Source organism: Lactuca virosa, chromosome 8, assembly GCF_052849685.1.
Source record: "Lactuca virosa cultivar CGN04683 chromosome 8, Lactuca_virosa_CGN04683_v6, whole genome shotgun sequence".
NCBI lineage: Eukaryota > Viridiplantae > Streptophyta > Magnoliopsida > Asterales > Asteraceae > Lactuca > Lactuca virosa.
In genome coordinates this window covers 268,090,287-268,162,375 of record NC_136433.1, presented here as the reverse complement: position 1 = coordinate 268,162,375, position 72,089 = coordinate 268,090,287, and the positions used below count along the sequence as shown (strand labels likewise).

At 41.0% G+C, this 72,089-nt stretch overlaps 3 protein-coding genes across 3 annotated transcripts; 2 read left to right on the top strand and 1 right to left on the bottom strand.

Moving 5' to 3' along the window:
* The first annotated feature begins 42,278 nt into the window (after nt 1–42,278).
* LOC145131504 (uncharacterized) lies at nt 42,279–43,151 on the top strand. Its single transcript, XM_079066180.1, has one exon. The coding sequence runs from the start codon at nt 42,279–42,281 to the stop codon at nt 43,149–43,151; it is 873 nt and encodes a 290-aa protein (XP_078922306.1).
* Nucleotides 43,152–51,868: 8,717 nt separating this feature from the next.
* On the top strand, nt 51,869–53,602 carry LOC145129300 (transcription factor MYB41-like). The gene is made up of 3 exons (XM_079064004.1): nt 51,869–52,162; nt 52,276–52,405; nt 52,684–53,602. The coding sequence occupies exons 1-3, from the start codon at nt 52,030–52,032 to the stop codon at nt 53,435–53,437; spliced, it is 1,017 nt and encodes a 338-aa protein (XP_078920130.1). The 5' UTR covers nt 51,869–52,029; the 3' UTR covers nt 53,438–53,602.
* A 5,152-nt stretch (nt 53,603–58,754) lies between these two features.
* On the bottom strand, nt 58,755–60,983 carry LOC145131503 (uncharacterized). Its single transcript, XM_079066179.1, has 2 exons — nt 60,051–60,983; nt 58,755–59,393 (listed from the first exon to the last, which is right to left on the bottom strand). Exons 1-2 carry the CDS (start codon nt 60,981–60,983, stop codon nt 58,755–58,757), a joined length of 1,572 nt encoding a protein of 523 aa, XP_078922305.1.
* Between the last annotated feature and the right edge of the window lie 11,106 nt (nt 60,984–72,089).

Below are 72,089 nucleotides of genomic sequence, written 5' to 3'. Positions count from 1 at the left end.
ACAATTCCGACCACTTGACCGGTCAACTTGGTTTCTGCAGATGTGACATGATGGCATGCCATTTTTTGATGATGTGGCATGCCGACGTGTCAAATTATACAAAAGACACTAAGTTTTCAGTTATTTTCAATTTTGGTATTAAGTGTTTTTTTTTTTTTTTCAGTTTTTACTGTCTATTTTTTTGTTCAAAATTTAACATCATTTTTTTCAATTTTGTTCACTGTTGACCGATTTTCATTTGAAACCGTATAAGTTTTTTTTTGTACAACCCATATTTTTTTGTATAAATACAAAGTTTTTTACATTCATACTATAAATTTATATATAAATATGCATTAGTTATATTATAACCGTATTTTTCATTAAATACATAACTTTAAAATGAGTTTGGATGCCTGAAATGTATAGTCAGATAAGCTAATATGATATTGGGAACACAGAATCCGAGGGTCTCTTTTATCACCAAGGGACCGTTCGTTCTATATATTTCTTGTAGATATACTTGTTGATTTGTTAGAAAAAATTATAGCATATTAATAATGCATGAAAAGTATGGTTATAATATAATAAATACATATTTAGTTTGTTATCTATAAAACTGATGTATATAATTGGAATTCTTCCATTCATTAGAGATAATCCAAATAAGATACACCAGCTTTATAGATAACGAAATAAATATGTATTAATTATATTATAACCGTATTTTTCATGGATTATTACTTTATTATAATTTTTTCCAATAAATCAAGAATTATATCTACAAGAACAAAAAATCATAAATATATACAACGAACAGTACATTTCTAATTAAAGTAACCCTCGTATCTTTGTGTTCCCGATATCACATTAGTTTATCTAATTATGCATTCCACACATCTAAACTCATTTTAGGGTTATAATATAACTAATACATATTTATACATAACATTATGGTTTGAATGTAAAAAATCTTGTATTTATACAAAATAAAAAATTGGTTTTAAATAAAAAAAATGTATTTAGACGGTTTCAAATGTAATTTTTTTTTATGTATATAGCTTCAAATGAATAATGATCAACACTGAATAAAATTGGAAAAAATGATATTCGATTTGGAAACAAAAAAATAAAGTGTCAAAATTAAAAAATAAAAATAAAACTTAGTGTCAAAATTGAAAAATAAAAACTTAGTGTCTTTTGTGTAATTTCTTTTTATCAATTTTGACACGTCAGAATTTCATTCTAAAATGTCACGTTATCAAAACTGACACATTATTATTCCACGTCAGCAGACAATCGGATAGACCGGTCAGTTAGACAGAATTTTAACAAATTGAAAACACAATGTATAATTTCAGACAAAAAATAATGCAGTGTCAAAATCGAATTTTTATATAAACTTAGGAACTTTTATGGTATTTACTTTATTTTAAAATACTCAATTAGATTTTTTTTAAAATATAAAATGTATAAAAGTATATTTGATTTGATTGTTCTTGTAATTTTATTTAATAATTGAAAAAAATGTAATTAGAATTGATAAATTTTAAAAGGTAACAAAAAGTTCAAACACATTAGAATAAAATAATATTTGACCACAGAACTTCGAATCTATAATTAGATGGATTGTTGCTGAAATGAACACTTGACTTTACCGACTTTGAATTCTGCATCTTTATTTCCAGTTTTCCACACACATTTGAAAAAAAAAATAGAAGAAAATTTGTTTTAACCAAGCTTAGGAATAGTAAAGAGGATGAGTACTTTTTATTTTAAGGGATAAACACAAAATAACTTTACGTGTCTAACAACAATTTGATAATATTTTTGGGAAATCCATTAATTGATTAAACATTGCAATCGGTGAAATTATAACCTGTAAGATACTAAATATGGTCCCTGGTGTATATACAAGCATATTCATAATAATAATAATAAAATAATAATAATAATAATAATAATATTGGTGCACGTAGGGATGTCAAAAAGTCCTATAGGACTCCGTTTCCGCGGGGGGCCCGTCCCGTTTGGGGGAATATTTAAAAAAAACCGGAGGCGGGGACGGGGGCGGGGGCAAGGTTAACCCCTTTTTTAATTTCGGGGGCGGGGACGGGGATAGGCAATCCCGTCCCGAAACCCCATGGGGACCCCGTTAATAAATTACACATATATTAAGTATACAAATATAAAAAAGAATAACATGATTTTGAGCTTCCAAAATTCATAAAAAAAAACATGTTTTTAAGTTGTTAGTATAATGTTTTTAAGATGTCATAACTTTTATATTTTTAACATGTAAAATTCTGCTATAAATAGTTATTTGTTACCTAAAAAATAGTTTCTTTTAGCCTAAATAACAACTTCTTTTAGCCTAAAAAAAGGCAGCCCAAAATTAATCGGGGGCGGGGGCAGGGGTAATAAAGGGGATTCGGGGGCGGGGGCGGGGGTAGGAAGGCTGAACATTTCGGGGGCGGGGGCGGGGACGGGGGAACGGGGAAATTTCGAGGGCGGGGGCGGGGGATGCACTCTCAGTCCCGTTTGCACTCGTTGACATCCCTAGGTGCACGTTATTGGTTTCGAACTTTTCCATGTCCGAATATATTGCAACTCGTCACCAAATTACAAGATATATAAATTTTCTGTTTAATTGTTTTATATTAGAGTTTTTTTTTTTTTTTTGAACCGGCAATATATAAATATATATATAATCTACTTCTAAATTACACCTAATTTCACCTATTATCCATAACGGGACATGAACCCTCAACTTGAAAGATGGATGACACCACGTGATACCACTGGGCTAGAAACTCTTTGGTTTATATCAGAGTTAATATCACCTACTTATACATGGAGAAAAATAAAAATCTACATATATTGTGTGATAGTGTTAGCACATATTTCTCATTTATTATTGTTTATTATTGTATTTATCCAATTTGTATTATCGTGTGGTTAGTTTTGGGGCAGTCAGCCTCTTAGCTTTCTTAGGATTTATCTTGTATCAACTCATATATGTATTTATACGTATTATGTTATTGAGAAGTATGAACCGAAACTATTGTGAACTATTTCACAATTAGATCGTATCAAAGCCTAACTAATTAACCCTAAATCTCCAACGTATCCTTCTCGTTCTTCTCTTTCCACTGCCTTCTCCTGTTGTCGTCCGTCTCTTCTCCTTTCATCTCTTGCCCTAATCAATGGCAGCCGAAAAACCTTATGGGATTACGAACATCAAAGTGTACATTTCGTAGCTTCTTGATCTAGATCGTATGCATTATGATGCATAACAAAAGCTCTTTGAGACCCATTCTCTAGGGATCACCTTAAGCCACCAAACGAGAAAGCTCCAGAAGCCTACGAAAAAAACAAATGGAATTGGCTCGATAACATTGTCAAAATGTGGATTTAAGCAATGATCTTGAAAAGGAACTTAACCTCTTATCAAGTGTGGACGATTTTGGAGACGTTACACGGCAATAAAGATGCCAAGGTAATCTATTTGGACAACGAGTTGCAGAACATTACCATTGGTGACCTGTCAGTGACAAATTACTATGCTTGTATCAGGATTTTTGCCGATATTTTGGACAACATTGATGTCACTACATGCCATGAACGACTTGTATTCAAAGTTTGATTACAATACTAGCTTGATTCGCAATCGTTCTCATCTTCCTACATTCTTGGAAACATGTTCAATGCTTCTCATCAAGGAACAACGGACACATCACGTTCAAAACCACCAAATTCTATCAATGCATTCAGAGCACGCTTCATCATAGAACACTCTCGTTACCTAGAATTCATACTCACAAAAATGTTGGAAATATGTTGATGGTTATCACAATTCGGTGAATTTTAGTAATTAGCAGGGTCCTTTTGGGTTACACACAATATACGATTTAAGCTAATTTGACAAAATAGAAAAGATATAGAAATTAGATTCACCAAAGTTCTGGTGAATTAATTAGAAACTAATTAATCTTAATTGGTTAAAGGTGAATATCCATTATTTATGGATAATGATAAATCATCCATCAAGCATTGGAATTACCAACTATAAAAGGGTAAACCCTAGAGGAGACTAACCCAGATAAAGTCGGCCTCCCTAAGGATTCGATTGTCACTCCCTCACAATCTCTCTCTCTCTCACTCACTCACACACTCTCTCTCTCTCTCTCTCTCTCTCTAGGCATCTATCGATCACCCTTGTTGGGTTATTAATGTATTGTGTCAAAGTGTTTTGTACTAGAATAGTCTCATTTATAACGGGTTTGGCCTGTCTATCCGTCTTTATGGTTTTCTAGGGTTAGACTATCTAATATGCATGCATGTATCGTTTTAGAGTTATCGATTGTATTGCCCTACTTAGCTTTTACAGAAAAGTTCACGTTGAACTCTTTTAAAGCTTTGATAATATTAAGCATTAGGCACATCTTTGATCATTTTCTTGTTATTTGATTCACTCTACTGTTTAGAATCTATCGATCTTAAGTTCATTATTTCTACATTTGGTATCAGACAGGAGATTGTGTAACTCATACGCTAATCTTCTGTCGAGTTCTGTTATGGTTTGTGCTTTTATTGGATATGTTTTATCGTCTTCATCGTTTCCATCGATTGTAGACGTCTGATCTAAATCCTAGTTTTACTCTAAACTCGTTTATTGTTTTACACATCTGATTTTATACAAGTTTCTGTGAATCTCTAAATCATTCAGCACAAAGATCCTCATACTATTTCCTTCAATTTTTCCAGTAGCATCAGATCTACTACCAGAATCCCAATCTTTTTTCCGCGGGATTATGAAGTCTGGGCACTGCACTTCGAAGACTACGTTCTCGACCTTGAAGAACATGGCACCCTAATATGGGAAGCCATGACGCAGTAGACATTCGCTCACACTACTACAAGGAGGATCATCAAGACTCAAACCGAATACAATACTCTTCTTGTTGACGTTAAATATGTTCCTCAAAATGAAAGAGACAAGCTGTTAAGCAACATCAAGGCAATGAGAATAATCAGGTTCGCTCTTCCTCCAGACACTTTTTGTCTGGTGAGTGCTTGTGAGACTGAAAAGGAGATATGGGACAGGTTGAAAGAGCTATATTCAGGCAATACAGATTTGGAACACTCAGTTCAAACATTGCTTCTATCGGAATTTGGTGCTTTGGTTCAAAATCCAGAAGAATAACTTGATCAAACATTCAATCGTTTTAATTATCTTTTAAGTAGGATGCTTAAACACAATCTCAAGCGTGAAAGGATAGAGCAAAAAGTCACGTTCATGAATGGGTTAAGGTCTGAATGGAAAGTGGTTGTGTCTACAGTGAAAGCTCATGAATAGTTCAAGAGCTACTCTCTGGAAAAGCTTGTGGGTATCCTAAGATCCCACGAAGATGGAGTGATGAAGGATCTAAAGCTTGTCTCTAGCATTGGTTCGTTGGCCATAGTTGCGAAAGGCAAACAGGTTGTTGAAGAAGATTCTGAATCTGACTTTTCAGATAGTGAACTTACCAAAGAGGAACATGTTCTTATGGTATCTAATACCAAAACGTTCATCAAAAAGAACTTTGGTCGGATTAAGAACAGGAACAGGCAGGGAAACTTCAGCTCAGAAAGGTCAAGAGAAGAAAGATTCAAGAATTCTGAAAAGGAAGAGGATAAGCAGGAAAAGAAGTTGTTAGGAGATTCTGGCTATGATTGCAATTACTTCCATGGAAAAAATCATTTTGCTAAGGAGTGTATGTTAAGAAGGTTGAATGAGAAGAAGGAGGATGTGAAAGACGAAGCCTACTATCTTTAGAAGATAGAGAATTTGAGGATAAAGAGTGTTGCAAATGAAAAGCCTGCTTTGATTGTGTAGGAAGGTGATGACGAATTTGGACGTGTTGAAGTATGGTCCATATATTCGGAAGATGAGGAGGTTTGGAAGCCAACAGATGGTGGATGTTTTGTGGCAAAGACTAAAGCACAAGAGTACGAAGGAAAATGCTTGATGGTTCAGAGCGGGATCTCGGAATAGAGGGGTTATGCAACTCATAGCGGCAAAGCCGCTGAAAACTATTTCGCTGCGAAGCCTGTTTCTCAACAGGTGAAAGAATGTGAGCAGGTCATCAGTAAGGTACACTCAATACTCTAATCTCTTAATATTCCAGTTTCTCGTTACGAATCTGAATTAGATGATTTAAATTACACTGTTTCTAATTTAAGTGATAGTTTAAAGAAAACACGTCTAAGTAATTCTAACCTAAGTGATCAAATCAGCAGGGTAAAAACTGAATTGAATATGTTCGTGTTGAATATGTTCGTGTTGTTAAAGAAAACACGTCTAAGTAATTCTAACAAGTGGCACGAAGGATATTCCGAGTGAGATCTCTTCAGAACAAAGTGACACTCCAGTCAGAAAAGAGAAACCTAGAACTAACATTCATAAATCACTGAGGATCTCATTGCTAAGAAACGACAACTTAATGCTAGATATAGGAAGAACTTTCAAGAAAGAAACTGTTTCTGGAAAAACAAGAATTCTAATCAACATTTTGTTAATTCAGAAAGATCTTCAGTTCAAAATACGAACTCTTCTCCTATTCAGAAACCGAAAGCTAAACCTTTTTCAAAACCACAAGCTTTAAAAACTCAAGTTTCAAAATTTGTTGAAAAATCAAAATTCAGTTGTCCTCCCAAAACACATTTTTCAAAATCTGTTAACATCGAATCAAAAGATGTTAAGGGCAAAGGTAAAACCATTTCAGAACCTGAAATAAGTCTCGAGGAATACGTAGCGAATTTAAAAGGAAAGGAAAAAGAGTTTGCGAAAAAGGTGGCTAAGCAACACAAAGAATCTAAACAAAGAAAGGTTCCTTTTTTTGAAGTTAATCTTGGTAAAAATAAGATGAAGGTTTTTAAAATATTCAAAGGAGAGAATAGTGTTTTGCTAAAAAGAACCTTCTCGGTTTATACGAATGTAACAATTCCTGTTCTTATGAAATCCTCACAAGGACCCAAGATGGTTTGGGTTCCTAAATCTCTCTGAATTTTGTAGGTAATGCGTGACGAACAATACGACTCTGAATGGTACATCGAGAGTGTTTGTTCGTGTCACATGACAGGAAGGAGAGAAGAACTGAGGGAATTCCGAACTTTGGAGGATGGCGGCAGAGTAAAGTATGGAAACAATGCCACATGAGAAATCAAAGGCTACGACATGATTACGAATGGCGAATTCTCCATTCGGAAGGTAGCTTATGTGGAAGGCATGCAACATAATCTAATAAGCATTTCTCAAATGGTTGTAGGTACAAGGCTGAAGGTGTCATTCGATGATGAGGGATCAGAATTTATAGAGAAGAAAACAAAAGCAGTGCTTCTGAAATCCAAAAGAAAAGGAGAAATGTATCCTTTGAATTTGAATCCGATCAAAGTGAAGTCATCCATCTGCCTTCTTACGAAAGCATCTTCGGATATTAGTTGGCTGTGGAACCGAAGGCTCTCGCATCTAAATTTCAAGGATATAAACAAACTTGTACTTGGCGATCGTGTGCGAGGCTTGCCTTTTCCGAAGTTTGAGAATGAACATCTGTGTGCTGCTTGCGAGCTAGGAAATCAAAGTCGTAAAAGTCGTTCAACTATTATCAATACCAAAGTAATCGAACTACTAGAGGTGTTACACATTGATCTTTGTGGCCCATCTACTATAGAGAGCATTGGTGGTAATAAGTATATTCTAGTCATAGTTGACAATGTTTCAAGATTTACTTGGGTTTACTTTCTTAGATAGAAATCGATTGCGACTTCAAAGCTAAAGGATTTTATCAAGCAGATCGAGCTTCAATTGCGAAAGCCCATTCGGAAAGTTGTAGTGATAAGGATTCTGAATTCATAAACCAACTTTTTGAAGAATTCCTAACTGACAAGGGAGTTTCTCATAACTTCTCTGCTCCTTACACTCCTCAGCAGAACGGTGTCGTTGTAAGACGAAACCGATATCTTTGCTAAGCTGCAAGGACCATGCTATCTTTTGCGAACCTTCCACTTTATTTTTGGGTTGATGCTATAGGAACTACTTGTTTCACTCATAATCGCTCTCTAATCAATAAGATATTCCTAATCACACCTTATTAGATTCTGAGTAAACGAAAACCTAACGTTAAGTTCTTTCATGTCTTTGGTTCCAGGTGCTTCATATTAAATTCCAAAGAGCAACATAGCAAATTTGATGTAAAAGCAGACGAAGGAATCTTCCTGGGGTACTCTCTTACTTCTAAGGCATATAGGGTTCTGAACAAAAAGTCGAAAAAGATAGAAGAAACCTATTATGTCACCATTGACGATAATTATCTAAAGAAGTATCATAAGACTGATTGTTAAGCTGTGGAAATTTTTCCTTCAACAAATCTGATGACGATTCCTATTCCAAATCTTTACGAGGAATTCATGAATTTGTTTATTGAGTCCGAAAAGGCCATTTCTTTAGAATCAAGTGATCTAGATAATAAGGAAGATGAATTGAAGAAAATCCTTGATGATGCTGCCAAAGATCATTGAAATGAACCACCTATTCCGAAGGGTTTTGCATTTCCACCTCAACCACAAGCTTCTAATGCTCCAGTTCAGGGGGAGGGTTTCACTTCAACCTCCACAACTGAGCCTAAAACTGTGAAGATTGCTCTAGATCATTCAGATTGGGTGCAAGCTATGAAAGAAGAGCTTAATGAGTTCGAACGTAACAAAGTATGGAGATTAATTCCAACTCCGAAGGATGCATCTGTGGTCGGATTAAAATGGGTATTTCGGAATAAGCTTGACAAAGAAGGCAATGTGATTCGGAAAAAAACACAGTTGGTTGTAAAAGGGTATTGCCAAGAGGAAGGTATAGACTATGAAGAAACATTCACAACGGTTGCAAGGCTAGAATCTATTCGGATTTTTCTTTCCTATGCAGCACACAAGAATTTTGAAGCCTATCAAATGGACGTAAAATGTGCATTTCTGAATGGTGAATTAGAGGAAATAATCTATGTGGAACAGCCACCAAGTTTCGTAAATGAGAAGTATCCAAATCACTGCTACATCTTGGATAAGGCTGTGTATGGTTTAAAACAAGCACCACATGCATGCTATGAAACCCTTACTCGTTTCTTAAAGCAATATAAGTTTAAACAAGGTTTTGTCGAACCAACCTTCTTTCGCAAGAAAGATGGTGACCATCTAATGATTGTCCAAATTTGTGTTTATGATATCATTTTTGGATCCACTAATCCTAGATTAATAAATGAATTCCGAAAACTGATGGAAACTAAATTTCAGATGAGTTCCATAGGTCCTATTATCTTTTTCCTAGGTTTAAACATTAGACAGAGTTCTGAAGGTATTTTCATCAACCAAGAAGCCTATACGAAGACTTTGCTTGCGAAATTTAGCATGTTGGGTGATTCGAAGGTGAAGGTTCCAATGGTGTTTGGAAACAAGCTCACTCCATCCTTGGACAAGCCTACAACTAATATAACTCTTTAGCGACAAATGATTGGTTCTTTAATGTACTTAGCAACTAGTCGTCCAGATATTATGTTTTATATTTGCTATTGTGCCAAGTTTCAGGCAAATCCTTGTGAACCCCATATGACTATTATGAAGAACATCTTCTGATACCTAAAAAGAATGACCTCTCTCAGAATCTGGTACGCTTCCAACTCAGGGTTCTTTGTACAAGCATTCTCCAATGCGGATCTTGGTGGATGTGGTCTCGATCGTAAAAGCACTTCTGGGGGATGTCAGTTTCTAGATGGAAAACTTGTAAGTTGGCAATCAAAGAAGCAGACGTGTGTATCCCTATCTACTGTAGAAGTTGAATACATCGCAGCTGCATCGTGCACTTCTCAAATCATTTGGATTCAAAATCCGCTAAGGGACTATGGGATAAGCATGAAGAGGATCCCTCTTTACTGCAATTCAGAACGCGCAATTTGGATATGCCATAATCCAGTGCAACATTCTAAGACAAAAAACAGTGCACTAAGATATCACTTCATCAAGGATCACGTTCATAATGGAAACGTTGAAGTGCATTTTGTTTGATCCTCTGATCAATTGGATGATATCTTCATGAAGGCCTTACCTGAAGCAACATTCAATCATATTTTGCAAGGTCTCGGAATGATAGAAGCTGAATCAGTTCCGAAATCCCATTCGTAATCAGAAGTTACTGTTCACTTATGAGCGTTCGCAATCATTTGGATTTTACTTTTCACAATCTGAGCTTCGGAACGGTTCGGAGCACACTGTTCATCTAGGTTTCGGAACGCATGTGTATATTTTGTATACTATGTGTTTTCCGATTGATTCTGAGCTTCGGAAGCCACTGTTCATTTATGCTTCTAAACCTATTTTACTTAATATTTTTATTTTATTTCTGTTTTATCTTTTTCAGAAATATTAGAAATCACAAAAATATTTTCTTTATTTCTGTTTTATCTTTTTCAGAAAACCCAAAATTACAAAAATATTTTTCTTTCTTTGTGTGTTATTTTCAAAATACATTTTTGCTTTAGGTACAAATTCTTGTTACCTCAATTCAAAACAATGGGGTAGGTATATAACTCCGAATCTTTATACTAGCTAAGTGTCCCTAGAAGCATGCTGCTACATGTTGACCCAAGCCTCTGAGACTCTATGTTTGAAGCTTTAATGAAACTTTTACTCCGATTGTTTCTTCCCAATCAGGTTGATATTCACATAAGTCATTGAGATGCTTTACTCTTCTTACAATGAGTTAAGAGTTGACTGCTTCGTCACTATTTTATAGCAGATGTACACTTTTCTCTTAAGAACCATCTCTAACATTTCTCCATCAACCTCACTTTCATACAATGTAACCCTTGAGACTCTCAGAAATTACCACTGAGGTTTATGGTTGCACAACTTCTGTGTTCATGTCTTTATATCGTTATCACCACGATTTAAGTGAAACCCAAATTACGAAACCTGTTTCTGAATTGACGGTGAACAATTAATATATTCTATATTTTTCACCAAGGAATTGATGCAAATAACCTTTTGGTTCGTACCTACAAAAGCATTAAATCTCATTTTTTTTTTCTGAGTGATCTTTATGAAAAGCTCTCGACCCAATACTTTTCTTCCCAAAAGATCTACTTTTAACTTTTTCTAATTTTCAAAATTTATCTTGTTACTCAAAATATATCCAAAGCTAACTTGTTTTTATGGCTACACGGGTCAAACAAGTACTTCATTCGGATTTTCGAACTTATGTTGAGTTTCGGAATTCGATTGGAGCTTTAGCCACCCAAATCAGCCTATGAAAAGAAGCCTTTCACTATTTCTTCACAATAGATGATCGTAATTCAACGGGAAACCACACAAGCACTTCCGAGTCTCTCTTGACTCTAGCGGAAGAGATAGTTGCCCGGGATACAACTGCTTATGTGTTGATTTCTAATTTACATCACATAATCCCATAGATATGAAATTGCTTTATTTCTTTTTCTTTGGCACACTCTTGCACAAAAATATTTATGATTTTTCTAAGTCTTATTATGATTCCAATTGGTTACTGATTATTCCGAGATAGGTTATGGTGATTGGTGATTAATTCCGAAGGAGCAGAATTGAAACGGCGATTTGTTAGGGATTAGATTTCAATAAGGCGCATCAATTTTTCAAATCCCTGACATCATGCGTGTCAGTTCCAACGTCGCTTGACACACAACAGCTGTCACGCTATCCCAGACTACTTTTACAGCATTTGGGAACGTCAAACGTCAGGATTTTCTCCCTCCACTTATCACAGACGTATAAAAGGGGTTTTTGACGATTTATTTCTCTCACTGCTCACAAAATACTCTCAAAGAAAAACCCCTTTCTCTCTCTACTTACTGTTCAGCATGTTCTTCGCTGATTCCATGGCTGGTTCATCTGAGACTGCATCATTTGCTGACCAAACGACCTTTGTGGTCATGCTAAATGTGAAACCTGGTCAGAAATTGATCCTCAATCTTACTGCCTCACGCTACAATGATGTCTTACGGCCGATGATTGAGTGTTTGCGTTTCTCGATATTGGCTCAAGCCTTGACCATGGCAGAATTCATTCCTCTTATCCATCTTTCAAAGGCATTCTCCACTGCATCTTATGTTCTTGCTGATGACACGATTAATTTTGAGGTTGATTCTCGAAAAACCTCCATTACCATGGCTCGCTTATGCAGAATGCTAGGGTTTTGTATGACTGAAGGTCTGGTTAATCTTGATTTGATTTCTTTGGGTGATATCATTCACATGTTTTATCAAATGGGCTATAATGGTGAGCTTAATCTCCTATCCAAGTTCAAGAAGTCTAACCTTCCTCCTGTATGGAATGGTCGCTTCACCTTGTTGTTCAAGAGCTTCTTTGAACACGTTGCCGGCTTCGACAGTGCAAGTAAGCTTTTTACTACCATCATTTACGGTTTTTATCACGACATCAACTTGGATTATGACTCTATTCTATGGGCACAACTTATTCAAATCACATCTTCTACCACTCGGAATTCTGAAATTTCTTGTGCATGGTTCTGGTCCATTATCGTCAAAAGAGCTCTGGTTCACTTTAACGTGTCTTTTGCTGATGATGTTGTTGTATATGCGATTCCGATCCTACAGACGTCAACATTTATATTGACAGATCCAACTAAGTTCAGTTTCATTAGATCGATTCCGGAGGTCATGCTCGCAAAGGTGCCTCGGGACAATGCTATAGTCAATACCTATCGAAGGTTGCCTTCATCAGGTCCTCGTTCAATGACTGATGAGATGCGAACAAGAATTGAAGAGGCCAATAAACTGGAGAGGGGAACAAAGCGAAAGGGCAAAGGTGGTCCTTTATAAGTGGTTACGACTCTGAAGAAGAAAGTCAAAAAGAAATCTCGCAAACCAAAGTCTCCTTCTCCAGTCGCCGATGAGGATTCGGAATCCCAGACTATTTCGGATTTCCGAAGGGATAATACCGTCTAGCATGAAACTGATGACACTGCTGCGACCTCGGCTCCTCAAACCTCCACTCCAATTCCGAAGGTATCTTCTCCACCCACTTCAACTATGTCATTTTCTGATTTTTTTCAGATGCACACTCCGCCACCATGTCCGACCACTACTTCATCTCCTATCACCACAACTGTTCCCAAAACCATTACACCATTACCCAACATATATGTGGTTATTTCTCAACCTCCAATTTCGGTTCCACTATCCACTCCATTATATTCCGACTCTACAGACACAACCTCCACCTTTCTTAGTACTTCGATGTCTACTGCCAACGTATCTGATGCGGGGGCATATTATTTCGGTGTTACTATCGGCCCAAACACTTCAACAACTTCTCCTATACGTGAAGATGATTCTAATATCATGTATGGGGATGATCAGGAATATATACATGATTTTGTCTTTAGCCCCTTTACAGTTTATCAAACCAGTGATGACGATGAAGCCCCTATGACGAAAGGGCAGTTCAAAGCACTCAATGAAAAATTGGATTCTCTACTAGAGTCTTCAAAATCCTCGTCAAATTATGAGTATTTGCTTCAGTCTCATAAAGCATTAATCGAAACGTTAACCAAGGATCATGCCAAAAGCATGGCTGAATCTAAAAAAGTAGTTGAGAATTATGAGAAAAATGTTAAGGAAACAACTACAAGAGTTGAAAAACTACATGCTGACGTCCAACTGTTTATGGCTGATTTCCGCAGCTTATCTGATAAGAACACTGCAGCGGCTAATAAAGTTATTACGAGTCTCGGAACTACTTTACAAACTGAAAGAGAAGCCTTTTATCGTGTTCGGGGTGAACTACAAACTGACTCCTATGAGATGATTGCTTCTATTGTTTTGAAGATTGCACAGCTTCAGAAAGATCTTGTTGAAAATACGATCAAGGAAAACTGACTCAGAAGACTGAAAAGGCCACAGCTCAATCTGTCAAGCTAAATTACACAACCACACGTCTGGATCACCTTGAATCTAAGAAGGCTGTATACCGATGCTGTATTTCTGAGATTAATCAGTTCTTGCAAATCCTTATTGAGTCACGCGATTCAATGCTCACTATCTCAGTCACACAGTACCTCTCTGACAAAATCAAGCCTGTATTCGCACTGCTCAATCAGTTACAGGGTGTTTCGGGAAGCAACGCTATTCCGAAACATAAGGGAGATAAGGTTACCATAGCAACTCGCAAATAAGAACCCAAACCCCAACCTAAGCCGAAATCTGATGAGCATCATGAAGAGAAACCGAAAGTTGACCAGAAGGGTAATGAAGCTTCTGGTTCAAAAGGAAAAGAAAAGATTGATAATGATGACGATGAAGAAGAGGTGTTATCTAAAGGAGAAAGGCTTGTTAGGAAAGATAGGAATAAAGAGCTTGATGAAATTTTGCGTGTTCGTAAAGAATTAGAAGCTCAAGAAAGGGAAGCTATGGTGGCGAAAGTTACTCTGAAAACACAAGAATCCCTTTTTCCTCCTTAGACCATGGAAAGGATTCTGAATGAGGCTGTCGACAATCCAAGATTGCTTTGCTTGGAGCCTATGGTATCCTTTGAACTGGTGAATTCGGTTGATGGATATAGAAATTGTTGCTGAATTTGAATGACTGGATTTCATTATTTATGATCTTCCTTGAAGAAGATTTCACTCTTACAGAGGAGCTAGTCGCATTGAAGAAGATTTCACTCTTACTGATCTTCCTTGTATGAATTTGAATGACTGGATTTCATTATTTATGATTTTTTCCAAGGATGAAGTGAAGAATGAGCCGATTGTTTCTCATTTGAAACGAATGCTGATTTGCTATATTCATGAAGTAGCAAAGATGGATATAGAAATTGCTGCTGTTTTAAAGAAAAAACTAGTTGTGAAACTTGAACCAGAACCGAAGGACTTCTGAAAGTTGAAGCTGGGTAAAATCAATAAGGAAAACTGGAGTGTTGTGTACCAGTGAAGGGATAACGAAAAGGTCGTAAAAAGCATGTTCTACCTTCTTGACAAACATGTATACTCCACGTCTGCTCTGAACCATATTTTAGGTCTGGATGAAGCTACAAAGTCGAACAACGCTGATGATTTGAAGTGCTTTACCGAAATGATCAGTTGGTATCTCACGATCCGACATACCCTTCTGAGTATGATGACTCGGCTGTTCAAGGTTGAAAAAAGACAAACATGAAGATTATCCTTTCCTTATTTGACATAAAAGGGGAGATTGTTCGGTAATTAATGTATTGTGTCAAAGTGTTTTGTACTAGAATAGTCTCATTTATAACGGGTTGGGCTTGTCCATCCGTCTTTATGGTTTGCTAGGGTTAAACTATTTAATGTGCATGCATGTATCGTTTTAGGGTTATCGATTGTATTGCCCTACTTAGCTTTTACAGAAAAGTTCATGTTGAACTCTTCTAAAGCTTTGATAATATTAAGCATGCGGCACATCTTTAATCATTGTTCTTGTTGTTGGATTATTTGAGTTGTTGATCGATAGATTCCAAACAGAAAAACAATATTCAATCAAGTAAAGAACACAAGAATGGATCAATGGTGTCGAATGATTAATAACTCACACCTCAGAAGAGCTCGATGAAGAACTTCGACTATGGAGGTGTGTTAGGGTTACAATGCAAGTAATTAATGAGAACGATAAATGTAAAAGCAATACATGCATGCAATATTTATATGCTAACCCTAATGTTTATCCACGGTTGGACAGGCCCAAACCGGGTTAACTAAATGGACTTATAACCGAGCCCAAAGACGCAAAACCAGACCCAACAATCTCCCCCTTTTTGTCAATTGAGGTGAGAGACTACTTCGGTTGAGGGACCTTGATCTTCTTTACAACCTTGAACAGCCGAGGAATGATCAGAAGAAGCATTTGTCGAAACTGAATATACCACCGAAGCATATCAGTGAACAACTTCTTATCAGCTTCACTGTTCTGATTACACCTATGTATGATCTCCAAAATGTGCTCCAAGAAAGCGGTGGAAAATAGGTGTTTGTCAATCAGAGCGAACAGGCATTTTTGACCTTCGCCCCTTGTGAACATAACAGTGTGAAATTTTGGATCGATCTTCCCCTTAACCATCGCATTTACATCGCCTGCTCTTCAAATCGCCTTCACAGAGGTTCGCTTATGAATAGCAGCAGCGATCTCCTGATCCATCTTCGCGACTTCATGAATATAACATACAAGCATTCGCTTGATGTGATCATTAATAGGTTGATACTCCTATGGATTAGTCAGCAAAATAATATTAAGGAGTATCCAGTCGTGAGGGTTCAAGTTCAGTAGGTCAGCCAGGGAAATCATATGGACCGAGCTATCAGAGCCTCGGGTCACTTTAAATTTAATGTTGATGAATTTCCCTACCGAAGTGGGCTTCAACACCTTGACCGTTGTGATTTTCTGAGTGCTCTAGGTCAGGTATTGTGGCTGAGCAAACTCGAGATAATACTCGAGCAAATCCCGATCTACCTTCGGGTCTGGAGAAGCAATGCCCGCCGTCGACTCAAAACAATGGAAGATGAACGCCTTTCGGGTGATTGGCATGTCAAACTGTAAGTCCTTCGAGTTCTCAAGGCCGAACGAAAAAACGGGTTCAAGCCAATGAGTGCTCAGTGCATCAATGACTTCCCTGACAAGCGATTCCATAGTCCATTCAGGAAACATGGACTTCTTCTCCTCTAGCAGCTCGTTCGCTTTTAACTCCTTCTCAAGAAGTTCCTTCTCTTTTTGAAGTCTATCCCAGATTTCTTGTTCAGTAGGCTTGACTTTCAAACTTTCCTTTTTCGAAGCATTCCCTCCTGTATCATCATCATCATCATTTTCATCCACATCATCATCTCCAATCTTCTTCTTTTTCTTGTCCTTCATACTGCCCGAAGCTTCATTAACCTTCGGCTCAGTAGTGACGTTCGGTTTTGGAGGGGGTTGAGATTGGCCTTTGCCCTGAGTTGCCTTATCTCCCCCTTGTTTCGGATAGACACGAGTCGCCGGAACACCTTCAATGCGACTCAACACATCCAATGCAGGTCTTAGCTTTTCAGCCAAGTAACGTCGGATGGAGATGGTCAGAATGGAGTCGTGAGCTTCCAGTAGATGAAAGAGAACGGAATGCACATCTCTAACTGAGCTTTTAATCACTTCCCGCTCAGATTTTAAATCGTCGACCTCTTTGATGGCATTCTTAAGCTTGAGATTCTGAATCTTAAGCTGTGAGGTTCGCTTGTCTAGTTCATCCATAATTTTATTCTTAACTGCAAGCTCGGCTTCAAGTTGAGTCAACCGATCACCAATCGAAGTATGAAGCTCTTGGTTAGCAGCCTTAATAGCTTTGCGAGCTTCCTCGAGATGTGTCTTTTCGGCTGCCAGTGAACGCGTAAGATGATCAACCGAAGCGTTCACTATTTCAACATTCTTCTGTGCAGCGGCTTAGAGGGAATCAAGAAAACTTTGTGCCTCTGAAACTAGTTTTTCGACTTTTGCAGTCGCTTCCTTGCAATCTTTTGTAGAAGCTTCAACAACAAGAGAAGCTTTCTGGCATGTGGAGGTGGAGGCTTCAATGGCTTTCGCAGCATTGGAGATGGAGGCCTAATGATCTTTGACAACAGAGGAGAACAGAGCTTGGAGAGCAACCTCTGAATATGCACCAGTAAAAGACGACGAAATTAATTGATCAAGCTTTTCTGTGACAGCCTTGAGATGCTTCTTGGTAATCGGGGCGTCATCATCTTCATCACTTTGTACGTGATAAGGACTGAAATAATTTGAATCAAATTCCATGTCTTAACCGCCAAGAACAGGTTCAGGTGATGTAGGTGGCGTTAAAGGAGTTGAGGTAACAGGTGGAGTAACAGGTGGAGTAGAACCGACAGTGGATATCCCCATATCAGATACATTGACATGAACTGTAGGTTCGGGTGTAGTAGTGGTTGTGGTAGTAGTAGTTGTAGAGAACAGAGGGGTTGGAATGGGGATGGATGAAGCGGTTGTAGATGTGATAGGTGGAGGACAAGGAGCAATTGTAATATGAACCGAAACTCGAACAAAACGTGGAGGCAAGGTTCGGTTGCTATCGTTAGTGGGTGAGTGAGGAGGCGAATTACCTCTAGATAGACTATCGGTTTCAGTAGCTTCGTCATCAGTAGTTTGAGGATCTGGCTGTCCATCAGAAGGAACATACTCAGGATCACTTGTAGAGGGGGAAGGAGACTTCGGTCGTCGAGCTTGCTTTTTGATCTTTCGTTTCTTTGAATCAGCAGGCACAACTTGCTCTGCCTTACGTTTCTTAGGAGTTGAAACCTTGGAGGATTGACCCTCTTTGTCGCCTTTGGGATTAGCCTTCTTCCCTCGTTTTGTTGGCTTGTCCGCAACATCCAATGAACCCTGCATCTCGGGAGTGAGTTGGCGTGGACCTGAAGGGGTCAACTTCCTGTAATCAGCCATTATTTTACTTTCATTGGAGACACATCGGTACATCGATTCTGGAATTGAACCGATAAATATGAACTTCGTTGGATCAGTCACAATAAATTTGATTGTGTGAAAGGTCGCAATTGAAGACCGCAGAGCACCTTCTATTACAGGAATCTGAAAAGACTGAATAGCTCTGTTAGTGATCAAAGTCCAGAAATGGCCACAAGAGATCTCTGAATGTTTCGTTGAGGAGTTGAGACTCTGCACCAGTTGGGCCCAAAGAAGTGTTCCATAATCTAGATTGATACCGTTATAGAGACCATAGAGAATGGTCAGGAACCCTTTGCTCGCCTCATCCGACCCTGCCACACCTTCTGCTAAACCCTTGTAGAGAAGGGTAAGCAGATCATTCCACTGTGGTGCAAACAAGACTTCTTGAACTTCGTTACCGTCGTTAGAATGTCTGCGTAACCCATATCGTAGAGCATTTGAAATAACTGGGTCGTAGTGATAAAGTCCAGTGAGATGACAGAGGCATCAGCTGCAAGCCCTAGCAGCGAACAAAATCTTGCCTTCGAAACGGATGTCTTTTGATTGAAGATATCGAAGAAGATCCGTTCCTTGCGCTTGTCATATGCAGCAGTAAAATACACCTGGGATAGAAGAGACATCGGAACGGATTCGACCTGTGTGAGTGCAATCACCAATGGAGAATACTTTAGGCACTCGACAACATGGAGCATGTAGGAATCGTAGAGAAAAGGATCCAGTTGAATGATGAGGTTTTGATTGGGTTTGATCGTGAGAAACGATGATGACACAGTTTGATCTTGGACTGAGGATGATTCCGCCATTGTTACAGTGAGGAAGAAGAAGATGAACAGTGTATAATCGCCGATGAGTTTGTGAGAGAGGGAATAGTTGGTAAAGGAGTCCAAGAGGTTCGAGAAAATCTTTTATACCATCTCTAGGAGAGAGAAAAATCCGGTTGTGATGATGACTGAATCTCTGAAACGTCGCCTGAAAAAGCGCGATATGACAGCTTGGTATCCCTAGAAATGCGTCAGCAAGCGTGGGTATAGAAACCGTTTCAAATTCACGCGCCTTCTCGACCTTATCTACTATTCGAATTTCGAACCGTTTCAACTTCATGCTGACTCACCCTCATTTGATTTTTATTATTAAAATAAATCAGCGTCACATCCTTTCACGTTGTGGAAATCAACTGTCGCTTCTCCATAATTAAGGAGATCACCATATCTGGTAGAACCGAAAGCTCAAATCTGAAAATTGCTATTAGAACCACGAACAAGAATTTGGAAAATCATAAAGACTTTCGTGCAAGAGTGTGCCAATGATTAAGAAATAAAGCAAAATATTTGTGGGATTTAGTGATGTCTATTGAGACATGAAACTGATGATGCCGGGCACGAATCTCTTCCTTCAAAGTCTAGAGAGATTGAGAAGTGTCTGTGTGGTTTCCCGTGAAATACGATCAAATGTTTGTAAAGAAACATTGAAAGGCCTCTTTTCAATTATAGGCTTTATAAGGTGGCTTACCTTCAACCCAACCTTGATACTTGAAATAAGACCGAAAGTCGGGTGAAGTACTTGTGAAACCGATGTGGTTTGTTGAACAAGTAGGTTTGAAAATATAATAAGTAACTGGAAAATAGTAAGAAATCTCAAAAAAATAAACTGCATCTTATAGGAAGAAACGTCTTGGTGTTAGATAGTCTCATAAAGATCACGCAAAAAGAAAAAGAGATTTCGTGTGGTAACAAGTAATAGCTTGAATATTAGAGCGTCCACCGTCAATGCATTCAAGGTGTTGTATTTTGGGTTTCACTTAGCCCGTGGTAAACGAAACTAAGATCATTAACACAGAGATTGTGTAACCATAAACCTCAGTGGTAATTGCTGAGAGTCTCAAGGGTTACTTTTATGAAGCGAAACTGAAATGGAGAAATGTGAGGTGGTTAAGGAACCGAAAGTACCTCTGCTATATTAGAAGGACAAAGCAGAAAACTCTTAACTCACTATGAGAAGAGTTAGGTAGCTCGTGACTTGAGTGATTTAAGCAGCCTGATTTGGAAGAAACGATTGGTGTTTATTGAATCATTAAGGCTTCACTCAAGGTCATGGAGGTTTCGGTCTACATACAACATCATGCTTCTAGGGACACTAAACTAGTACAAAGAGAAGAAGATTATACCTGCCCCATCATCATCGTGTTTCGCATCTGTGAACTTGATATTAGACAATTGATGTGTAGAATAGAAACATTAGATAAAAACAAAAGAAAACATAGAAATAATTTTTAATTTATGATTTTTCTGAAAAAGAATAAAAATAGAAAAGAAAATATTTTTTGATTTTTGGATTTTCTGAAAAAGAATAAAAACAGAAAAGAAAATATTTTTCGATTTTTGGATTTTCTGAAAAAGAATAAAAACAGAAAAGAAAATATTTTTGGATTTTTGGATTTTCTGAAAAAGAATAAAAACAGAAAAGAAACCGAATGTCAACACACGAAAAGATGAAGCGAAATACACCGAGCGATCGTTTCATTTCGGTTCCAAAAAATTTAAGAGCCGAAATAGACCGAGCGTTCGGTTCATTTCGGTTCCCGAAAATATAAGAGCCGAAATAGACCGAGCGTTCGGTTCATTTCGGTTCCCGAAAATTCAGGAGCCGAAATAGACCAATCATGCGCTCTATTTCGCTTATTCATTTATAGTGATTAGAAGGAGGTTTCGGTGCTGACTCAGCTTCCATCATTCCTAAGCCTTGGAGTATTTTGTTAAAGCTTGCTTCTGGTAAGGCCTTAGTGAAGATGTCAGCCAATTGATCTGAGGACCGAACGAAGTGAATTTCAACATTTCCATCTTCAACGTGGTCCTTGATGAAGTGATATCTCAGTACGATATGCTTTGTCTTGGTGTGTTGCACTGGATTGTGACATATTCCTATTGCACTTTCAGAGTCACAGTATAGAGGGATTTTCTTCATGCTCAAGCCATAATCTCTAAGTTGGCTTTGTATCCATATGATCTGTGATGTGCAGGATGCCGCAACGATGTACTCAGCTTCGGCTGTGGAGATAGATACGCACGTCTGTTTCTTTGACTGCCAGCTGACAAGTTTGCATACACCTGTTGTGCTCTTTCGGTCCAATCCACATCCACCAAGATCAGCGTCTGAGAAAGCTGGAATAAAGAATCCAGATTTTGGAGGATACCAAAGACCGAGAGACGAGGTTCGCTTTAAATGCCGGAAGATATTTTTCACTGCAATCATGTGAGGTTCTCTTCGATTAGCTTGAAACCTTGCACAATAACAGACAGAAAACATTATGTCTGGCCTACTAGCCGTTAGCTACATTAGAGACCCTATCATTTGACGATAAAGAGTCATATCAACAACTGGTTTCTCTAAAGATGGAGTCAGCTTCGTGCTAAATGCCATTGGAACCTTTACTTTGGAATCACCCATCATGCCGAACTTCGTTAATAGAGTCTTCGTGTATGCTTCCTGATTAATGAAGATGCCCTCTGGACCCTGTCTTTTATTCAATCCAAGGAAAAAGTTAATCAGACCCATTGCGCTCATTTCAAATTTAGTCTCCATCAACTTCCTAAATTCAGCTGTTAAGCTAGGATTCGTGGAGTCGAAGATGATGTCATCGACATAAATCCGAACTATCATTAAGTGTTCGCCTTCTTTCTTGCGAAAGAAGGTTGGGTCAACCGAACCTTGCTTGAATTTTGACATTTTGAGAAAACGAGTAAGAGTTTCATACCAGGCTCTCGGGGCTTGCTTCAATCCATAGACTGCTTTATCCAGAATGTAGCAGTGATCAGGATACTTCTCGTTCACAAATCCGGGTGGTTGCTCAACATATACTGTTTCTTCTAGTTCTCCATTTAAGAAAGCGCACTTAACTTCCATTTGGAAAACTTCGAAGTTTTTGTGTGCAGCATATGCCAAAAAGATTCTTACAGATTTCAACCTTGCTACCGGAGGGAAGGTCTTTTCATAGTCTATCCCTTCTTCTTGGCAATATCCTTTCACCACCAGTCTCGTTTTGTTGCGAATAACATTTCCCTCTTTATCCAATTTATTTCTAAATACCCATTTTAAGCCGACTACAGATGCATCCTTTGGTGTGGGAATCAGTCTCCAAACACGATTACGTTCAAACTCATGGAGTTCGTCTTGCATAGCTTGCACCCAATCAGAGTGATCAAGAGCAGCATTTACCGTCTTCGGTTCTACTTTAGAGATAAACGAATTAAACATGTAGAATTCTACTTGAGAGAATAAAGCAGTTTGCTTCGCTTTCATTTGTGAGCGTGTGAGAACACCCTCAGATGATTCACCAATAATTTGTGTTTTAGGATGATCCTTTGTCCATTTTATAAGAGGAGGGTAATTGGGATCATAGGCAGGATCCAGCTCAGCATTGACTTCTTCTTCCATTTCTGACATATCGCCTTCGTCATTTGTATTTTCATTCTAATTCTCCCCTCAAATGGCGAACCGAAACCTATGTCAGATTCAGTGCTCTCCCCCTCAGATGGATCTTCATGGGTTGGGGCCTTTGAAGGATTCTCCCCCTGGAAAGGCATGTCGTGTGGTTTTGGAGTAGACGAACCTTCCCCTTGGATTATTGAGCTTTCTCTTGGAGGGTCATCAGTAGCTGAATGATCACATGCTACAGTAGGTTCGCTTTGTCTCTGCTTCTCGGTTGGTTGGTGATATTCGCTTTCCATATCTTTAGCAGCTTCATCGATGATTTTCTTCAAGTTATCGATTTTGTTATCTGCTGCTTTCGCTTCTGAGTGGATCGCCTTTTCTGGTTCATCAAAGAGTAGCATGTACTCATCAAACAGGTTAGCAATAGGAACCAAGACTTGACCAGATTTTGGAAAAATTTCCTCCGTTGGTTTTTCGGTTGTTTGCATTTTCTTTACGTAATTGTCGTTAAAAGTAACGTAATAGGTTCCTTCAATCTTCCTTGAGCGTTTATTTAGAACCCTATATGCTTTTGAAGTAAGTGAATAACCGAGAAACATTCCTTCGTCTGCCTTAACATCAAACTTGTTTCGGTTCTCTTTGGAGTTGAGAATGAAGCATCTTGAACCGAACACGTGGAAAAACTTCACATTTGGCTTTCGACCATTCAAGATTTCATGCGGAGTGATGGCGAATCTCTTGTTCAGGAAGGATCGGTTCTGAGTGTAGCATACAGCAGAAATTGCATCCGCCCAGAAATATAGAGGAAGTGAGGCGAAGCGCAGCATGGTTCTCGTTGCTTCACATAAAGAACGGTTTCGCCTTTCGACGATACCATTCTGATATGGAGTGTAGGGAGCAGAGAAATTGTGAGTTACACCTTTTTCAGCCAGAAAATCTTCGAAATCTTTATTCTTGAACTCATGACCATTGTCGCTTCTTATATTTCGTACCACCTTTCGCAGCTGAACTTCCACTTGTTTGATGAAAACATTCAGCTTGGGCGTTGCTTCTGATTTCTATTTAAGAAAGAAAACCCAGGTGAAGCGAGAAAAATCATCTACAATTACGAGTATATACTTACTACCACCGAAGCTTTCGATAGCCGAAGGGCCACATAGATCGATGTGCAGTAGTTCCAGAGGATCGATGATCTTTGTATTGATTCGAGAGGGGTGACGTTTACGACTTTGCTTGCCCATTTCGCATGCTGCGCACAGATGTTCCTTGTCAAATTTGAGAATAGGAAGTCCACGCACGTGATCACCAAGCACCAGTTTATTGATATCTTTGAAGTTCAGGTGTGATAGTCTTCGGTTCCACAAACAGCTTTCATCTGATTTCGCCTTTGACAGCAAACATATTGTAGGCTTTCCTTTTATCGGGTTGAGATTTAGAGGAAACATCTCCTCTTTTCGCTCAGATTTTAACAGAATTTTCTTCGTTTGTTTTTCACTTATTTCAGATCCCTCACCATCAAACGGGACTTTCAAACATGTTCCTGCCACTAGTTGAGAAATGTTGATGAGGTTATGCTGCAATCCTTCCACGTAGGCTACCCTTCGTATAGAGAACTCTCCGTTGGTTATCATGCCATATCCTTTGATCGTGCCGTAAGAGTTGTTTCCGTATTTCACACATCCACCATCCTTAAGGGACCGAAACTCCATAAGTTCTTCCCTTCTTCCAGTCATGTGACGAGAGCAGCTACTGTCAATATACCATTCTTCGTCAAACTGCTCGTCACTGAGAACCTACAAAATTAAGCAGAATTAGGAACCTAAAGTCTCTTGGGTCCTTTTGAGTCTTTTACAGAATAGGGAATTGCAACCGACAGATCAACCATATATGTTCTTTTTATTAATGTGGTTTCATCTTTTCGTTTGATGGTGTAAACTTTTATTTTATTTTTATCTTGTTTTAACCGGTGTGTGTTATTGGTAGTAGGTTTCTCAGTATAGGTTTTCTTGGAAGATCTAGGGGTAGCTGACTTTTTGGTGTTTTGGGTTTACGATGAGAGTGAGGAGGATGGGATTTGGGACCGAAACTTGACTTTCGGTTCTGAGCTCTTATGTTGGGACCGAAACTGGTCCTTCGGTTTTTGGCGTAGTAGGAGCTGGGACCAAAACTTGTCTTTTGGTTCTCGTGACCACTAGTATTAGGGCCGAAACGGGTCGTTCGGTTCGCCTGTCGGTACGATTGATGTTGATTGCTGGAATGGGCTTGGCATGCGCTTCCTTTTTGAGAGTAAAAGCTTTTTCAGAGCGAACATAAGAGGGGTTTTGTGAGTGCCAAAACTACTTTCTCTCATTGAGATTTTTCATGTATCTTTTGTTCCTCTATCGTTTCTGTTCAGCAATTTGCTCTTGAGTCAAGTAAATGTTGGCCTTAGGCTTCGCTTTCTTCTCATGAGCACTGGTTGTAGTTGATGAATCGCTGGTAGCTTTCAGTGGTTCTTCTGGTATATCTTTTGTACCACTTGTGTTGGGTTTATTGAAGCTTGAGGGCTTGTTGAGGGGTTCGGGTATGTATCGTCCCTTTACTCTCCATGAGGTTTGCTCTGACAGACCGATTGTTTCGTCTGCATTATCGATGGGAGCCTACCAGAAGAAGTTATCATATCCTTCAGCATTATCTTTGTTAACCATTGATGTTAACTCCGCCGTTTGCTTCTTAGTTACACCAGTCACAGCATACACTTAGTTTGGAGTCGTTTGAACCTTCTGATAGACAACAACTTTTTCTTTGAGCTTCTTTAATTTGTCCTTTGACACCCGAGCGTATTCAACCAAATTTTCAGATACGAGGGGTTTTATTGGTTCGGGTTTGCTTTTAATGAATTCTGAACAATCGACAACATCTTCTACAGAGATTTCACTCATCTCACTCTCCTCATCAAATTCAGAAGTGGTTTCCAAATTGATTTTATTTTCTGAAATCAATTTGGCGTTGGATGAGTCAAATTTCTGTATAGTCTCGGTCTTTATTTTTAATTTATCATTTTCGTCCAGCAAATTTTTAATCATACACTTATGTTCTTTAGATTCAATGAAAGATTCAATTTTGTCCAGTCCATATTTGTAGGTGACAGAGATTTCATCCGAGGACATTATAGATTCACATTCAGCAATGATTTCGTCCTCCTTAAATTCAAGGAAAGGCAAAATCATTTTATAAATTTGTTTTCCTATCTCACAATCTAAATGTAACTGAGTGATATTAGTATATAGACGTTTAGCAATCAAACAGAAAACATTTCGTTGTTTCAAAATTTTCAAATTGTCTCTTTGCAAATAAATAAGTTCATCCCTAGCCCTACTCAACTCTAACTCCTTCTGCTGAATCCATATTCTTCTCTCCTCACTCTTGGAAGACTCCCTGCTGAGTTGGTCAGTTAGGTTAGAATTGGCTAAGCGAGTTTGCATAAGACTACCACTTAAATTCGAAAACTTGGATTTTAAATCACTTAAATCTTTTTCATAGTTTGTTATTGGTACTTTATGAGATTCTAGGATAGTTTGTACCTTCTTGATCAACTGATCGCAGTCACTGATCTTTTCACTCATGGGCTTGGCTGCGAAACATCTGTCCTTCATGACCTTCGCTTCATCATGCTCACTTTCGGTTGTAACCATTAAGCATCTCCCAGCCGAGTCAACAACTCCTTCTCTCGCTACAAATGCTCTTCCATGCGAGGGTCTGCGTACCTCTTCATCCTCAGAATCTGTAGACCAAACTTCCACTCCACCGAACTCATCATCAACAACATTTTCCTGCACAATCAAAGCATTCATGGAAACGTTAGCAATTTTCTTCTTCTTTATCTCCTCCAGCTTTCTCATGTAGTAAGACTCGTCATCTACACCCTCCTTCTTCTCAGCCATCTTTCTTAGCATACAATCCTTGGCAAAGTGGTTCTTGCCATGACAGTAGTTGCAATCATACCCAGAGTCTCCCACAAGTTTACTCTCCTTCTTCTCATCGTCCTTTTGGGTGTTGTTCTTCAGTTCTTCCTTCACCTTTTCAGAACTATAGCTTCCCTGCCAGTTTCGGTTCTTATTGACTGGGAACTTTCTGCGAGCAAACTTCTTTGGGTTTGTAACCATCATAGCATATTCTTCGTTGGATAGATCACACTCAGACAAATCAGAATCCTCCTCCTCGTTTGCTACATTCTTGCTTTTAGAAACGAGGGCCAGAGAACCCACACCCGAGACTACTTTTGCTTCCTTCGTCACCACGCTTTCATGAGATTTTAGACTACCCATCAGTTTCGCCAGTGAATATGATTTAAATTGCTCATGAGCCTTCACAGTCGAAACTACTGCAATCCATTCGGGCCTTAATCCATTCATGAAGGTAACCTTTTGTTCAGTCAGCTTCCTTTCAATGCCATGCTTCATCATCTTACTGAGCAGATGATTGAATCGCTCAAATTTCTGAACAAGCTTCTCTTCAGGTTTCTGTTCAAAAGCACCAAACTCAGAGAGCAAAAGGGTTTGGATTGAGTGCTCTAGATCTTCATCTGTTGAATACAATTCTTTCAACCTATCCCATATTTCTTTAGCTATTGTGCATGAACTCACCAGACGAAAGGTATCGGATTGTAATGCGAATTGGATCATCCTCATGGCTTTGACATTACATAACACCTTGTCTTTTTCTTCTTGAGGCATCTTATCTTGGTCCGCCAGGAGTTGGTTATACTCTTTTTGAGTCTTGACTGTTCGATTTGTTCCAGAGTGAACAAACGGACCCAATGTTATTGCTTCCCAGATCAAGTAGCCATTGTCTTTAGATCCAACTACATAATCTTCGAAGTGATGCGCCCATACTTCATAATCTTGAGTGTAGAGAATGGGAATCCTTGTAGTTGATCCTATGCTGTTGGAGATATTGATTAGATTGCTTTGAGAGTCATCGTGAGACATGATGAACGTGTTCTGTTAGAATCGGACTTGTAACGTTGAACTTAGGGTTTTATCAAACACTAGAGATACCGTCAACAGGAGGAAGACATCGTCTTTATATTCATAAAAGCGGAAACCCTAAAGGATTCTTCAAACAGAAGAGATGCGTATGTATTACACAGTCTCCTGCTCTGATACCAATTGTTGGAATATTTGAGTTGTTGATCGATAGATTCCAAACAGAAAAACAATATTCAATCAAGTAAAGAACACAAGAATGGATCAATGGTCTCGAATGATTAATAACTCACAACTCAGAAGAGCTCGATGAAGAACTTCGACTGTATATGTGTGCTAGGGTTACAATGCAAGTAATTAATGAGAACGATCAATGTAAAAGCAATACATGCATGCAATATTTATATGTTATCCCTAATGTTTATCCACGGTTGGACAGGCCCAAACCAGGTTAACTAAATGGACTTATAACCGAGCCCAAAGACGCAACATCAGACCCAACACTTGTTATTTGATTCACTCTATTGTTTAGAATCTATCGATCTTAAGTTCATTGTTTCTACAACCCTTTCTAAGTTGGTTCCTTTTTTGGTTATGGCAAGGAATAAGAAGAAGGATCATGGTCTTATTGCTTGATCATACTCTTGGGGAGCAACTTCATCAGAGGAACTCTAGGTTGGGTTCTAGATAATCAAACTGCATTAACAATAAAACTTTGATCAAAGTCTTCAAGTGTATGTGTAACATCCCAAATTTCCAATAAAATTTTTCATTTTTAAATAACAAAATGATTTTCAATAAACATGATCTACCAATCACAAATGTTTTCAAAATCCACAACATCAAACATTTTATTCATATATCAGAGAGTCCCCAAATAAAATTGCTGGAGAGTGCATGTCGTGCCATCAAGCCTTGCCCTTTCCCTTAGGCTCAAAAGTACCTGAAACAATCAACAAACTGTAAGTTAATGCTTAGTGAGTTCCCCAGAGCATACCCCACCCAATCCACATAATCACATAATCCAAATTAGCTATAACAGCTACATAAACCACATAAGCCATGCATACAAATACATAAGGATGCCATGGAAACCCTCCAAGGTCTTATATCGAGTGCCACTGGAACCCCCACGTCGTCTTAACTACCTGCCATGGGAACCCCCACATGGTCTTCACTAACTGCAATGGGAACCCCCACATGGTCTTTACTAACTGTCACTGGAACCCCCACGTAGTCTTAACTACCTGACATGGGAAACCCCACATGGTCTTAGCTAACCAAAGAAATATCATACAACCTAAACATACAAACATACTAGGATGTCATGGAAACCCTCCATGGACTTATACCAAATGCCATGGGAACACCCACATGGTCTTAATCTACTGCCACGGGAACCCCCCGGGGTCTTCCATACAAATGTCATACCAACATATTACATAATCCACTAATAATCCACATATCATATAATGGGCTACCCTAGGTGCTTTAGACCCATTGGTATGGTGAGAAGACTCACCTCTCAAAAATGTTGAACTGATAAGATAAGTCCGAACTCGCAGCTCCAACTCAACTGCCTATAACCATCAAGCGACTAACTTTTTCAAAATTCTAAAATACCAAAAATACCCTCAAATTCAGACTTGGTCAACCATGGTAAAAGTCAAGGTCAACAGTCAAGGTCAACTGTCCACGTTGACCCAACTCGTCGAGTGCATCTAGCAACTCGTTGAGTCCCTTCAGTGTTCAAAAAACCGGGAAAAGCCCCAACCAACTCGCCGAGTTACCTTACCAACTCGTCGAGTTTGTTCTGTATCCAAAAGACGGGGAAACCTTATCCAACTCGTCGAGTTGTCGGGGCAACTCGTCGAGTTTTCCCTGTCTTAACATATTCAGTCCCTTCCAGTTGAATCTAAAGCCCCAAACTACAGATCCAGTCCGCTAGGGTTAAGATACCACGTAAAGTTGCTAAATTTACATCCATTCAAGGCATCAAAGGGCTAAAAACACTTTAAAAAAGCTTATCAAGGAACTTAGAGCATGAAGGAGAGCCAAGACTTGATAAAGTTGGCATCTTTAAGTCCACAAAGGCCCTGAGATATCCAGATCTGGAGCCATATTATCATAACATGCTCAAATCCAAGAATAATCCGAAATTAGGCTAATAATGGCCATAAACTTCCATAGAATAAGATCTAAGAAATAAAAGGCCAAGGTTTCGACTTTATACCTCAATGTAGCTGCAATACTGGAGGAAATCCCGGATCTACTGCCTTCTACTCAATCTAACCTCTTCAAGCTTCAAGTTCCTTTCAAAAGAGCACCATAAGTCACTTTCCAACCTCATACACACACAATGAAAGGAAATGGGTAAAATAGGGTTTCTATGGGTGATGGAGGCGATAACGGAGGCTACTAATGAGGCTTAAGGCCTTTAAATAGGGTACAAGCCCTAAAATTTATGGTTTTCCTTTCCAGCGTCTACTCTTCGAGTTGGGGCCTTCCAACTCGTCGAGTAGACCCTTCATCCCGCGTCCATAATGATCCTTACTCGACGAGCTATATCTCCCCAACTCGTCGAGTCGCAGTGCAAAACCCTAAATATTTAGAGAAATAAATGATACCTGGAACAAGCGTTACAGATCTCCCCCACTTGAACTAGACTTCGTCCTCGAAGTCTGCTGATGCAAACAAATCTGGGTAGTGGTCTCGTATCTCATTTTCCAGCTCCCACGTCCATTCGGAGCCTCTTCGGTGTTGCCATTGCACCTTCACTAGCTTCACTTCCTTATTACGAAGGACCTTAGTCTTCCTATCCATAACTGCAACGAGCCTCTCAATGTAGTTCAGGCTCTCATCCACCTGAATGTCGTTCAGAGAAATAACCGCGGCCTCATCTGTGACACACTTCCGAAGCCGAGACACATGGAAGGTGTTGTGTATCTGTCTAAGCTCGTCTGGAAGATCCAAACAATAAGCCACCTTGCCCACTCGGGCAGAAATCCTGAACGGGCCAATATATCGGGGCCCTAACTTGCCCCTCTTCCGAAACCTGATGACTCCCTTCCATGGCGACACTTTTAGAAAAACGAAGTCCCCCACCTGAAACTCGAGATTCGATTGGCGCCGGTCAGCATAGTTTTTCTGATGGCTCTACGCGACTTGCAGCCTGTCGCGCACCTGTTGAATCAACTCGGTAGTCGAGAGCACCACGTTGGTGCTCCCCATGACTCGATGCCCTACCTCACCCCAGCAAACAGGGGTCCTACACCTCTGACCATACAACATCTCAAACTGTGGTCGGTCGATACTATCATGATAACTATTGTTATATGAAAACTCTGCTAGTGGGAGGTATTTATCCCAACTCTCTCCGAAGTCCAATACACATGCCCGCAACATATCCTCGAGCGTCTGAATCGTCCACTCACTCTGGCCGTCTGTCTGGGGGTCGTAGGCAGTGCTAAAGTGCAACTGTGTGCCTAGTTCCTCGTGGAACTTCCTCCAGAACCTGGAGGTGAATCGAACATCGTGGTCAGAGATCACCGATACCGGCACTCCGTGCCTGACCACCACCTCCCGTACATAGATATCTGCTAATTTCTCTACAGAAATACTCTCGGAGATCGGAATAAAATGGGAACTCTTAGTCAATCTGTCCACAATGACCCATATGGCATCCACACCCCTCGCCGTCCTCGGTAACTTTGTGATGAAGTCCATGGTGATCTCTTCCCATTTTCCCATAGGAATGGGTAACGGCTGAACCTTGTCGTGAGGCCCCTGATGTTCGGTCTTGACCTTCCTGCAGGTTAAGCACTGCTCCACGAACCATGCAATCTCCCGCTTCATGCAGGGCCACCAGTAACTCAACCTCAGATCCCTATACATCTTCGTGGCCCTTGGGTGAAAAGAGAACTTGGATCTATGTGCCTCATCCAAGATCTTCTACCTCACACCCTCAGTTACCGGTACCCACACCTGGCCATACTGTCTCAGAAGACCTCGACTATCCCGAACAAACAAGGGAAATTGACCCCGAATCCTCTCTATCTTCTAGTTCTCTTTCTTCAAACCCTCCACCTGAGCCTCAAACAGACGTCCCCAAACAATGGAGAGATCATATCCAACAATGGAGAGATCACTATCATCCTCAAACAGACGTCCCAAATCGGAGCACCTGCCGTCTTGCGGCTCAAAGCATCAGCCACCACGTTGGCCTTCCCTGGATGGTATAAGATCTCGCAATCATAATCTTTCAGTACATCCAGCCACCTCCTCTGCTGCATGTTCCGGTTTTGCTGATCCATCAAATACTTCAAACTTTTGTGGTCAGTTATAGATGGTGCTCCGAACTCCGTACAAGTAATGGCTCCAGATTTTAAGGGCAAACACCACTGCTCCCAATTCCAGGTCGTGACTGGGGTAGTTCGCCTCATGAGGCTTCAGTTGCCTCGAGGCATACGCGATCACATGCCCCCTCTGCATCAAAACAGCGCCTAACCCTGTGATAGACGCATCACAATACACCAGCAAATCATCCAACCCGTCGGGTAGCGCTAAAATCAGGGCCTAACATAACCTCTGTCTCAAGGTCTCTGCTGATCCGGCCCCCACCGAAATGTCACATTCTTTTTGGTCAAGCGGGTCAAAGGCACTGTAATCTTGGAGAAATCCTGAATGAATCTCCGATAGTACCCCACTAGACCCAAGAAGCTACGAATCTCATACCCATTCTTTGGTACTTCCCACTGCATCACTTCCTCAATCTTGGCTAGATCAACCAAAATACCCTCTTGGTTAATGACGTGCCCCAAAAACTGCACCTCTCGTAACCATAAATCACACTTCGACAACTTGGCATAAAGACTTTCCATCCTAATTGTATCCAATACCTCCCTCAGATGTTGCTCGTGTTGCTCCTTGGTCTTAGAATAGACCAAGATATCATCAATAAAAACGATCACTGACTGATCCAACATCGGCCTACACACACTGTTCATGAGGTCCATGAACGTTGTTGGGGCATTGGTGAGCCCAAATGACATCACCATAAACTCGTAGTGCCCATACCGGGTCCTGAAAGTTGTCTTCGGTATATCCTCATCCCAAATCCTCATCTGATGGTACCCCGACCGAGGATCAATCTTGGAAAACCAAGATGAGCCCTACAGCTGATCGAACAAATCATCGATCCTAGGGAGCGGCTAATGGTTTTCACCATTAGCTTGTTCAGTTGTCGATAATCAATACACATCCTGTGTGACCCGTCTTTCTTCTTCACGAACAGGATCGGTGCTCCCCACGGGGAAATGCTCGGACGAATAAACCCACGGTCTAGCAGGTCCTGAAGCTGCGTAGACAGCTCATCATCTCGGGAGGAGCAAGCTGGTACGGTGCCTTAGCTATCGGAGTGGTACCCAACACCAAATCAATTCGAAACTCTACTTGCCTCTTCGGAGGCACTCCTAGCAACTCCCCAGGAAAGACATCCCGAAAATTTTGTATAACCGGTACACTACCCAAATTTGTCAGGGTCTCAACCCTTGTATCCGAGATGTATACTAAAAATCCCTAACAACCCTGATGGAGAAGTATCCTAGCCCTCGCAGCTGAACAATGGGTTGGCCACTGTGAGGCCCTCTCCCCATGAATAACTAGTTCTCCCCGACTTGGGGTTCGAACTCTAACCAACTTGTGCCCACAATCAATCATGGCCCCATTGGCCCCCAACCAGTCCATCCTGAGGATCACCTTCAGCCCTCGCAATGGTATAGGAACCAGATGTACACGGAACCTCTCCCCAAACACATTCAGGACACAGTCCCGATATACCCTCGCAACACTCACGGTGCGGTCATCCGCAATCTCAACCTTAAGTGGGGAATCCAAAGTTCCCGAAGCATCCCAGAACTTCTTGCTAAGTGAAAGAGATATAAACGATCGGGTAGCTCCCGATTCGAAAAGAACATGAGCTGACATACCATTGACCAAAAAGGTCCCTATAAAGGAGCACATATAAACACATAAGCAATACAAATCAATATCAAGCAGGAAAATAAAATATGTACGGGCCACGACGTTTGGCGCTGCCCGAGCCTCCTCGGTAGTCAACTGAAATGCGCGACTCTTCACCGCAGGAGTATCCGCCTTAGTGGGGTGGCCATCAGTGATCCTCATTGTGGCGGGCACAGGTACCGCCACCGCTCCTCCTCCTCGTTGCAACCTCGGACAGTCGGCCTTTTTATGGCCAGTCTGCTTGCAGTGGAAACAAATCAAGCCCTTATTGGGGCAATCCCTGCTCATGTGGCCCGTCTGACCACATGTATAACATACTGGACCAAACACCCGGCAAACCCCACCATGCGATCTCCCACATTTGGCACACCGTCCACGGCCCTGCTGGCCCCTACCATAAGAATCCGAGGTCTTAGGATTTTTAGCCTGACCTACCGCTATCTGAACCTGCTCTGGCTTCCGCTTGGTGCGAAGCTCCAACTCCATTTCCCACTCACGGGCCTTCTCCACCATCTCATTCAGGGTTTTGCACCCTGTAAAGCTAACGAACTCATGGATGTCATACTCAACATGGAATGATACCTCGTCCTCCAGATATCCTCATCCGTAGCATACTGCGGGATCAACAATGCTCATTCCTGAAACTTGGCGGAGATCTCTGCCACAGTCTTAGTGGTCTGCTGGAACTCCTGGCACTCCCTTACTAATTGTAGCACCTCAATAGATGGTGCAAACTCCAGATCAAAGCGTCTGACAAACTCCGCCCATGTCATCTCAGCCACACCGACTGCTCCCACCTGGATAGTCACCTCCTCCCACCAATCCCTGGCTCGGTCCCTCAACATACACGAGGCAACCCCACCTTTGCCGCATCAGGGCAAAAGCTCGTGCGCTGGGAATTCTCCATGTTTGCCACCCAGCATCGACTGGCTATGGGGACCCTGACCCCGAAGAACTCAGGCGCTCTACACGCCTTGAAATCCCTGAACGAGGGAGTTCGGGCCCCGACCTGGCCCGCAAGAATCTTGGCTCGGGAATACGTGAGCCGCTACTCCATAATCTCCATCATCCCTTCCTTGATTGTCCTAAAAATCATTTGGGCAGCATCAATGATGCCCCTCGTAACCTCGGCTGCAATAAGCTCGAGCAGCCTCTCGTCAATGGGCTCGGTACTATCGCCCGACCCAGATTCGGATCGTGATCCTGATCCTGATCCCCCTGCTCCATGTCGTGTCACCGCCATTCTGATCTAAAATACCATAAGACAGAATGATCAAGTATCCAAAAAGGGGACCCTCCCACACCGGTTCTCCTTAGAGCTTCCAGATCTAACACCAGTTTGGGTACATGTCCTGTGCTTCCAGTAGTACGGGCCCAATACTACCTTCCATACCTACATGTACCTTCCCCAAGGCTCTACCTGATAATTCTAATTCGTCCCAGAACAAAACATATCTCACGGGCTACTACATAACTCAAATCCTAGGTTGTCCTAAGATTTGCTCAATCCCTTCAAACCAAAACTCAAATCAATCCTAATAGGTTTCCTTATGCATGCAAATTATACACAGAACAGGATCAAATAGACTTTCGAATAATAGACTCTACCCTCAGACGACCACAACCAGACAGGGAGCAGGAAATAAGGCCAAATCAATCATTCTAAGGCTATAAGATCCTAACCGTATACAACTTTTAAAGCATACACATAGCAAAATCCATCCGTAAATCATAATCCAAATATCAGTATAACATGGCCAACATATTAGGGAACTACTTACTTGAGCTCGGCCGATTACGCGCATTACACTCTCCCATTTTTCCATTTTAAGAAGTTTTTAACTTTTGGTTTTTTTGAAAACAATTTTACCATTTCCTTAATTTGAGTCCCGACACACCCGAGAGTGTGCCTGAATCCCTAAAACCAAGACTCTGATACCAACTTGTAACAACCCAAATTTCCAATAAAATTTTTCATTTTTAAATAACAAAATCATTTTCAATAAACATGATGTACCAATCACAATTGTTTTCAAAATCCACAACATCAAATATTTTATTCATATATCAGAGTGTCCCCTAATAAAACCGTCGGAGAGTGCATGTCGCGCCATCAAGTCTTGCCCTTGCCCTTAGGCTCGGAAGTACCTGAAACAATCAACAAACTGTAAGCTAATGCTTAGTGAGTTCCCCAGAGCATACCCCACACAATCCACATAATCACATAATCCAAATTAGCTATAACAACTACATAAACCACATAAGCCATGAATACAAATACATAAGGATGCCATGGAAACCCTCCAAGGTCTTGTACCGAGTGTTACTGGAACCCCCACGTGGTCTTAACTACCTGCCATGGGAACCCCCACATTGTCTTCACTAACTGCCATGGGAACCCCCACATGGTCTTTACTAACATACCACTGGAACCCCCACGTGGTCTTAACTACATGCCATGGGAACCCCCATATGGTCTTAGCTAACCAAAGAAATATCATACAAGATCAACATGCAAACATACTAGGATGCCATGGAAACCCTCCAAGGACTTATACCAAATGCCATGGGAACCCCCACATGGTCTTAATCTACTACCACGGGAACCCCCCGGGGTCTTCCATAAAAATTTTATACCAACATATCACATAATCCACTAAAAATCGACATATCATATAATGGGCCGACCTTGGTGCCTTAGACCCATTGGTATGGTGAGAAGACTCACCTATCAAAAATGCTGAACTGATAAGATAAGTCCCAACTCGAAGCTCCAACTCAACTGTCTACAACCATCAAGTGACTAACTTTGTCAAAATCCCAAAATACCAAAAATACCCTCAAAGTCAGACTTGGTCAACCATGGTAAAAGTCAAGGTCAACAATCAAGGTCAACTTTCCATATTGACCAACTCGTCGAGTCCCTTCAGTGTTCAACAAATCGGGAAAAGCCCTAGCCAATTTGCCGAGTTACCTTATCAACTCGCCGAGTTCACTCTGCATCCAGAAGACGGGGAAACCTTATTCAACTCGTCGAGTTGTCGGGGCAACTCGTCGATTTTTCCCTGTCTTAGCATATTCAGTCCCTTCCAGTTGAATCTAAAGCCCCAAACTACAGATCCAGTCCCCTAGGGTTAAGATACCATGTAAAGTAGCTAACTTTACATCCATGCAAGGCATCAGAGGGATAAAAACACTTTAAACAAGCTTATCAAGGGACTTACAGCATTGAGGAGAGCCAAGACTTGATAAAGTTGGCAACTTTAAGTCCATAAAGGCCCTGAGATATCCAGATATGGAGCCATACTATAATAACATGCTCAAATCCAAGAATAGTCCAAAACTAGGCTAATAATGGGCATAAACTTCCATAGAAGAAGATCTAAGCAATAAAAGGCCAAGGTTTTTACTTTATACCTTAATGTAGCTGCAATACTGGAGGAAATCCCGTATCTACTGCCTTCTACTCAATCTAACCTCTTCAAGCTTCAAGTTCCTTTCAAAAGAGCACCAAAAGTCACTCTCCAAGCTCTCACACACAATGAGAGGAAATGGGTGAACTAGGGTTTCTATGGGTGATGGAGGCGATAAGGGAGACTACTAATGAGGCTTAAGGCCTTTAAATAGGGTACAAGCCCTAAAATTTCAGGTTTTCCTTTCCAGCGTCTACTCGTCGAGTTAGGGCCTTCTAATTCGTTGAGTAGACCCTTCATCCCGCGTACATAATGATCCCTACTCGACAAGTTAGAGCTCCCCAACTCGTCGAGTCCCAGTGCAAAACCCTAAATATTTAGATAAATAAATGATACCTGGAACAAGCGTTACAGTATGTGATCCATAATTTATTAGTTTGTTTATGTTGCTAAAATTCTCTAAGAACAATATCCATGGTGGAATATGATGGTGAAGTTTTTGTATGTCATGTTTTCGTTGCTTTGTGTTCTAATATTCGTTACAACCCAACATTGATATCAAAGCCAATGTTTTAGTATTTTAGCACATTCTCTCTCTCTTTCTCTCTCTCTCTCTCTCTCTCTCTCTCTCTCTCTATATATATATATATATATATATATATATATATATATATATATATATATATATATATATATATATTAAAAGTGGTAGGTTTATGAAGAGTAACCAGATGAGTCGGTTACTGTTCATCGGCTTCTGGCTTATTTTTGGCGTCACCTATATTTGTTCCCTCTACACCGCCTCTTTCAACCTTCCACAATATGTAACACTCCAAAAATCATAAAAACTTTAAATATTAAAAAACAGCCATTAACCATCATTGTTTACAAAAAGAACCATTGTTTCAAACTAAAGTCATATCAGAGTGTCCCAAAAATCAATGTCATGAAAATACGAAGATGTGCACGATCAGGCCTTCGTTTTCCCACGATTCTCTGAAGTACCTGAAACAATAAACTAAAACTTTAAGCCAAAGCTTAGTGATTTCCCCCAAAGTACCATCACACAACATAATAAACAAAGCATGAAAATATGTGCCTTCGACCGCCGCGCAAGGCGTACAACCTATATGGACTGCTCTATGGGCTTTCGGCCTGACTGGACCACCTCACAGGGCCTAGAGCCTATCCAGACCACCCCGGGTGTGCTGGCCTTCAGCACAAAGCAGGACCACGTCAACCCAACCACAATTTTTCGATATATGTAACAAACACACATAAACACTGAACCAACAAATATAGATAACCACGTAGATCTACTACTCAATCAGATACTAGCATAACACTATCCTATAACCAGGATAAATAATCTAGTGGGCAGGCATTTGTGCCTTCGACCCATGACTATAATAAGGAATACTCACCTCTCAGTCCGAACACAAGCTGAATAAATCTTTGCTTCGAAAACTGGCTCTACCCGACACCTATTATTCAAAATATTCCCTAACTTGAAATAATACCAAATTACCCAAAATACCCTTTGGTCAAGATTGGTCAAACATATATAACAACCCAGCCGAGTCAAACCATCCGAGTCGACCCAGCCTCGTAAGCGGGGAGTACACTGATGTACACGGGGCGTACTATGTTTGACTGAGGAGTCGGAGCATAGACCGTGTACGCACAACGTACCATTTGGTACGCCCAGCATACGCATCTGGTCATCCAACCAACTCATAACCAACTCATAAAGTGCTTAATACATCAATAATTTTCATCCAAAACCAGATCCAAGTCCCAAATTTTTTCCTTGACCATAAACTTTCCAACTTTATGGTTTAGCATGGCCATTAAGTGCTGAACACAAAAAAACCCCAACATCTTAAGCCATTAAGACAACCAAACTCATGCATGGGGAAGAACCAAGAGCTAATATCATATTTTTATCACTCCAACTACTATAAAACATTCAAAAAGGACAACTCATTGGGTCTATGGTAGCTCATACCCAAAAGGACAAAGAATATGGGGCTAATAAGCATAAACTTTGAACATAAGCAAGATGTAGAGATAGGATCATCAAGTTCAGAACTTTATACCTCACAATGAAGCTTGCAGGTGAGGTATTCCTGGATCTATAAGGCCTTGATCTTCCAAGTTGGTGCTTCTATATTCACCTTGCTTCAAAGGCACCACAAACACACACTTTTGAGCTCAAAGGAACACACAAATGAGATTAAGGTTTCAATGGACGAAATGAGGATTGGATGCTGGTGAGGAAGTGAACATTTTAGAGTTAATGATGTTTATATAGGATCCAAACCCTAAAAATTAGGATTTCTGGCTAAGGCATTGTTAACGTTACCGTATGCGATCACGTTAAATATGACAGAAAGCACTAACGGGACGTTATCTTGCGAGGGCCCTAACCGGGTCTCAGTCTTAGCCCATACAGGCCAACGCCAAGATAAAAACGCACTTTCCCCCACGAGGAAGAATATTTCTCGTGGTCCTCTCATTCTCTCATGACCAATCAGGTCGTGACAAAGAGCCTGATGACGCCCAGAACTGACGTCACATGGCTGTTAGACGTCGTGATCGCACTTCTCCCAGTAGGAAAGTGCCACGTCTCACTCCCACATGGGGAGAGTCACCCCATTCCTCTAGCAACAGGTATAAAAGGAACCCTTCCTGGCCAAGGAAGGGGATCATCTTCTTCCATATACAACTTTTACCCTAATCTCTAAAAAAAGCTAACTTGATCGTCGGAGTGATGTCCGGGGAGAACCCCCAGCCGTTCTCTAACGACTCGTCTGTGTTGTGTATCCAGGAAACCTTCCAAGATTAACTCGCCATCGAACGATCAATTCCCTGGAGACCATGTCACAACATTTGGCGCCATCCGGACGTATCCTAAGAGTGATACAGCCAGTAGACGACGTTGGTTCTCTGTAAAAGGGGGATCCAAGCCCAACAACAACCGGGACGGTAGAAGAAGATCTATTTAGAACACCGGTGATAGTCAATGAGGAACATCACCATGAGTGTAGAACACAGGCCCAATCCAGATGCTAATGGCGCAGGTCCCGCCAATTACGACAAAAATAGCAGAGCCAATACTCAAGAGCAATTTCCGGCAACCATCATCGGAAAGTTCGCTGCCTCAAATAGCGATAACACATCTCGATTTGCTGCAGGAACCTCCGTATGATGGCCACGAGGTACTCACTATATCTAAATCACGCAAGAGAAATGCAACTCACCAAATGGAAGATGAGAAGAGGTACTCTCGAGAAATCTACTCAATATCACTTTTTCGAGTAGCGATCCCAGGCCGTTGAACTGGGATCCACGAGATCCACTCTTCATATCTGGATTCATTCGCCATACAAAAATCCATCGAATATACATCGACAATGGCAGTTGCTCCGACATACTCTACGAGCATTGCTTCAGGCAACTACCGGACTAATGGAAGGAGGGGCTACGACCCCCAACCGGAGGACCATTGGTGGGGTTCACCAATCATAGCTTGTGGCCATAGGGCACCATCCGGATTCCCTTAACGTTGGTTAGTCATGATGAAAGGGACAGAATCACAAGAACAATCGAATTCTCTGTGATTCGGTTTCCATTAGAACACAATATTCTGCTCGGACGATCAGCAATCTCCCTACTACAGTTCGTACCATCGACGATACACGGCATAGTTAAATTTAGCACACGCCAGGGATCAGTAACAATTATTGACGCAAACACCAGGGCGCAACACTGCCATCAGATCATAGCTGCTCCTGAGTTGGTGCGAGCTCCAAAAAAGTCGAAGGAGGATTGTCCCACTGAACAACACCATGTAAACGCATAATACCCAGAGCAGCTTGTGCGAATTGGCACTCACCTATCAAGCGAGACCAAGGCATGACTAGTAGCGCTCCTGAAGCAATATTCCGCTATTTTTGCCTGGAAGCCAACAGATGTGAAGGGCGTAGACTGATAGGTCATATAGCACAGTCTCAACATCACACCTGGAAGAAATCATGTCATACAAAAGAAGAGGGGCCAGGCAGAAGACCAGAACACGACTATAAATGTAGAAGTAGCCGATCTAGTGAGCGCCGACATACTTAGGGAGGTAATGTTCCCGAAATGGATAGCAACCCCTGTTATGGTAAAGAAAGCTAATGGGTCATGGTGAATGTGCATTGACTACTCAGACCTTAATAATGGCTGCCAGAGGATCATTACCCCCTCCCGGAGATAGATCAGAAAGTCCTAACACTCGAAGGGTTCCAGTTCAAAGGTTTCCTTGATGCGTACAAAGGTTATCATCAAGTATAGATGAAACGAGAGGACGAGGCAAAAACAGCTTTTTACACCAAGAAGGGCACTTTCTGCTACCGGAAAATGCGGTTTGGACTCAAAAACGCGGGTGCTACATATCAGAGGCTAATGGATAAGATATTCGCTGATCAGATTGGTAGGAACATCGAGGTCTACGTTGATGATATGGTAATCAAGAGCCGAAACCAAGAAACATTACTCCATGATGTGGAAGAAACTCTTAAAATGCTAGCTAAAGCGTAGATGAGATTAAACGCAACCAAGTGTACTTTCGGTCTAGAGGAAGGTCAAGTCTTTGGGTATTAGATATCCAAGGAAGGGATTCTGCCAACCCCATCGAAATCCAAGAGTTCCTCGAGTCGAAAACTCCCCACAACCTCAAGGGTGTGCAAGAGATCAACGGTCGGCTAACAGCATTGGGAAGAATCATTTCCAAATCAACAGAAGAGGCGCTTCTTTTGTAACAAACCCTCAAAGGGTGCTTAGATAAAAAACAGTTCAAATGGACAGAAAGGGCACATGAAGCATTACAACGACTGAAAGATGCCTTACACGAACTATCGGCCCTCATTTGCACGCTACCAGGGGAGACACGACTGATGTATTTAGCAGCTTTGAAAAAAGCTATCTCCTTCGTGTTGGTGGTGGAGAGGGATGGTAAACGGATCCCTATCCACTTTGTGAGTAGGGCCTTGCAAGGGCCAGAGGTTAATTACCAAGCCTTAGAGAAACTGGTCCTCGCCCTGGTATACGTTGCCAGGCGGCTACGACAATATTTTCAAGCCCATAAGGTGGATGTTTTAACCAGTTACTCGATAAAGCAAGTTCTGCTAAGGCCAGAAAAGTCTGGACGCCTGGCCAAGTGGCCCATAGAATTAGGCGAACACGATATCAATTATCATCCCCAGAATAGCATCAAGGCCCAGACCCTCGCAGATTTCCTAGTCGAAATTTCAGAGACTATCAGGGGAGTACCGACGACAATCTCTATCGATCCATTGGAGCCTGAAGCCGACAAAGAGCTTTGGAAATTGTACACCGACGGCGTAGCAAGTAAGGAAGGCTCAGGCGCAGGCCTGATCCTTCAAAGCCCTAAAGGTGAAGAAATCACTTGCGCACTGCGATTCGATTTCCAAGTATCTAATAACGAGGCAGAGTATGAAGCACTCCTTGCAGCCCTGAGGTTGGCAAAGGAGGTTGGTGCCAAGCAATTAGCAGCTCTCAGTGATTTGTTACTCATCACAAACCAGATAAACGGAACATATGAAGCCAAAGATCCAAGGATGCAGAAATATCTAGATGCAGTCCACAGCTTAACCAGCACATTCATAAACTTTTCAATAAAGCAAATTTCCCGTGAAGAGAATGCGAAGGCGGATGCTCTCAGCAAGCTAGCCTCAACTTCCTATGATCACCTAACAAAGAAAGTGTTAGTCGAAGTGCTCCCAGAGAGAAGCATTGATAACCAATAGGTTAATACATTATCGACTATCCCAGAATGGACCAAACCATACGTCGATTACTTACGCCATGGCATAATCCCGGACGACCCAGAAGAAGCGAGAAAAGTCAAGGTCAGGGCGTCACATTTCGCAATCAGAGACAACCAATTGTATTGAAGAGGTTATTTAAGCCCATTGCTAAAGTGCATCTCTAAGACAGAAGGACATACGCTCCTGGAGGAAAATCATTCCGGAGACGCGGCAGCACACGAAGGCGCTCGAGCGCTCACAGGCAAAATACTCCGCCTAGGATTATATTGGCCAGGCGTATACAACGAGGCAACAGCCCTAACCAAGAAATGTAAAGAATTCCAGACATTCGCTCCTTTCCAGAATCAACCGGACATGCCAATGACCAGCATCACCAGCCCCTAGCTCTTCCATCAATGGGGGATTGACATAGTGGGACCATTCCCAGCGGCCCAGGGGGTGTGAAATTCTTGTTAGTTGCTGTGGATTATTTTACAAAGTGGATAGAGGCGGAACCACTGGCCACCGTCACGGGAAAGCAAATCATAAAGTTCATGACCAAAAATATCTTGGCTCGCTTTGGTACACCCAGAGTTCTCATAAGTGACAATGGCACACAATTTGAAGGGAGCCCCTTCAAGGTGTGGTGTGAAAACAAGAAAATTCACCGCCGGTTCACGTCTGTGGCGCACCCTCAGGCTAATGGACAAACTGAGATATCAAACAAAACCATAGTCAATGGTTTGAAGAAAAGGTTACTCAGATCAAAGTCTGCCTGGGTGGACGAGCTCCCGACAGTGTTGTGGTCATATCGTACCACTGCAAGGTCAATCACGGAGGAAATGCCATTCAGCTTTACCTATGGGACGGAAGCAGTCCTCCCATTGGAAATAGTAGTTTGCTCACTGCGAACAGAGAGGTTCGAGGAAACAGCCAATGAGGCAGGGCGACGCCAGGACTTAGACATGCTAGATGAAAAATGCGAGGCTGCACAGATGCGCCAAACATTGTACAAATCGCGTAACGACAACTATTACAACCGCCAAGTCCGGGTTCAAAATTTCAAAGTTGGAGAATGGGTGTTAAGGAAAAACGAGTCCAACCATGCCGAGCCATTAGGAAAACTCAGAGTCACTTGGGAGGGACCGTACAAAATTGTGGAAGACCATAAGAATGGCGGTTACGTATTAGAAGCCCAGGACGGGCGTGCAATCCCAAGAACTTGGAATGCGCAGAGCCTGCGCCATTTGTATTCTTAAACGAGTGTCAAAGATAAATTAAATATTGGAAAAGGCATTGTTTATTAGTTTTTGAATGTAAATTTAATCAGTAAGAATTAGTTTACCATTTCCAGTCTTATGACACTCCAACAATAAATGAATTAGAAAAAAGAGAAAGAGCAATTCAGATGCTCCTTACTTTCAAGTTTTGAAAAACAAAATGACGAGGTTGTGTACATTTACCTTGTGACAACAAGGATTGATCATCCAACGGTACATGAGCGAAATCGTTACAAGGAGGCAGCCAAGGGGTTTACATGAAAAAAAAGGTTCATAACCTTTCCCCCAAAAACATGTTCATCACTCACATTATAGCAAACGTTCCCAAAAAGAAACTTACAAAAGAACATGTAACATAAGTGTAGAAGAGTCATAACCTTCCACTAATGAGAAAATCACAACTAGGTGAGCCTCAAGATGACGATCTTGGCTACACCTAGGGTCTTTAAGCAGAAAATTAGAACATATTTCTCAAAGACCAGCATGAGTAAAGCACAAAGAGTTCACAAGTAAAAGGACCCAGACCAGGGATTTAAGCAAGCCTTGCATAAATACTACGTGATGGCCAACATAAACCATTCACAGAGAAATCAAATGAATGAATATATACAATAACAAGAAACATTCACATTCATGAAATAAAGGCAAACATTGTTAGACGCCGGACTCCCGGACTTTTAGGTTGCCACGAAGGGCAAGAAAGACAAAGAAATTTTGTTCACAAAAGTTGCATAAAACAAATCAGACAAATAAAATTACTCGTGAGCAGGGGCAATACCATCACCAGGTGGAGACCTGGGGCCAGGACCCGACTCATCACTCTGAGCATCCTGGCAAAGAACATGGAGCCCAGCCAAATCTATGTCGCCAAGGCGGAGATAGCCAGCAAAATCTGTCTCCGTAAACGTAGCAATAGCGTCCTCTATCTCCCGAGTCTTGGTGGCCACATCCACCTCCACCTCCGGGTCAAACTCCCCGGAAACCACCAGTTTTCTTGAAGCTCCTTTCCCCTGCTCCACACCCGCTGCCACACAAGCAGCATGCACATGCACCAAGCCCTTGAAAACTGGGGGCTTTCGATCACCCTGTCCACAACCCGGCTGAGCCCATCATGAAGGATCCACGCTATGTCCTTCTCCAACACCTCTCTTGTAGCGCTTTCCCTAACCAGGTCTACCTCCAGCTCTGCCGTTCGCTCTCTCAGGACAACGTTCTCAAAGGTCAGAGCCCCCACACGATCGTTCAAGCGCTTCACCTCCCCGTCCAGCCTTGCCACATGTTCTTCCAGGCTTGTCTTCTCGCATCTTCTTCTCCCAATTGCGCTTATCAGCTTCCATCTTCTCCACTTAGGCCTTCAACTCCGCACATTCAACGCTCATTCTATCCGAATGAGACTGGATAGCCTCTATGTCGGAAATACGCTCGACAGCTAAAACCAGGTAAGACGACACTTCGGCGGCGGCATAGCGAAGACCGTTGGCCCTGTGCTCATCCGCCAAAACGGTCAAAGCTTCAGTTGTGGCGGGAGAAAAAGCATGATGACACCACTCAAGAGTAGTGTCGTGGTCGGATACGAGGTCTCTGGGGGTTAAGCTCCAAGACGGCCTATAGATAGTCGAATGAGACCCTAGAGGAAGAAGCACAACTCCTGTTTTACCAGGAGAAGACGACATATGCCCACGAGAAGGCACAGATCCGGCCTTCGCCTTGGCTCTCTCAACAACAGGATCGGGGTCTGTCATACCAGTGCTGTTTTTCTCTTTATCACCAGGCAGTTCAGTCGCCCTATTGTGTGCCCCCTCCAGCAGTTTAGAAGAACTTTCATCGGGGATACTGGTGGAACCTTTGGAACCCCATAACAAGAGACTCAAGTTACGTTTCTTGTGAAGCGGGGGCTCGGTGCTAGTCGTCTCAACGCTACCTCCGGAAGAGGCTTCCAGCAAAGCGAATCGCCTCTTGACACGTCGGAGTCTCCTTGGGGACCCGGAAGGAGCAGGATCCTTCTGAGAAGCACCAGTAACAACGATATCATGCAGATCTGTCTCCTTGCCAGCGCCGAGAGCATCCTCTGAACCGACGGGAGACCCGGGTATAGCCCCGATACCCCGACCGAAGACAGGTGGCAGAATAGTCTCTACAAGGTCGATATCGTGACACTCAAGCTCACCGTCGAATAAACCTCATAGAGCTCTCTCTAAGGAGATAATCTCCTCCACACCTGACAAAAAGAAAAGATAACACTGGTTAACAAGATTATCGATTGCAAAGCAATTTGCCGAGTAAAAAGGGGGGGGGGAAGAGAAACCAAGAAGAAGCGTCATACCTTATCTCTCGACGAAGAACTCAGGTATTTTCCTACGAGCCCGCTAAGCGGCGCTCGTCCCACTAGCAGCCAAGAAATAGTCAAGCCAGTCCTCACCATTGCTGTTAAACTTCCTAAGGGCATCTGCCAACTCTTTGTCAGCATCAAAGAGTGTTGGAGCATGGTCTGCATACGCCTTGGTCCTAGGATAACTAAGCACCACAAGATCACTATTCACCCACAAAAACTTCTCCTGTCAATTCTTTTTGGATTTCTGATCATGGATGAGGGTAGGGACTCCGCGTCGGCGAGAGAGGGTTCGAGTCTAAGACTGGGTGGAAGCATTCAAAAAGTGCTTGAACGTCGGAACAGTCGGCTGAAAACCTAGGGCACGATAGAGAAGCTCAAAGCCCACAATCTTGTTTATGACGATTGGGGTCAGTTCCTTCACAAAAAACCCATACTCACGAATGATCAGGTTGAAGAAGTCCATAGTGGGTAAACGCAGACCCGCCTCGAACAAGTCAATCAGAATGGCGACCTTGCCCTCAAGGGGACTATAGAGCGATGCATCGGGAAGAGGGATTTGAACCCCATGTTCGGGGACAAACCTAAATCGGAACTGAAAGGATTCCCATTCCTTAGCAGCAAGTTCCCTTCCTAAAGGACGAGCGGCAGCCATGGAAGAATGCAAGAAATGATTGAAAGGGTTCTTCAGAACAAAAAAGCAAAGCGAGAAAGGCAGAGAGTGAGATGGAAATTCCAGGAGAAACAAGGGTTTAAATTCCACAAAAAGGGCAGTGAACCGTCTCATGATGAGACCGCCGAACAACGGCAACTCCGTCTTTTCAGCCGCACAGACTAGCAATAACAGTTTGCCACGTGTCTATTACAAGTACCAGAACGACTCTGCTACGTCCCCAAACGCAGAAGCCTACTATTCTAAGGGACTTGTTAACGTTACCGTATGCGATCACGTTAAATATGACAGAAAGCACTAACGGGACGTTATCTTGCCAGGGCCCTGGCCGGGTCTCAGTCTTAGCCCAGACAGGCCAGCGCCAGGATAACAACCCACTTTCCCCCACGAGGAAGAATATTCCTCATGGTCCTCTCATTCTCTCATGGCCAATCAGGTCGTGACAAAGAGCCTGATGACGCCCAGAACTGACGTCACCTGGCTGTTAGACGTCGTGATCGCACTTCTCCCAGTAGGAAAGTTCCACGTCTCACTCCCACATGAGGAGAGTCACCCCATTTCGTTAGCAACAGGTATAAAATGATCCCTTCCTGCCCAAGGAAAGGGATCATCTTCTTCCATATATAACTTTTACCCTAATCTCCCTCATAAAGAAAGCTAACTGGATCGTCGGAGTGACGTCCGGGAGAACTCCCGGTCGTCCTCTAACGATTCTTCAGTATTGTGTATCCAGGAAACCTTCCAAGACCAACTCGCCATCAAACGATCAATTCCCTGGAAACCATGTCACAACATGCATGTACATCCTTGTTGGTATGAATGTATTTTGTGGAATATATTTTGTTATGAACAAAAATATATATTAAATGTGGAAAAGGCGTTTCTTGTTATTTTCAAAAAATTACAACGTTTGATCTTTGTGGTTTTCTGATTTTTGAGATGCTTGTGATATAGCGAGTGAAAATACAAAATATACCACACAAACTTCGTCAGATGTTCTTAGATATGACAAAATTGGCAATGTTTATGTTGATCTCGTAAGATCACGAATAAAAGAAGGTATAATTTTTAACAAACGAAGAAGATATACTTTTTATCAAAAAAAATTTTAATTCATATCATTGTTATAAAGATAGATTCAAAGCCTTACAAGTAGGTAATGAATTTTAAAGCTATTTTAAACTTTGAAGTTAGGTTTGTTTGACATTATCTAATGTATTTTGTATGTAATAAGGTTGTTAGGTGTGAGTAACGACGTCCAGCATTTTTAGGAGACAGAAAAGAAAACGGCGTTTTTAGGATGTTGTGGTGGTAACGAGAAGCAACGGGCAGACCTATAACATGCAAAAACGATGACCGGGGGGGGGGGGGGGGGGGGGGTTGTGACGCCATAACGCACAAAAATACCTTGGTAGATGTTGCCCATATCTAATAGTCTAAATGAAAATTTTTAACTTTCACCTTTATATCATTTGTGCCGTTTTGTAATTTGCGGTGGGGACCAATAACTGTTCTTTCTAGCAAATGGTAAATTTTGGGAAACTTTTTGAAAAATGATTTACTCTTAATCGATAGTTAACTTTTCATTAGAATTATAAAAAGCTTCGGTTAACAAGAAAATATTTTTATCCTACACTAGAATATTATAAATATATAATCAATAATCAAACATATTCTGGTAAAAAATGCTTATCAAACTAGTGAAGTGGGATTTTAGACATGTATATATTTTGAGAAATCATATATCTTCTTATTTTGTTGTTTCAACCGATCTTTTTAATCACTCGACCAAACAAATGTCAAATTCAAGATAAGAGATTAAGAAAGAGATTTTATAAATATCATATGTCATTGTTTTATATAAATAAAAAGTTAAGTAAAAATAAAAAATAGGATGATATTTAATTTTTCATATATTTTTTGTGGAAATAATTATAATGTTAGAGAAATCAAATATTCTCTTAATTTTTGTTTCTATTTATCTTCTTATTCACTAGATCAAGATAAAAAATTTCAAAATTAAAAGATAGAAAGATATTTAATTTTCATAATTTTTACAAGAGAAATCAAATATCCTTCAATCTTTCTCCATACTCATTATATGAAAGGTAAATATTAAAGTAAAAACAATTATAATAGAGATAGATTTAACAATTTATGTAGAAACAATAGATAATAAAAGGATATATTTTTTTTAACAATAACCATAAAGTGTGGTTTTCTAAATGTGGTATGCTGTAAATAGGAATCGCTCTAAATTGGTCAAAACAGTGCCAGGTGTTTAAGAGTTGTATGAGCCGAAACATTATATAATTCGTAAGGACACTTGTCATGGTTTACGTGTTCCATTCACAAGCGTTGACTATTGCGTGGTCCCCAACATCAGAAGATTTGGCCTCCTAAAAAGCTACACTTTTTAATTTTAGTTTTAGTAAATAATCAACAGAAGTTTTGTAACAAGATTATTTATTTAACTTTAGTTTTATTTACACTTTGAAATTAATTAAATATATTATTAGACAATGTATTATATTATACATAGTTTTTTTAGTAGAGTGTAAATATTGGAATTTTGATAGATTTATGGAAAATGAGTCATATATATATATATATATATATATATATATATATATATATATATATATATATATATATATATATATATATATATATATATATTTTATCAACAAAGAGTCAAATTTAGCATTTTAGGTAACATAAAAATATTATAAAGTGGTTCAGGGTCAAATATGTCATACGTGTATGATGTATCTAAATACTTAGACATCCCATATCTTTCTATTTAAAAATAGATTATTATGGTAACTAATTAATGGTATAATTTTACATAATAAGTTTACTTAGTCATGATAATGTACAATCTAAGGACAGAAGTCGACGGGATAAACAGTGCCCGATTCAATCCATTTAGGAAATAAATCATTCGATATAATATATATGCAACCTATCCAACTCATATCTTTTATGTTTATATTATATTTTACTTATTATTTTATTTGATAAATATGTGGAAAGCATGCATTGAGTGCGATATGGGGTTCTGGATTGCATGCATTTTTTTTTTTAATATTAATCAAATCTTAGTTGACATTTGTTTTGTGGCTTAAAACAAGTACTGCACTTCAATAATTCATTTCTTTTATATGAAGGAACAATGTTTTAAGATGAAACCGAACCACCCTGTTCTTTTGGTCAAAAAAAGTTTGACCACCAAACATGAAATGTTCAAGTATACAATGAGTTATTTGCATTATCGATCTGGGGTGCAGGTTGATGTATAGACATGAATAAAACTATATTTGTTTTAATAAATGAGCTATATATATATATATATATATATATATATATATATATATATATATATATATATATATATATATATATATATATATATATATATATATATATATATATAGAGAGAGAGAGAGAGAGAGAGAGAGCTTCGTTTTATAATGGATTCTATAAAAAAATGTCTAATTCATCAGGGAAATCCGAAAAACTAATGTTAAGATTAAGATATTAAAATTGACCACCTAATCACTACATGAACATGGGAACCTAATGGATAGAAAATTCACGAAAGAATGTGTAACAGATCAAAATTATTAACTTGGTATTTTTAATGGAAAGAGTATCTACATCTGAATGTTCTATTTTACAAGTTACAAGCATTACAATATATGGATTTTCATTGGTTTTAAGTTTTATGACAATCTTAACATATACTCATGATCTTTACATTTACTTTGATCTTCCATTTTTCTACAATTTACGTATGATAATTTATAGCCTACGATGAGGTTTAATAGATTTTCTTACTAAGAAACATATATAAACTTGACTTACTTATTTTCTTTATTGCATTCAAAGTTCAAACCACATAATGCTTATAAAATGTGTGGTCTCAATATGGGTATCAAAGGTATATTAAAGTTGACACGTCGAGGTATAATTAATGGGTCCATAGTGATGAAATTCAAACGTCAAACAAACAGTGACTTCTCTCCTTTCCATAAACGAATCCAAAACGTATTTTTCGTGGGAAGCAAGAAGAAGAAACCACGGAAACATTTCATCTCAACTGGTAGAGGATATAACAACCTTACCCACCATAAAATCATCATTTTTTAAAGGTCAAACGTAAACAAAAAGTCAATTCCATCAAAAACTCGACATTTGTCATCCATGTCCAATCATACATTACCTTCATTTTCTTACATCCTCTCCATGTCATTTTATCTCCAGCTTTTTGCCATTTTTCAACTTTTCACCCTAATACAAACAAAGAGATAGAGAGAGGTTGACTGTAGATCACAGGCCGGCGCCAAATCATATTGACTTCGTAACTATTGCAACATGAGTCCGCTTCATCTATATATATATGGGATAAGTCATCTTCCTTTTGGACCTACAAGTTTCACTTTTCTCTTTAGCTTATTAATCTTCTATCTTTCTATTCAACACGTCTCTTTCCCTTTTTCTCTCTCTCTCTCTCTCTCTCTCTCTCTCTCTCTCTGGTACTCGGTCTTTTCTGTTTCAAGATCATCTAGAAACTCACTGATAGAACACTGAGCAATGGGAAGATCACCATGTTGTGATAAAAATGGACTGAAGAAAGGTCCATGGACACAAGAGGAGGATCTCAAACTCATGGAATATATTCAACTTCATGGACCTGGTAATTGGCGAACCCTTCCCAAGAACGCTGGTAAGTGTCTCGATGCATTCGTTAATTGATCTTTTCCTTTTTCTTTTATGATCAATTGGATGAACGAATATAGATTTCTTTTCACTAAAAAAGAAACCCTTTTATCTACACAGGACTTCAACGATGTGGAAAAAGTTGTCGCCTTCGATGGACAAACTACTTGAGGCCTGATATCAAAAGAGGAAGATTCTCATTTGAAGAAGAAGAAACTATCATTCAACTACACAGTATGCTGGGGAATAAGTAAGTTTACCTTTCAAATATTCATCATTATAGAATAATGATTCCATGATTTCGAATAATCTTCTCAAAAAAATGATACCCAGTTCAATAGTGATGGTTTGCGCCACAAGTTTTGATCATTTTAAAAAACAAATTTGTAACGGAATGATTTAATCATTTTGGCTCATAAATATACGGAAATCGATGATTATAGAAGAATAATATTAACTTTTTCACTTGTTTAAATACCGATTGAACTTTTGTTGTGTTCTTATCTCATAGTTCCCTGAATTATATAGGTGGTCAGCAATTGCTGCTCGTTTACCTGGAAGAACCGACAATGAAATCAAAAACTACTGGAACACCCACATTCGCAAGAGGCTACTCAGAAATGGAATCGATCCAGTGACTCATAGTCCTCGTCTCGAACTCATGGACCTTTCTTCCATACTCAACTCAGCTCAACTAAATCTCTCAAACCTTTTGAACCTCCATACGCTTGTAAATCCCGAAGTCCTTAGGCTTGCCACTCTATTAGCCACATCCTCAAATCAAGAAAACCAAGATTTGTTTTTCAATAACCAAATCAATCCTATGAACCAAACTCTTCATCATCAGCTTCCAAACTGCAGTTCCATTCCAACAAGTGTTCCAAGTACTCAGCTTTTGAATCAAGAGAGTCACAGTGATCAGTATTTTTCACCAAACTTGGTTAACATGAATGGCCAAGTTGTTGATGGAAATTTCATGCCCCCATGCATATCGAATGATCTTGTTACCATTCCAAACCAAACGCAAAGTGATCAATATAGGGCACAGACATCAGAGACCTCGAGTTTCGAGCCATCAAGTGTAGAAAATAAATACAACCCTACAAGCCAGAACTTCAACTTTGATTCGGTTTTATCAACACCCATGTCAAGTCCTACGCCGCTGAACTCATCATCAACTTTCGTCAACAGCAGCTCCACTGAGGATGACAGAGAAACTTACTGCAGCATGTTTAAATTTGAGATTCCAGAAAGCTTTGAGTTTGAAGATTTCATGTTATAGCTAGCTAGTACGACTACAATGTGAATGGAACCAGGTGGCTGTTTTTGACAATGGTCCATTCGAGCTGTTAGGATGTGGTGTTCTTTTGCTGGAAGTTTTATCATTTTGTGAATAATACAAGTTTGTATTATTGAGTTATTTTTATATAAATAATGTGTTTTTTAATTAGCTTTTCTTCTCATCCATTACTGTAGAACAAGCATGCTATATACAGATTCTCCTCCTATTATTACGTATTCCCAGTAAAGCAAACGGAAAATAAGTTTGAAAACTAAGACAATGAATCCCATAACAAAATGATGGAAGAATATTTACGGTGCAACCAACTAATTTTAGCTCTACATTCTAGAAAAAAAAAGGTGGACTTAAGAATACACTTTCATTCAAAATATAAACAAAAATCTTACAAAAATCAGAAACCAGTTTTGAATCAGAAAAAGAAAATAAAGAAATGATCAACTCAAACACATGTCTAATAAGAAAAAATTACAATATATACTTGTCACATAATTAATGATTTCTAAAAAAAAATTCTTTACAACTTTGCGATAAGAAAACCATAATCGACAAAGAACAAGATAGAAGATATAAAAGAGTATCAGAGAATGTGAGTGTGAAATGAGAGACAAGATTCCCTCCAAGAAATAATGGCATTAATAGCGTCGACGCCAATAGCGGCGACAACCGCTATAGCGACGATAGTAATTGGTTTCGTCGCTAATAGTGGTTGTCGTCGTTATTAGCGTTGACGCTAATTCCAAAAGACCATGATCCGCGTTAATCCTTTCAAGTAAACCCTATCCGTTCGATCATGTCTCCAATCCAAAGGCTAGGATGTCTGTTTCGCAAACATAAATAGTTGCGACACCAATACTGGCGACAAGTGTCGCTGCTAATAATCAGAAAAAAAACCCACGTCTAGTTTCCATCCACCAAGTCGCCACAATTGCCTATTATCGCCGCTATCGCCTCTGCGGAGATAACTCCCGAACTAGTTGTCTGTCTTCTTCGTTTTCTGCTTCCATTTCAATCATATTTTCTCCGGCGATTTAGGCACATTTTCTCCGATCGATGCCAAATACCAACACCGCCACTCCAAGCGACCACCAAAATGCTATATCGACGACCACCAAAGTGTTATACCGACTACGACACCACCGTTACAGGCGACAACACCCTTTTTCCGACGAAGATCGAGGTAAGGTTCTTTGTGTTTTCTCTTTTTCCCTTCTCCTTTCCCCAATGACTAATTTTTTATGGTGTTGTATGGATTTTCAAAGCCCTTGCCGAATTTCTAGATTTCTACCAAAAAAAAGTGACTATGGTCGGAATACCATCGGAGAACCGCCACCACCATCCTTATCCACCAAAAAACATACATTACAGCCCAATATAGGTGATATAAATTTTGTTTTCCTATTTAAGATATGTATAATATATATTTTGTGTATGTATCTGTGTATTTCTATGTGTATTTGTGTATATTTTGGTGCATTTATGTGTGGTTGTTGTATTTGTCTATACATACATATATATATATATATATATATATATATATATATATATATATATGATGCGACCTGGCTCCGAACCACCTAACACTGCCATGAGATGGTCGTCAGAATAGAACCTAGGAGGTCACAAAGAAAGGAAAGGCGTCAGCCGCTCTCCGGGAGGAGGTCCCGGAAAGACGCTCTGACGGTCAAGTTAGTGAGGTGAATATGGAGTATGAAGGTAAATGATCGGGGTTCAATGGCTTACCCTTCAAGGCAGAGTGATCGGCCTTTTATACTGAAGATCTTCCTCGGTCCGTACGAGGGACAGGGACTGCGGTCCCGACAGGATCTGCCGCTCTTATTGGAGGGCCATGCTCCACGTTTGTGTCCATCCCAACGATTGGTCCAGGCGATAATGCTCTGACCGTTCTCTTTGTCTCCTGGAGCCGTTATCTTTGGATTGTAGCTGAATGACAATATTTGGCGAGGCGGACTTCCTGCGCGATCGCCTCGCGGGAGTCCTGGGTCGCCGAGGCGGTCGAGTCACTGGCCCGACTTCTCGTTGTGAGCGCCTCGCCAGGGTTCGCTTGCTTCTGGCCTGCTCTGAGGGGTGCGTCATCAAGTCCCCATTCCAGTAGTCATAGCGTATGCTAGCTAGCTATGATGTTCTGGAGTTAACTGTTGGTGCACGTGTCACGCTTTTAGTCGGTCGTCATTTCTTTCCTGGTGATGTGACATTACGTCGTGTAACCGGCGGTTACGTCAGCCGTGTCAGGGATTTTCGTGAATCCCGCTTTTTCCTCTTTTATATTGCTCCTAAACAGTTTCCTTTCTCAGTTTCTATCTTGTTTCTTCATATCTTCTTCTTCTTTCCTTCTTCTTTCCTTCTTCTGTGTTTTGTCATGGCTTCCTCTCAGGGCTTGACCCCCAGTTTCGCCGAGTTCGTCACCCTCCAAGAGGCTTACGGTCTTACTCCGGCTGACAGAGTGGAATTTCCGGCTTCCGGATCTCTGATTACCCGACCCCCTTATGGGAAAGTGGGTGTTTATCTGAAAACCTTTGATGCCGACCTTCGCCTTCCGCTGACCGACTTTCAGGAGGAGATACTCCGGCGCAATGGGTGTAGTATTCAAATGTTGATCCCGGGTGTTGTTCATAAGATGGTAGCCTTCGAGATGATATGCTGAGCCAATGGCATCGTTCCCGACTACTATGTGTTCAAGTTCTTCTTCCGGTTTGCTACTACCAACGATAAGTACACCTTCTCTGCCCGCCGGGGAGGCCATAACCTTGTTCTTGATAGCAAGCCTCCCAAGAACTAGCAAGACAAGTAGCTATGGGTCAACCAAGAGCTGCTTGGCCGTGATTATCCCTGGGCAACCACGTTATCTGACACCATCCCTAAATTGTTCCCCCATAATCAGGCAACTGCCGATCTCTTGGCACTCTCCAGCTGGACGTTGATGTAATGTCAGAGGTCATACTTGCTGGTGTTTGAATGAGCCCCAGCTGGCGCGCTCGGGGACAGATGTCCATCTTCTACACCGTTTCCAACGGTAAGTCGTTTCTTACTTCTTCCATTGCTTCCTTTTTCCTTCTTCCTCCTCCCCCCTTCCTCTCGTTTTTTGGAGAAGAAGAAAAGAGGGGTGGGGGCCTCTTTCTTGTTATGATCTCGTGTTTGTTTCCTTATATTTGACATACAATTGATAGGTGTTGAATGCTCCGTCTCCATGGACTCTGTGCTGCGGGGGCTTTATCAGGGAAAGCTGGAGCACCGCGTGGTTCCCCTGTATGAGACTTTGCCTCCTCCTCGCCGTTTAAGTGTTGCTACCTCGGCGCCCCCTCAACCAGTGGGAAGTTCTACGGCGTCGGAAAGCCAGCCAGGTCTCCACACTGTTCTAACCCCTGTCACTGCGTCTCGTCCTCCTGTTGAGCCGTCAACTGATAATGCGGTGGATAGCAAGATCGGGATTACTTCCAACGTTCGTTGTGTTGTAGAAAAAAGGAAGGCTGTGCAAGCGATGAGTGGGTTGGCGCCTGAGGGTAGTTCAGGACCTATTGGGCGGCGTGTGACGCAGCGTCGCGGCCTTATGCGTCTGCTGTCCTCTGCGCCGTCTCATTCAGGGGATGTGTTAGTGATACTCGATGATGACGTTCAACAGTCTAAGGGTATCGGAGGGGCGTCTCATCAGCCCATTGTTCCTGTGCCAATCTCTTTGAGTCCTGGTTTCAGCCCTTCGTCTTCGAAGGGTAGTCCTGAGCGATTGTTTCAAGAGTCTGTTGCTGTAGGAGTACTTCACAGTGCCCCTCCGTTTGTTCTGGGATGGAGTTTGCAATCCGACTCCCGTTTGTCTGTGCGTTCTATCGCTTTGGACTTTACTCGCCATGCCCTTCCTCCTGCTACCGTCGATGATATGGATTCGATGAGTAACGCCATTTTGGCTCACAACCTTGCTTATGCCGCTGCACAGGCCATGACATTCTTGGTTGTTGGGTCCCGCCGTGTACAACGGTTTGATGAGCTGGAGCACGCACACTCTGTTCTATCGGCGAGCGAGGTTGGTTTGCAGGGCGAGGTGGTGGGCCTTAATGCTACCGTTCAACGATTGGAAGGTGAGAACAAGTCTTTTGTGTCGGAGAAGTTGGTTTTAGAAGATGTTCGTAGTGCTTTGGAGGGTCAAGTGGAATCTTTGACCCAGGCGAATGAAGGCCTGATGATACAAAATGAAAGTCTGGAGCGGGATCTTGTTGACCGCGAGCGAGAGCTGGAGGTATTAAGGGCTGACCGTAATTGGGTACTTCAGGCTGGCTTTGTGCGCGTGATGGATAAACTTCTTGAGCATCCCGAATTTACAGGTGGTATTAGCCGTATTCGTCATGATGCTTTTGTTGCTGGCGAAGAATCTGGTTGGGCTAACTTGAAAGCATAGGTCAACGCTCGGACTATGACCCCTCCGCCAGCGACTCGCGGTCTAGTCATTCTTTGGCTTTGGGTGATGCTCTCTTCGCTTTCGCAACCATGGATTTTGCTGGCTTGCTTGGATTGGGCCACCTGGACGTGGACGGGGTGCGCGCGCTATGTGCTTTTGATGAAGGTGAAGATGTTGTGGAAAATTTGGGTGTTGAGGCCGGTGGGGCGGGTGGCGCAGTTAAGGTCGATGATGCTGGTGGAGTTACGGTTGATGGTGATGGTGGAGTGAAGGTTGATGGTGCTGGTGGAGTGAAGGTTGATGGTGCTGGTGGAATGTGAATTTGATGGTGCTGGTGGAGTGTGAAGTTGTTTGGAGCTACCCTGTGAGGGTGTGAGAAATTTTTTGAAGCTTTGTCTTATTTTGTTATGTTTCGACTGTCTTGTGGCCTCTAAGGCCTTTATTGTATCTTGCATTTGTTTTTATGGCCCCTAAGGCCTTTATGTATGGATGGACGATGGCTTCGTTTCTTTTTTTCTAGAATATGCTTTTGTCTTGGCCATGTTAAACCTTCTGTGTAGGTTGTTTGTTTTTTTTTTGCATGTGGATTGTGTATTCTACTATTTTGTCGTGTGCATGTGGATTCGCTAAGTATCCTCTGTGTTGCGTTTTCTATTTTTAAGATATGTTGGGCATGCTCGCTGCATTTCATACTAAAGATAATGTAATTTATTTTATTCATATGATTATAATACATAGTAATTTTTCACTTTAATTCCCTATCAGACTACCCTAAGTGTCCGCCTGTTGGTCTGGGTGATCAATCCGGCCACGGGATGTCTTCCTTGCTCTCCCTGCTGTATAGGGATGTCATGCCATCATCCTCCCTTCTGTATAGGGGTTTGCCATTTCTCAGAAGTGGAACCTTCTCAGGTTCCTTGCATTCCATGTCCTTGGTATTTGTCTTCCTTCCGGGGTTTCCAGGGAGTACGACCCGTTGCCGTATGCCTTTGTTACTTTATATGGTACCTCCCATGTCTGGCTCAACTTCCCGCGGGGCTGTGCATGGCTAACTTCATTCTTTCGTAGGACATAGTCTCTGACCCGGAAAGCCTTGTCCCTGACTAGTTGATTGTAATATCTTTCCACTACCTTTTTGTAAGCGGCCTGGCGCATGCTCGAGCGCTCTCGCCCTTCTTCCAGGAAGTCCAGGTTTTCCCTTAGACTTTCACTGTTTTCTCGCTCCTGGCAATACTCTGTTCGTATTGATCCTATCATAATTTCTTCTGGTAGCATCGCCTCAGCCTCGTACGCCAGGCTGAACGGTGTTTCCTTTGTGCTGGTCTGTGGCGTGGTTCGATATGACCAAAAAACTTCTGGTAGCTCGTCTACCCAGTTGTCTTTTTCTTTTCCTATCCGCTTCTTGATCCCTTGTACCAACGTCCTATTGGACACCTCTGTTTGTCCGTTGGCTTGGGGATGCGCCACGGATGTGAATCTCATCTCTATTCTTCTTTCACTACACCAGCCCCTGAAGGGGTTTTCGGCGAACTGCAAACCATTATCACTGATTAAGATTTTGGGTGTTCCAAATCTTGTTATAATGTTCTTCCAAACGAACTTGATTATCTGTTTGCCAGTGATACACGCCAACGGTTCGGCCTCTATCCACTTTGTGAAATAGTCGACCGCTACAACTAAGAATTTTACTTTCACTGGTGCTTATGGAAAAGGGCCGATGATGTCGATCCCCCATTGATAGAAAGGCCACGGGCTAACGATACTTGTTAATATGGATGGTGGTACCCCTTGTGCCGGCGAGAAAGTTTGACATTCTACACAAGCCTGGGTTAATTCGACTGCGTCCTGGTGTACGTCTGGCCAGTAGAGCCCCATGCGTAGTACTTTGCCTGTAAGCACCCGCGCTCCCTCGTGGGCTCCAGCTGACCCTGCATGGGCTTCCTTTAGAGCCTTCTTCCCCGACTCACCATCTATGCATTTGATCCATGTGGTTGTATGGCCTTTTATATACAGTGTTCCCCCCAGGATTGCATATTGGGGGGCTCGTATCCTTGTTTTCCGGGCCTCTCCGTGGTCATCGGGGAGTATGCCGTGCTACAAGTAGTCCATGATGGGCGTCATCCAGTTCGGCTGCGCTGCTGATAGGGAGTCAACCTGGCGCTCGTCGATACACCTTTCTTTTAGTACCTCCACTAATACTTCCTTTGAGAGGTGCCTGAAACATGTTGACGCTAGCTTACTGAGAGCATCTGCTCGCCTGTTGTTTCCTCTCGAAATCTGCTTTATTGTGAAGCTCTTTAACGTGCTCGTGATTCGTTGTACCGCCTTGACATATTTTTCCATTCGTTTATCATTTGCTTCGAATTCCCCTGAGACTTGGTCGGCCGCTAGGCGTGAATCGGTCAAGGCCATAACTCTTTCCGCCCCCATTTTTACTGCTAATCGAAGGCCATCTAGCAAGGCTTCGTACTCGGACTCGTTGTTAGAAGTACGCAAATCGAAACGTAAAGCGTATGTGACTTCTTCACTCGTGGGGCTGGTGAGGATTAGCCATGCGCCTGACCCTTCTTTACTGGAAGCCCCGTCCGTATAAAGGGTCCATTTCTGGTCAGTCTTCCCCTGTGACCCCCCTTGTGGGGTCGTGTCGGTTGCTTCTTGCTGGATTTCCCCTGGGATTTCGAGTAAGAAATCTGCCAATGCCTGTCCCTTGATGCTTACACTGGGGTGATAGCTGATGTCGTGTTCTCCCAATTCTATGGCCCATTTTGCGAGTCGTCCTGACGTTTCTGGTTTCAGGAGCACTTGTTTGATCGGGCAGTTGGTCAATACTTCTATTTGGTTAGCTTGGAAGTACCGACGGAGCCTGCGCGCTGTGTAGATTAGGGCGAGCACCAGTTTCTCCATGATTGGGTAATTGGTTTCGGGTCCTTGTAGGGCCCGACTCACAAAGTAGATCGGGAGTTGTTGTCCCTGTCTTTCAACTACCAGTACTGATGAAATGGTGTCCCTTGATGCTGATAGATAAACTTGCAGTATTTCCCCGGGTATTGGGCTAGCCAGAGTGGGGAGTGCGTGGAGCGCCTTCTTTATCTTCTGTAGCGCCGATTTGGCTTCTGTCATCCATTGGAAATTATTCTTTTTGTATGCACCCTTTGAGTGTATGGAACAGTGGCATGGCTTTTTCGGCTGACTTGGAAATGAACTGATTGAGTGCTGTTAACTTTCCATTCAGGCCTTGCGCGTCTCTTAGCGTGCTAGGCGAAGGCGTTTCCTGGAGCTCACTTATCTTGGCTCGGCTCGACTGAATTCCCTCCTTTGTCACATAATACCCCATGCATTGTGTAACGCCCGTAGATCCGGGCTAGTCAATTTAGAGGCAATGAGTGTCGAAAACGAATTTTCGGCAAAAGATTATTTATAATAAATAATCTTAACCAAGTTGTAGAATATTTCTCAAGGTTTCCGTACATATAAAGAACTCCGAAATCCGAGTTATAACGAAGAAGTTATGGCCCGTCGAAGTTTTACGGCAAAACCGGCACGACACCGGGAAGCGTAAATAGTGAATTTACGATGGAGCGACTTTTAGCCTTAGTGATCTAAACAAAAGTCGTAGAAAACGTTAAACCGAGAGCGTTCATAAAAAGAACGCCCAAATCTGACTTCGTATGAGGAAGTTATGATTTTTCGAAGTTTCGGCTTAGCAGTGTACATCCCGAAACTCGAATTTTTGTTCGAGCGGTTTTTGGCTTACGCGACCTAAATGAGAGTTGAAGATCTCATTAATAGGAACTCAATGGTAAAAAGACATACAAAAACGGAGCTCGTATGCGAAAGTTATGGACGAAGCTTAGTCTCTACTTTTCGAGCGCGGCGAATTCGATACAGTTTTGTAAATCCGAGATAGAATGAGAATTAGCCAACGAGGTCTAAATGAGAGTTTAAGATCTCATTAATAAGAACTCAACGGTAAAAAGACAGACAAAAACGGAGCTCGTATGCGAAAGTTATGGACGAAGCTTAGTCTCTACTTTTCGAGCGCGGCGAATTCGATACAGTTTTGTAAATCCGAGATAGAATGAGAATTAGCCAACGAGGTCTAAATGAGAGTTGAAGATCTCATTAATAGGAACTCAACGGTAAAAAGACAGACAAAAACGGAGCTCGTATGCGAAAGTTACGGATGAAGCTTGGAGACTACTTTACTATACAATTCCTATAAATAAGAGATGAACTCTTCATAATTTCCTCACACCTTCAAACCTTTCTTTCTCTCTCTAACTTCTCTCTAACCTACCTAAACCCCTCCCAAGTCTAGGGAACCTCCCTAGCACGAGAAGAAAGCCCCGGAGCGCCCGACGGCTCCGAGAAGAAAAGCATTCGGCTCGGAAACGCTGCTCCAGCGAAGCCCGGTTTTTAATAAAAACTCGCTGTAAGTGAGCTACGCCTACGCTATTTTTAATATAACTTCTAATTAATTATAGTAACATTATTAGGACCTTAAAACAATTATTTGGGATATTATTATGAGTTATATAAGAGTGTTGTTTAACGCTTATATAATAATAATAATAATAGCTAGACGATTAATTAGTCGCGGTTAACGTTAGACTAAACCCTAGTGGTATTGATACTAGGTTTTGTCGAAGGAAATTGTTTTAAAAGTAACGAAGCATTGTCTGAGTTTGGAATCATCACTTTAACAGGTGAGTGCATGGTCCCTTTCATCTTACACATAGATATGAAGTATTTTATATAAATTACGTGCTATGTGTGCATATTATCTGAATACTTGCTGTCTATGATGGATGAATGATTTTATACATGTTTTAAATGATTTAAATATATATTTATTTTATATCTACAAATACGTTGGGATAAAACATGGGTAGATGAAATAGTTGGTGTTTGATGAAATAAAATGATGAGAGATAGGTGATGATAGGAAGGTGATGATAATTAGGTGACGATGAATCGGTGATGTAGGATGAAAGATACTATAACCTTGTCCGACAATTTGGAGATGTAGTCATCTACTAGAGTATAGATGGCGACCACGGAATATTCTAGACAACCCGTGGAAACACCAGCAGACTTATAACCTGTAGGTGATGAATTACGAGTCCAGGTGATGTGGTGACTGTATATTCATGCGATGATACTCTAACCCTTACTATGAATTACGAGTTCAGGCGACGTTGTAACTACGTATTCATGCCTTAGGAACGAGCATATAAGGAAATGTGAGGTAGAAAGATGAGAGGTAAATATGATATAGGAGATGACCCTTAAGATAATTCTTTAAGGAATATTAAAGAAGATAACGGGGATGGGTAATCGGGTTGATTGTTTGGTGTTTAAATATAATAATTATATTATTGTGGGTTAAAAACCCTATGTACTCACCAGGTTTCCCAACCTGACCCACTCCAACTTATTTGTATCACAGGTGTCGATACAAAGCTACTTTGCACTGAGAGATTTAAAAGAGATGTAGATCACTAGTGTAAATGAATGTAAGTTCTGTTTATGCTTATGTTTCTGTATTGACGATGACATCCCAAATGTTTTAACTGAATAAAAATACATTTCTTCGGAAATGCTTTGATAACGTATTTTCCATGTTTTACTGGGAACAAATTCCGCAACATTTTTATTAAAAGAAGTACTCTGATTTTTATAAAGCATAAACAAAAATCGGTCTTTTCTGGCCGTGAAAATGGGGATGTCACACATTTTCCCTCTTCTACCCCGAAAGTGAATTTAGCGGGGTTTAACTTCATCTTAGCTCTCTCCAAGGTTTGTAGTGTCTCCTCTACGTCTCGTAACAACTTCTTCTCGTTTGGGCTTTTGATGACCTTGTCATCGACGTAGACTTCGATGTTCCGACCGATTTGGTTGGTGAACAAAGAGTCGACGAGCCGCTGGTAAGTTGCTCCAGCGTTCTTTAGCCCAAATGGCATTTTTGTGTAGCAGAAAGTACCATGGTCCGTGTAGAAGGTTGTTTTCTCTTCGTCGTTTTTGCTCATCAGAATTTGATGATACCCCTTGTACGCTTCTAAGAAACATTTCCATCGAAATCCTTGCAGGGACTCTACCTTCTGGTCTATTTCTGGTAATGGGTAACAGTATTGGGGCATGCCTTGTTGAGATCTGAGTAATCGATGCACATACGCCAGCTTCCGTCGTGCTTTTTTACCATTACCGGATTAGCGATCCATGTAGGAAAAATTGCTTCTCTGAGGATTTCGGCGCTGGTTAATTTGGCTACCTCTGCGTTGATTGCCTTGTTTCGGTCCCGCCCGTGGACCCGTTTCTTCTGCTTTATCACCTTGGTTCCTGGTTTTATCATCATCTTGTGTTCTTTGATCCCCCGATCGACTCCCACCATGTCTGTAGGCGTCCAAGCCAATACGTGCTTATAGTTTTGTAGGAGATGGACCAACACTTCTCTTGTTTTCGCAGGGAGGGTTGTTCCCACGATCACCCGTTGGTCTAGGTATTCCCGGTTGATTACTTCTCCCCCGTCTGACAAATCCGGTCTTGGTCGCTTGGATTCAGCTGAGATGTCCTTTGGTTGCATGATCTCGTAGCACCTGAGCTCCCTTTTGGGCGTGGCTAAAATCGTCCCCGGCCCATGGTTTGTGATGAACTAGACTATCCCGTGGATTGTTGATGTGACTGCTCCGAACTTCATTAGGGTCGTCCGTCCCAATATGATGTTATGCTCTGATGGATGTCGTATGACCACGAAATCTACCAAAGCGATCCGTCACCTGGTCTTGTCTTGGCTGATTAGTGTAAATGGCGGGTGGATCATACCTAAGGGCCACAAACTGTGGCCAGTGACTCTTGTGAGTCGGCCCGTAGTTGGCATTAATCCTTCCTTCCAGGCGTTGGGTAGCCGCCGAAAACAGTGCTCGTAAATGATGTCCACGGAACTTCCACTGTCGACGTACACTCGGTGAACAACGACATCCCGGATGGATCCTTGGATGACGAGGGGGTTGTCTCCGCTCCAACCAACCGGGCTCGGGTCGTGTATGGAGAATGTTAGCCCATGCATTGCCTTTGTGATGCTCCGTGTGCTCTCCATGCGTTCTGCTCTCCCCCTTTTGTGGTGTATCGTGAAGATTTCCAATTTACGGTCTGTCCTTCCAGTGGTGTCTTTGGAGTTTTCTGCATCGAACTTAGCCCGTAAGCTCTTGGTGTTTTCTATCACGTTGCCTTTTAGTTGTTTTTCTTCAATTTCCCTTTTTAGAACTGCACAATTGATTGTGTCATGCGTCCTGCTTTTGTGGTACTCACAATATCGCGTTTTGGTGCCTTTTGTTGCTGGTTTCTCGTCTACCGCATAGACTTCTACTCGTCTTCCCCATCTTTCAAAAGGTCTAAAGCGTCCTGGAAATTGTCTGTCTCACCCCATGAATCTGCCGCCCCCCGGGGGTCAGGGTGGGGGGTAGGGGGATGGCTTCGCCTTCCGGCGGAGGCTATCATGGCATTGAGGTATGCCTGCTTCGATGCTTCGCCTTCCACCTGGCGTAGGAATCGCTCCACTTGCTCTTCTAGTTCTGCCATTGTCTGAGGTTGCTTTCGCATGAGCTTCTGGGATAGCGATCCCGGCAACAGTCCCCAGGTGAATGCCCCTGCGATTAGACCTTCGTCATGCCCTAGGACGTCTAGCGTTGCATTAGTGAATCTGGCAAAATAGTCCTTGACTGTCTCCCCCTCTTGTTGCTTGCACCCGATGATCGAGTGGCAATCGCCTTTGTATTTCCGGAGTTGCATGAAGTTAGTTAGGAAAAGGTACTTCAGTTGACTGAAGTTGCTGATGCTGCTCGAGCGTAGTGTCTTGAACCATGTTCCTGCGTTGCCATCTAAGGTGGTGGGAAAGTACGTGCACCAGAATCGTTCATCTAGCTTGAGGGGCGTCATGGTCCATTCGTATGTATCGATGTGGTTGTCTGGGTCGGTGGTGCCATCGTATGTTTTAAGGTGGGGTAGTTTGGCGGTGTTAGGGATTTCGTATTCCAGGAGCTCTTTGACGAATGGCGATGTAACACTTCGTGTTAGGCAATCTTGGGTTGGGGTTTGTTGATTGAAGCGATACCCAGGCTGTTGCATTGCCAAGAAGGGTTGTACTAACATGTTGTTATAGGCTGTAAGGTCCGGCGTTACTGAGCCGTAGAAGTTTGACGGCTGAAATGGAGTAGGGAAGGTATGACACATGGGTATTTGATGTTGGGCCATGGGTATCTGCTGTTGGGTCATGGGTATTTGCTGTTGGGACATGGGTATTTGCTGGTTGGCCATGGGTATGTGCTGGTAAAGCGCGAGTGGTGATGTCGACATGGTGCTCGTCGTTAAGGACGGGTGGCTCTGCGGTTGCGGTGTAACGTTTGGGCTGGTCACAACGTTGTTCGCATGTGAGCCGAAAGGTGTCATGGGTGTTGTTTGAAAGTTGTTAGGAGTGATGGTGTTGGGGAAAAGGGCGGCGAAGTGGGTACTGTATATTGGTTAAACACACCGCTGTTTGGGAATGGGGGTGGGGTGTTATGTGAGTCGGAGTGGATGGCGATGTTTGACTCTGGGTTAAAACCGATTGCATGATTGTTGCAACAGAGGATGATGGGAAACTGGTGGTAGTGTCATCACGGGATATGGCGGTGGACCGCTAGATGTTGGTGTTCTCACAAGAGATGGCGGTAGGCCACCAGATGATGGTGCTGGTTCAAGACAGGATGACGGGCCGCCAGATAATAGTACTGCTTCAAGGGGTAGTGGCGGGCCGCCGGAGGATGGCGCTGTTTCAAGGGAAGGTGGTGGGCCACCGGAAGATGGCGTTGTTGGGGTGTTGATTGCCTCAAACGACACCATCGAGTGCATCGGGCTATGCGGTGGTTCTGATGGCTCACCCGTCGTCTTCTTCGTCATGCATGGTTGATTTGAAAGACCAGTAAGAAAAAGGGGGGGGGGTTTGCGTATCTATTGTCACACAAACGGATGGAGCCAAATGATGCGACCTGGCTCCGAACCACCTAACACTGTCGTGAGATGGTCGTCAGAATAGAACCTGGGAGGTCACAAAGAAAGAAAAGGCATCAGCCTCTCTCCGGGAGGAGGTCCCGGAAAGACGCTCCGACGGTCAAGTTAGTGAGGTGAATATGGAGTATGAAGGTAAATGATCGGGGTTCAATGGCTTACCCTTCAAGGCAGAGTGATCGGCCTTTTATACTGAAGATCTTCCTCGGTCCGTACGAGGGAGAGGGACTGCGGTCCCGACAGGATCCGCTGCTCTTATTAGAGGGCCATGCTCTACGTTTATGTCCAGCCCAACGATTGGTCCAGGCGATAATACTCTAACCGTGCTCTTTGTCGCTTGGAGCTGTTATCTTTGGACTGTAGCTAAAGGACAATATTTGGCGAGACGGACTTCCTGCGCGATCGCCTCGCGGGAGTCCTGGGTCGCCGAGGCGGTCAAGTCACTGGCCCGACTTCTCGTTGTGAGCGCCTCGCGGGGGTTCGCTTGCTTCTGGCCTACTCTGAGGGGCGCATCATCAATATATATATATATATATATATATATATATATATATATATATATATGTGTGTGTGTGTGTGTGTGTGTGTATTTGATGTTGTATATATGTGTATATTTGTGTTGTGTATTTAATCTCGTGTATGTATGTGTATTTGTGTTCGTATTTAGCATTGATGGGTTTTATAGATTACATTAGCTATGTTCTTACGAAATTTCATTTAACATTTAAGGGCACATGTAACTTAAAAAATAAATGTCTTTAACACTTTGAATGTAACATGCTATGAAGAACGAAAAATAACTTGAACCCTAATGAATCCCTAGTATAATCAAATAGAATAATTAGGATTCCATACCTTTGATTTGTTATAGAAACCAATCAGATCATTCTCCTTCTTGAAAACCTTGGAAAGCAAGCACCAAAAATCTCGTGCCTCTAATAACTCTCACACAAAACCTAGAAATCGTAGAATGAATAAGAGAGAGAGAGAGAAGAGAGGTATAATTTTCGTTCCTAAAACTTATAGGAAGAGCATGAACGAAACTAATGTCATAAGGGGTCATATTTATAGTTTAGGTAACTTAGGGACAAAGCAAGATTTGAATGATTAAATAATAGATTTTATTTCAAATCAAATCTTTTCCTTATTTGCATCCAGGAGGCTTTTGAAAACCCTAAGGAGACTCCCGAAACTTTCCACCTCTTTGATGATTCTAGAATTGCTTCTTTTGTTCAACTATTGAACAATTACACTTCACCCCTTGCACCTTTAATTAATTCCAATTAATCACAAATTAGTTCTAGATTAATAATTAGTTAATTATAATTAATTTCTTATTAATTTATTAATCATATAAATTAAGAAATCAATTATATAACAACAGATCTCATGTTAATTTATTAATTACATAATAAATTAACATATCAATTATCTATTTCCAATTAATATATTAATCATATAATATATTAACAAATTATTTATCTCTATTTCTCCTCATATCATTTCTAGCTATTTTTTGTTATGAGGAAAACCAAAAAGGAACTTTGCTAATATTCCAAACATGGTTGTAGAACTCGCTACTCAGTACTTGTTCAACCAATTACCGAGTAGTGAGTACTCGGGGAGTACTCGGATTCGGTAATTCATGTAGAAATATTTTTAGCAAAATTATATATGTCAAAAGCCTAAGTTAAAACCATATGTTGATTCAAATATATAACAAAATTAGATACATATGAATACACAAAAAATGAAAAACAAACAATGGTCTCACTTCGTGGATAATTACTTAAAATTTAAGTTATATATGTAGTAAAAATACATGTGTGTGTTAAATAATAAATCATTAAGTATATTATACATATTAATCACCGAATTGGTCAAGTTTTATAGCACTGCTCGCTTCAGTAAGGGGCCGATCGGGGAGTACTCAGATTCTATAACTCGCCTCGGTAAAGGCCGAGTAGGGAGCACTCGGCCGAGTAATCGGCCAACTCGGCAAGTTTTACAACACTGATTTCAAGATGATATTAATTTAGTTATTGGCTTAGACACCTAATCCAACAGCCTCCCACTTGGATAATCCTAAAATGAAATTACAGGTATAACTTCTAAATTAAACAGCAAAGTGTGCTTTCCAAAGCAACTGTCGAACTCTGATTCGATCAGACATTGGTCCTAAGATAAGTGATCAAATATTCATTCATTCTGCATGATATCGTATGAACATGAGACATGGATCATAATCAATCTCTTAGTCCAAAATTTTGTTTCTCGATTTCTGATTTAAGATGACTAGATTCAGACTACTAACTGAACACAACAATTCAGTGCGGGCAAGACCTTGCACATGAATGTCAACATCAAATCATCGAGGGGCCCAAAGATATCGCTTTTCCCATTAGGGAAAAAGGAACAAATAAATTTCGACGCATATGCTTGTATCTTTTACTCACCAAATCATTCATGATACTAAGTTTCATAACATCACGTTACTGATGCGTTTACGTAACACCAATGCACAACCGACTTGTAAATTACAACCCATATATCTCCATTTCAAGAATATAATATATTATCATCTCATAATTATTCGTGATAGAATCCATGAAGTAATTCTCTGAGCGTGGGTTTATCTAATACTTAAATCTCCATTTCTAAGTACACATGAATGTTGTAGCAATACAGTTGTTATGTCTAAAGTCCTTAGACAATCTACAATCCAATTCATGACAGTCTTAATTGAATACTTACTCCCTCAAGTATGAGCAATTGTGGAACCTTGAATAATTAAAGTATTTAGGAAGTAAAACATGCAAAGTGAAACACAATAATAAACTAGTTAACTATGGTCTCAAACCTACTGAATATAAATAATCTCTATTAATTAATCACCATAATAATTACGAATTTATTTATTGTATAATGTTTTGACCAATCAACCAAACACTTGAATTAAATAACATCAGTCATGCCATTTTATGAACATGCATACCATGCCTCTCTAGGTCATTCCTTTGTGAACAGATCAACTGGACATTATTCTAATGATGCTTATTTCACAATTCCAAATTCTTGTGACTATCTAAAATGTATTGGAATTCCAACTTAACATGCAATGACCTTCTGTGATGTCGATGCTTCAATGTCATAGAGACTGAGCCAACGACATTACAGAATGTTCCATTGGAACTTTGTTACTAGAAACAATTTCATAGTAATGAAGTTTCAAATTCAAGGTACACTCGTTGAACACTTATCTTGCATTAAAGTTTCCAATTCACATGTAGACTTAATAATCAACTCTTATTATGGAAACTTTTATATATTCCTATATAACAATCAATTTTGACCAAGAATCATCTCAATCTAAAACATGTCACTATGGTCCTCGCAAACAATACCATACTTCCACTTATCTATAAGCAACCAATCTTCAATAAACCTCAGACTGTTCTTGACAGTTGTTTAACAGCTCCAGCCACACAAAAATTCTAATTCGTTTCCTCTTAGTGATCAAGGCATTTGGAAAAATCAGAATAAGTAAATATTATAGCATATGTAATCAATCCTATATCGGAAGCATATGGGACTCGATTCATTATATTTGATATATGTTCAAATTCTTACTATAATATTTCTATATATGGAATTTCCTATTCTGAAGCATTTCAACATGATATTCACATATGTTTATGACAAAGTTCTATCAAAATAAACTTTTACAGTTGAAACAAAGTATGAATGCCCTCTCCCTTAAGTCTATCATAGTAAAACAATTCCCAAACCTTGCAATCTCCAAATTGAAAACTTTTTTCCCTACGAACAGTATGTGCAATACTAGAATAACATTTATGCTCCCACTAGCTTTGACATGTACCCAGAAATGAACTGGACTTCTAGAAATCAATATACTCTTGACTTCCTTACTGTAGTATAGATTTATTTTACACGATGCTTCAATAAGTTTCCAGCTAGACTTCTTAACCTTATACACCTTCATTGGATAGCTAATGTGTGTGTTTAAACCCTTTCAAAACTTATAGATATATTTGTTAAAAGTTCAAACAATTTCTTGCCATTCCTCACAATTCAACATATGAAGAGGGATGTTGTAATCATATTATGAATTTGAGAATGCAATTAACACAACCAATATCCATACTGATCTTTATCGGATATTTAAAATCTATTAGCCAAAGAATTTCCTCACAATCATTCTCATGAATTAGAGTGAAACCTTTTCCACCTAGATTTTATGGTGCATACATTCCCATCCATGTGAATCTATCATTTCCAACCTACAATCATAAGACAATGTTTAGGACAAAAAACAAATTCAAATTTAGCTTTCCTTCATGGACTGAACTTCGCTATTCTAAATTTATTGCCCTCTGGTAGCACAAGGCTCGACCAATGCTTCCATGCTTCCATGTTGCCCTCTGGTAGCACAAGGCTCAAACCATATTGATCAATGTACTTTCACTGACCAACGTGCTTTGCTTTTGCAGTGAACTCATAAGCATTTCCAACTCAACTGGAAATGCATAGATATAAGAATGTGTCAAGTAAAAATGATAGGTTATTAACCTTAGGTCGCGTGCTAGTGATAACTAAAAGATTCATTGTCGATTTACTCCTGAAACTCTCAAGATCTATAAGACTCCCACTTACTTCTCGACATATGTGTTTTTGCTCAAAGAACATTCCTTGACGAGCTTAAAAAAAATATTCAAAAGTTCGTGTGGATTCCCGACAAGAAAACACTTCATAGAATTGGTCTCAGATTACCTTTTGTTTTGATGAAAACATCACAACTCCATTTCTAAATGTGCTAGAGTAAGAAAACATTATTACTCCACATTTCACGAGGTGTTTTCAACCTACTTAGTATGAAATAACTTTCAAAACACGATTTTAGTAACTAGAGCATGGATCTAAAACTTGATTTTAGAAACGACGTATGACTTATCTCTTGATTTAACCATTTCAACAATACCCAATTCCTCTTCTTAGTCATACAATTGTACTAGGATGTTCTTCAAGGATCAATTGTGATATAGTTCCACAATCATAAAGATTATCATAAAACATGATGCTAAAGTACTCTCCTTTCCTTTCGCAGATCGGAGAAACTTTTATCTTTCTACCTAATAGATTCTTCTATTCTTTGAAAACCTTTTC

Bases quoted from the DNA above. Each gene is read 5' to 3' on its own strand.
- LOC145131504 (XM_079066180.1), top strand. From the start codon at position 42,279: ATGTATTTAGCAGCTTTGAAAAAAGCTATCTCCTTCGTGTTGGTGGTG.
- LOC145129300 (XM_079064004.1), top strand. From the start codon at position 52,030: ATGGGAAGATCACCATGTTGTGATAAAAATGGACTGAAGAAAGGTCCA. The intron at 52,163-52,275 runs GTAAGTGTCTCG...TTATCTACACAG, and splicing joins AACCCTTCCCAAGAACGCTG to GACTTCAACGATGTGGAAAA. The intron at 52,406-52,683 runs GTAAGTTTACCT...TGAATTATATAG, and splicing joins CACAGTATGCTGGGGAATAA to GTGGTCAGCAATTGCTGCTC.
- LOC145131503 (XM_079066179.1), bottom strand. From the start codon at position 60,983: ATGACAGAAGCCAAATCGGCGCTACAGAAGATAAAGAAGGCGCTCCAC. The intron at 59,394-60,050 runs GTACTAAAAGAA...AATGGTTTGCAG, and splicing joins CAAAGGAAGTATTAGTGGAG to TTCGCCGAAAACCCCTTCAG.